The 72,089-nt window shown below is 40.5% G+C and overlaps 1 protein-coding gene across 1 annotated transcript; it reads right to left on the bottom strand.

Annotated features, from left to right (window-relative positions):
- Positions 1–45,038: 45,038 nt before the first annotated feature.
- Positions 45,039–45,349, bottom strand: LOC310745179 (large ribosomal subunit protein eL42-like). Its single transcript, XM_083577277.1, has one exon. The coding sequence runs from the start codon at positions 45,331–45,333 to the stop codon at positions 45,070–45,072; it is 264 nt and encodes an 87-aa protein (XP_083433403.1). The 5' UTR covers positions 45,334–45,349; the 3' UTR covers positions 45,039–45,069.
- Between the last annotated feature and the right edge of the window lie 26,740 nt (positions 45,350–72,089).

Raw genomic sequence — 72,089 nt, 5'->3', positions numbered from 1 at the left:
CTCAGGGTCTGTTTGCAAATGACCGCATATAAGAAGTCAGCAATCCTAAAGACCCCTATAGCATTTTTCCACATTATTTTACCAATACAGTATTTTTGAATGGTCACAAAGATATCTGTATGTCTAACTCCACTTCTGCTGAAGTACAGAATTACCATTATAATCCAGAGGCGGGTCAAGTAGAAGGCAGTTGGCAACATGCAAAAAGAGTTCATTTCCCAAGTATTTGTGCATCATACTTTCAGCATACTTTGATCCAAACCATTATCAGTAAAAGTCCATCCCAAGCATAATATGGATGATTTTCTCAGCATGCTAAGCTTTTCCATTTAAATAATCGATGCGCTCACGCTGTGCTGAATGAGGTTAAGCATCCACTTCTGTATCTTTAGTATGGAGGAAATCTGCAAGTGTGGGGGCAAAGCGAACACACAGAGGCTGCCGCCTGTGAAGCAGAGCAATCTTGAAAAGAAAAGAAAAGTGCCCATGTACAGTCCGATGAAATATCCTTAAGGAAAACATATATGGAATGCAGTGGCCCTCTGTTTGTGGAATGTGTTTCCCAGGAAGGATCACCTGGCACCTTCATTATACACATTTAGGCACCAGGTGAAAACGTTCTTTTTTTAACCAGGCCTTGGGCTGATTGACATCTGGTGCACCTTTAAATGAGTTGTGAAAGGGAGGGGATTATTAGGTTATCTTTGTTTTTATTATGTACTCTGAGTTTTTTATATTGTAATTTTATGTTGTGAGCCACCCTGAGATCTACGGGTAGGACAGTATACAAATTCAACAAACAAACAAACAAATAAACAACAACAGCAGTGAGAACAAATATATTCCAAAAATATACTGATTTGTGGAAGTTGCTTTATGGCTTTGGTCTTTGGTAAACATGCAGCTTACTAGCTTTTGCAATGCCCCATTGAGGGTTGGAGGTAGAAATGGATGCTGTCACTTTTGGTTCCTCTCTGTTTCTCGTTTCTTCCAGTCATAAGTGCAGTTTGCAACCTTTCTGCATTAGTTTGTGTAATATACCGGTGTATATATATATGGGGGATACAGGTGGCAAGGTGGTCTAAACTACTGAACCTTGGACTTTCTGATCAAAAGGTTGGCAGTTCGAATCCTCACGACGGGGTGAGCTCCCGTTGCTCGGTCCCAGCTCCTGCCAAACTAGCAGTTCAAAAGCACACCAAAAAGTGCAAGTAGATCAATAGGTACCGCTCCAGTGGAAAGGTAAATGGTGTTTCTATGCGCTGCTCTGGTGTCAGTGTTCCATTGCTCCAGAAGCAGCTTAGTCATGCTGGCCACATGACCCAGAAAAACTGTTTGTGGAGCGGACAAACGCCTGCTCTCTCGGCCCGTAAAGCAAGATGAGCGCCGCAACCCCAGAGTCGTCCATGACTGGACTTGCCATATTTTTGCTCTATAAGACACACCAGACCATAAGACGCACCTAATTTTTGGAGGAGGAAAACAAGAAAAAAAATATTCTGAATCCCAGAAGCCAGAACAGCAAGAGGGATCACTGCTTTTGCTGTGCAGTGACCCCTCTTGCTGTTCTGGCTTCTGGGATAGCTGTGCAGCCTGCATTCGCTCCATAAGATGCACACACATTTCCCCTTACTTTTTAGGAGGGAAAAAGTGCATCTTATAGAGCGAAAAATACGGTAATGGTCATGGGTCCCTTTACCGTGTGTGTGTGTGTGTGTGTGTGTGTGTGTGTGTGTGTGTTGTCCCGGGGTGGATGGTGGTTGCAGCCCAGTATAGTAGGCTCCAAACCTAGGGGTGGAACACTGGGCAGTTGGCCAGCAGTTGGCCCCCTGGCTGGCTGCTTTGGTGGGCAGACTTTCCTGCCAGCCAGTGTTTTAATTTGGGCCAATCCAACCAGGCCAGATGGGTGTGGTTTGGGAGTGGTTCAGAATGAAGCAGGCATCTCTCCAGCCCACCCCTAGCCAATGAAAGCCTTCTGCACCTGACCTCAGGACTGCAATCAACTGAAGAACAACCCTCCCAGCCCTCCCTATTTAGTCTTCTTGTAGTTTTGTATGCTAACTTTTCTTCCTTCCTCTGGCACGGTGTTCACTGGCTTTGCTGTGTTCCTGTAATGGCTGCCGTATTTGGACCTGGGAAGGAATTTGCCCTGTTGTCAGGCTTTGCCTTTCCCATAGCAATAGTCACAACTTTGGTGGATAAGGCACTGGGTGGAATCCTTTAGTCTGACAACAGGTGACGGGTGAAGTGGTGCATCACCCCAACCTCAGAAGAAGTACATTCATAGGGCACCCTGTCAGAGGGGTCTAGATGGAAGTCTCTGTCCAAACGCCAAGGCGTTTGGCTGATGGGACATAAAGCTGCCTTCAGTGGCCTGGGAGGTCCATCTGTGTTTTGCAAATGACCCATTAATCCTCGACTTGACTGTGTCATGCCTCAACCCTCTACCAGTATGCATGTCATGTTACTGAAACAAATGGCTGTCCCTAGAACTTCCTATCTCTCATTGAATTCTAGGTCTAACCATACCTTTAGGGAGTGTGCAGCAACTGCTTTAGGGAGTGGGTGCTGCTGGGGTGGTAGATTGTGGTGTGGTGGTAAGGTCTTAAGAGGACAAAGCGTGTTCTCCTTCATGGAGAGCACGTGTTGCGGTGGGGGCTGCCAGGACACTCCAAAGTTGGGGGGCGGGCTAATTGACCGTTGGCCACTGATGCGATTGGGCTTCCCTTGTCATTGGGAAGAAGTTAATGTTGACATTTTTTGATTAACAGCCAGAAATGCTAAAACTCCTTGCACAAGGCTAGGGCTTCCTCTTTTCGCCTGTGCATCAGATTGCCCGTCCTCCCCTCCCTAGAATTAGGGTTGTTCACTTTGACCTTGCTATGCCTGTCATGGGGTCATCTGCTTTTGGGGCAGGGGCCCGGTAGGAATTTTGTCCATCTGGCAGATTGGCTGGGCCAGTTGGTTTTTGCCTACTGCGTAGCAAATTGTCACAACTTGTAAGGTTGCGGTTAGGCATTGGTTTATGGTTTGGTTGTTTGAGGGGCGTGGATTGGCTGTGCCTGCCCCTCTAATGCTGCTGCTGCAAGGGATTCCGTTAAAGGAATCGGGGGCTAACTATTGCTTGTCCACCCTGTCAAGGGGCTCAGGCCACTGCAAGAGCTCCTGGCTGCATTTGGGGTGGGCTGAGGACAGGTTCCCTGCTCCGTCGCTACCCCCAAGTGTATTCCCCTTTTCTGACTTTCGCAGGCGTGCGGAATGTCAGACTGTCCCCCATGGTGGGGGCAGCTAGTCACAACCAATGCCTAAGCAACCACTCACATGTTTGTATTTTAACAAAGTTGTGGCCAAAATTATGCCAAAAACCTTAAACAAAAATTTGGTGTGATGTGTGAGTTATTGGGGTGGCCCTGGGAACCTCGACATGCAACACTGTATGTGCCACCCCATCTTCTGCCCTATGTCCCCTCAGCTAGTCTGTGACCCACAGCTGCACAGGAGAATGCTGTCTCCTTGTCAGTGTTGAAGTTCTGTACATGGAATGTGTATTTGTTGGGGGCCCACCATACTTTTGCCAGAAATAATGGCTTGGCCAGATTGCTTCCCCACCCCTGAAAGTCAAACACAGCAGCAGAGAATATCAAACATCACCAATTCTCATCTTTTCAAATATTCCTTTCTTTTTCTCTCCCTACTGCTTCATGATATAAAAGTTAAATCCTATAATCTTGATGGCACTGTCTTGGGAAAGGAACTATGTAGCAATTAATGTTCCTTGGAAAATATAAACAGGATATTTTTTGCTGGAAAATCGTTGTGAAAATGTGGAGGAGGGTTCACTTAGAGCAGGAATGTCAAAACTGCTCACTCCTTTCCATAAATTTGTGCTGATCAAAGTATCTCTGTGAAATCCCCAGAAATAACATCTATAGTTGAGATTGATTAGTGGTCAGAGACTATGTAAAATCCATACATAGTGTAAATAAAATGGCCTACTTTGAATCCCTGCTTCATGCAGAAGCTTTGATTTTATTGATAAAAAGACCAGCAGCCAGAGATTGATGTCCTGACATGATGAATGACACTTTCGTTTCAAACACACCATTATACATAACCAATGATTGATAGCATAACAATAAGTCACCAAGTATGAATATCTATTTTTAAGTCTATGCTGTATATGTATATAAAGTCAGCTCTATCTCAGTGCAAGCACACAGAGCTAAACAGTGGTGATTGTTGTCTCATAGACTGCTTTAATATCTGCTTTAAAGAAAGAAAGAAAAAACACAATCACTCTTATATGGTAAGTTTAAATGCAAGCAGGGATGGAAGAAGTATCTGTTTGGTCCACTTTCCATAGAGGACTGACCTGATTTGATGCTCCTAAGCTTGTCTGCAGATCAGAAGACAACTTCCAGTTGGATTACAGACATCTTCAGATACTGCAGTGTGTTTTCGGTGTGCAAAATGTGTGCATTTTAAAAAGTATTTTACATAAAAGATTCATGCAAACAGTATATTTTATTGGTGAATGCACTGAAAAGCAGAGGAAAGCTGTATGTAAAACATGTTATTTTACATAAAACACTCCCCCCAAGATATATACAGTGGGATGCATGCTTATTGTGTGCATTACGTCACACACACACGTGACATGCAACACTTGCATGATGTCACACGTGTGATGCACGATGCCCCCCCCCCATTTTGGATGCAAGACAGAGCCTCTGGTCGCAATCCTCAGCAATAAAGCTTGAAAATGCCTTGTATCTCCCAACCAACATATAAGCAGAATATTTGATTTGTATGTCTCTTCTTCCCCTCAGTGGGGCAGAAATTGTCTCATGCTCCCACCCCTGAGGGGGAAAAGACTCAAGGTGGTCTCTTCCTCTGAGAAGGAGTCTTGAGCCACACAGCACTGAGTGTCCAATGGGAGAGGCTCCGCCTACTATTCTCCCTCTTTTTTACTTCTTGAAGCACCCTCTGTCCATAGTGTGAGCTTTGGTTAGTCCCCTTTTATGGGACAGCATTGGAATTGGCACTTGGGTCTCCCTGTTTTCACCTACTTCACACTGTAGAGCATTCTGTGTTGATTTGACATCATTTGGCTGTTTGGCATTAAGGTAAGAAATTAAGGCACAGGTAAGGAAAAGTAACTAGGGACGCGGGTGGCGCTGTGGGTAAAACCTCAGCACCTAGGACTTGCCGATCGCATGGTCGGCGGTTCGAATCCCCGCGGCGGGGTGTGCTCCCGTCGTTCGGTCCCAGCGCCTGCCAACCTAGCAGTTCGAAAGCACCCCCGGGTGCAAGTAGATAAATAGGGACCGCTTACCAGCGGGAAGGTAAACGGCGTTCCGTGTGCTGCACTGGCTCGCCAGATGCTGCTTGTCACGCTGGCCACGTGACCCGGAAGTGTCTGCGGACAGCGCTGGCTCCCAGCCTATGGAGTGAGATGAGCGCACAACCCTAGAGTCTGTCAAGACTGGCCCGTACGGGCAGGGGTACCTTTACCTTTACTAAGGAAAAGTAAGACGTTAATGCACTGCCAACCTGAGTCATTATGGTGGTAAAGGGTACTCAGGAATCACCAGCCATAGTCAGAGGCTTGGGAATACTTGGAGGTGCCATTGGGGCTTGGACTGCATGCCACAGTGAACCATGAGCATGCAGTTTGGGTTTTAATTGCCTAAGGATCACTTAGCACTCTCCTCAATCCTTGGCTGCGAATGTTTCCCTCTTATGTAATCATTGATTCTCCCTTCCCACACTTCACTATTTGGCTGATTGGGAGGAGCTCTAATTTGTTATGTAGGTATAACCTCTTTTTTACCACTTAATAAGCTGTTCTCGGTTCTTTGGGGGGGGGGGTTGTGGGGGAAAGTAGCATGAGGAGTAAACCAAGAAGATTACTTTCTTGGTGACAAATCTAGCTGCATGCTCCAAATTCTTAGGCACATTGAACCTTGTAAATGGCTACCAAACAGCAACAAATACATTTGGAATTTGTCTGGAGACTTCATAGAGAAAGCCTCTAACGGGGGGGGGGGGATACCACATCTGCTTGCTAAGATACTGCTTAGCCTAGTCAAGGCGAGGACTGCTTGAATAGACTTATGCAAGTGATTTGACCCGGATTTGCATCTTATCAACATTCCAGTGCCTTCATGTTCTCACAGGTTTCTTTCCAAGTTTAGTTTTCTGTTTTGATGGATTTTGAAAATTGATTGAAAGAAATACAGAAGAATGAATGGCCTTGATGTTTTTGCCATGGCTTCAGTCTTTTTATCTCTGTTATGGAGTCCTTTCTTTCATTTATTTATTTATTGGGGACCTTTGTTTTTATCATCCCAACCTTAAAGGTAGCTTGCAAATCTTATTACAAGCAATATAAAAAAGCGACAATAATTAACAACAGCAGATTAAAGTTAAGCGGTGCACATAAATAATGGTCACCAATACCAAGCAAAAGATTTACAGGCAATTCATATTAATCAGTGTTAAAAGCTTGGGTAAACAGGACAGATTTGGTCTGGTCTGCAAAATATAATAATGGCAATGCCAGGTGAATTTCCACAGGCTATACATTTGACATCCATAGTGTGTCTATCCCATAGGCCTAAAGTGCTAAGGAGAGAAGCACCTTAGAGAAAGTGTCAGTTGCAAATCTCAGTGGATAGGTGGGTTTGAGAGAATGTGGTCCTTTTAGGTCTTTACAGGTAAAACAAAAATTATTATTTAATTGTCCTTTGTGAGAGTTCAGCTGTTAGGAGGTGTGCAGCTGCTAGCCAAGATGGTTTGTCAGCTAGCATCTGCAACCAGTCAGTGAATGTTGTTTGCTATGGTTCCTGAGGACCAGTCTGTCTACTGTCATTTATCGCAGCACAGCGTCTGATAAATAGGTTGTTGTTGTTTAGTTGTTTAGTCGTTTAGTCGTGTTCAACTCTTTGTGACCCCATGGACCAGGGCACGCCAGGCACTCCTGTCTTCCACTGCCTCCTGCAGCTTGGTCAAACTCATGCTGGTAGCTTCAAGAACACTGTCCAACCATCTCGTCCTCTGGCGTCCCCTTCTCCTTGCGCCCTCCATCTTTCCCAACATCAGGGTCTTTTCCAGGGAGTCTTCTCTTCTCATGAGGTGGCCAAAGTATTGGAGCCTCAGCTTCACGATCTGTCCTTCCAGTGAGCACTCAGGGCTGATTTCCTTAAGAATGGATAGGTTTGATCTTCTTGCAGTCCATGGGACTATCAAGAGTCTCCTCCAGCACCATAATTCAAAAGCATCAATTCTTCGGCGATCAGCCTTCTTTATAGTCCAGCTCTCACTTCCATAAATAGGTAGCAGCTGCCTATCCCTAATCAGCAATGGACCAGGAAGTTCCCCTTTTATCACGTGACAGGAAAAAGGCTATAATGATATTTGGTTCTTTGTATAACTGAGACCACTGAGTTGCAGCAATGCAAGAGCTTCAATATTTTGTCTAGGAGATGCAACAGTAAAGTAAATGGAATGGACAACTGCTAATTTGTCCTAAGAAATACACGAAATTCACTTACTACAGAACTTATCTCCAGCTTGTCATGTGAGTGACTGTTACAAATTCCATTCAATTTGTGTATGAGAGGGATTCATAATAGATTGTGTTGTGCATAACTCATTCCCCAGAACTCATCACCATGTCAAAGTACTGAACCCTTGTGACTTTTTGAGGCTGTGGAACTGGAACAAATTTGCATTATGCATACCGTCGTTTCCATAGCATCTCTCGTAACACATACAAGAAGCAGTTACAGATGTATTGTGCTTATGAAAACATGTATGTATGTAGTTGCAGCATTATTGCTGCCTTGCAACACTCCTGTGACACATCACAGTGCATCAACATGCTAGTAGATTGTGTGTGTTTGTGTGTGTTCTGCAACAGCCAAGAATTGAACATTATCTAGCTAATGCAAAGGGCATTGTTTTCAAAAAGTCTAGTTGCAAAAAAAGCCACCCTGTTCCCATTAAGCTCTACTATCCTATAAAGAGCTGCATTTAATCTTATCCATGGACAGAGAAGATAAATGGAGCTCTCGAAGTGCATGGTGTGCTTTTGCTGCCCCCTTAAGACAAGTAAATATAAATAATAGTAAGCACACTACATTTCCTCAGTCACATTTTCTCTAAAAGGCTTTCCTCAACAAGCTATTACAGGGTGATCATAATAACGGGCTTGCTTAGTGGAAGTCTGAATAACAATAAATCCAGGACTTTTAATGGACTCTGTAACAATACCAATGGAAAAAAAGGACTTTGTTTAAAGACCTTGGACAAGATGGGAGTCGGAATGCTCAGTCAATTCATGTTAGAGCCTTTAGAATAGCAAAGCTCATAATACAAAAAAAAGGCAGCGAACAATAATTATTAAAACTTTCAGTCAGAGATATTAGCAGGGAGACAAGAAGTGTGATGTTTCCTGATACATCATACAAGGATTTATTGCACAGAGATCTGCCAGGCCATGAGATGATAACCTAAAAACTATAAAATAACAAGTTATTATCACTTTCTCTTCTTGTTAACCTTTGTAAAAAGTCCTGATGAACAGTTGGCCAGTGACTTCTCCTTTGAATTGATTTTAAGACATTGGTATTAGAATATTCATACCCAAGATTCTATTCGCAATGTTCAGCATTATGTTGGCCTATGTTTATGTTCATTCTTTCTTTTGAAACTGGACTGCTTATTACCCTCCAATTTAATTTGGGCTTGAGTAGTTGGGTGGATGAGAAATCAGAAATCAAAGGAAAAGGTAAAATATCAGTACCCCAAGGGTGTTCCTGAAAGCAGACACAGCCATATAAAGGTGGGTCTCATGGATTGCAAATGTTGTCACAGCAGAAAAGATTGTCACTCTGCTAGGGCAATGGGATAGTGGCTTCCATCACACTTTCTAAGTTGCAAGGCAAAGCATGTCATCTGAGAAGGCTTTTAAAAGCTAAGGGTGCTTCATAAGTTCCCAAATCTCTGCTATCAAGCCTCCAGAACATTGCCAATGAGAACTCTGGGCAGGGTAGTTTTTGATTCCTTCCAGCAATGAACCAGTCATAGCAGAACATCAGAAACGTAAGAAATTAGGGGAAGATTTCTGCTTTTGTTAGATGCTGCCCCCCCCACATGTAACTTGATAAGTTTGCCCTATTCCACAACAACAACATTATTATTATTATTATTATTATTATTATTATTATTATTATTTACAATAAATGTGTTTTAATATCAAATGTGATTGAATTTAGCACTTATATTTAACAACAATCTGCCCTGGGACCTTATGGTGAAGGGTAGAGAAGAAATCTTATACATAGAATAACAATGAAAATAAATTGTGAAGCCTAAATTTCCCAGTATTGTTCTTGGAGCATTGCAGGGGAGGGAGGTGCCTCTGACAGGATGACATCTAGCTGAGAATAATAATAATTTTAAAAAATCTTTAATGTCTTCATCGGCATCCAGTGTTGGTGCATAAATGCTTAAAATAGTAGCCTGTTGGTTTTTGGCAAGTTTTATTGGAAGGGTTGAATGTTGCTCATTAATGCTGGTAGGGACTTCTGACAAGAGCTTCACAAGATGGTTTTTGATAGCAAAACCTACTGCATGTATTTGACGTTCTTGTTCAGGAAGACCTTTCCAGAAGAATGTGTAGCCTCCTTTTTCTTCCTTCAGTTGTCCCTCTTCTGCTATTCGAGTTTCTTGAAGCGCTGCAATATCAATGTTAAAACGTCGCAACTCTCTTGCAATGATGGCAGTCCTGCAGTTGGGATGCTCATTATCTGTGTTATCCAACAAAGTCCGTATATTCCATTTTCCAAAGTTCAATTGTCTTTTACAACCATTGGCTGGTGACCCCACTGGGCGTGGTAATCCAGTCAGGGGAAAAGGGAGACAGACTATATTTAGGGCACCTTTTCTAGCCCTCCCCCTTTTCTGGGTGAGCAGAGTGGATCCTAAATAGGACTGTTCAGTTGTGGCTACAGCTGCTGAGCTACTCAGTTGCCTCATTCCTTGAGTCAAAACGACTGAATCTGTATCCACCGCCCATGTGCCGGTTCATGATGAGGGGCTTTCAAATTTCACGGTCCTGCCCCCGTTACCATTTGCCGGTCACCATGGGACTTTTTTGAGTTTGGGTTTGGGGTGGGTTTTTGGAAGATGTCTGTGCATGAATTTATGTGTGTAGATCAGTACACACTGACCAAAGCACAGACTTCACAGTAAGGCTGTCTTCCAATGGCATGTGTATCACGACAACCGGTAGATTCTTATCTGCTGCAGCCTTCATCTGCCTTCACATCCATTGAAAAATATCGCTTGTTATCTTCTGCCTGTTCTGCCATTAAGGACTTCTTGGATCATCCATTGTCTAGCTCCTCCCCCTTGACCTTACCACCTTGGGTGACCCTACTGGGAGTATGAGACGCCCAATGGCTTCGCTTACAAAGACCATAGGAACGTTCAAGCCCACCCACCATAACAAGGTGATGATCCAGTGAGTGAGGTTAAGGTACATATCACTCTAGGCACAGGAGTCTCACTTATGCTTTGTGGCAAAGTTGCCTTTGGGTCTAGATGATGCCATAAACAAAGATCCCTAAACTGAGTGAGATTAAACTCTCTCACTTCCAGTGCTCCAAAAGGCATATTTTACAAGATGTATATTACAGTTGCATTGCATAACTCCTTATATCTCATCATAAGTCTAAACAAGAGGAGCAGACCAAAAAGGGGAAAGGATAAGTCTGAATGCTCCCCCCCCCTTCACTCTGTGATTTCTTTCACCTATTGTTCCCTGCAGATAAGATGCAGCAATACTGATGTAAAGAGTAACAATGTCAAAAAAGTACTCCAAGCAAGATCAGAATCAGGCCTACTGTCTCGGGAATATGGAGCTATCTTCTAGCTTATTTTATATCATTGACTTTAAAGCCTTAGGCTACTCTTCCCATATGTTGTCTCCATTCTTGCCCTTCATTGTAAGCTTCTATTTCCCCTTATCCTGTCATTTTCAATATTTCTCTCTTTTAAGCCAAGCAATAGGAGCTCAGCCACTCTTGATTCTCCAGTTGTTTTATTTTTTTTTATGAAAGAAAATAAATCAGTCACTCACAAGCACCATGCACATATTGTAGCACACATATGCTATACTAACCATTTTTTCATGGTTTTTCAAAGGAATTTCCATTTTCAGTTCCACATTCTCCTGCCGCTCATTTACATAGCAATGTGTTTCTTTTTAATGTATTGTGATTTTTATCATAATTAAGTGAAAGTGTGTTTCATCTCTGTCTGTGCCAAATGATAAAGTTCATTTAAAGTTCACCCTGGAGAATGGGCAGGGGAGCACTGCCCTGCTTATTCTTCTGCCCCTCCCCATGGTGTTTTAACCATAAAACATGACATCCTTTGGCATTCTTTGGGAAGCACAGTTTTAAAGTGGTTCTAGTACTTTCTGGAGGAAATGTTCCAGAAGGTGGTGCTGGGGAACTTCTGCTCTACCCAGTTGGCTTATGAAATGCCACAAAGGTCCACCTTATCCCCCAGGCTGTTTAACATCTACATGGAACTGCTGGAAGGAGCAATCCAGAGATCTGAGCTACAGTGTCATCAGCTCTACCAGCCTCCTGACACCAGAAAGACTGTTGAAATCCTGAACAAGTATCAGAAGGCAGTTACGGTGTAGATGAAGGTGACGAACTAAGGTTAAATCTAGAAAAGACAGAGGAAGTGTAGATAAGGAGATCACCTGCTCCAGAAGGTGGTTTGCAGATGGCCCTTTTTGTACAATATTGGTGGATTTTCATTTCCAACCTTGATTTCTTGCAGATACTGGGATGGTATGCAATAGTGTCAGGGATTGGACTCAAGAGGGCGAGATGGAGGAGGATCAATGGTGGGGATCACTCCACAGCCTTCTCCTGATGCTGCAGGAGAAGTGGGAGACAGCCTTGATTTACAGCAGGGCTTTGAGGAGTTTGAGGAAGGTCACAGCGCAGAGATAGACGAACAAAAGTGGGGAAGTGAACCCGGTTCACCAGATTACGAGTCCACCACTCTTAACCACTACACCACGCTGGCTCTCATGGTGCAATCTCTTTGTGGTAAGCTGCCAGTAGGGGGGCAACTTCAGCAGAGGTGTCCCTCCACCCAGCTGTGCCAGCTTCTGCCTGGGGAGTGATGGCAGCATGACACCACCCATGTGTAGCTCTCTTTTCTGCTGTCCAAACATGAGCACTGGTGGAATCCCCAAAGGGGGCAAGGAGGGGTTGAGCAGAACCAGAATCTTCTTGATTCTGAATCAGACAACCTGCTATCACATGATATTAGGCCTTGTCACTCAAAGAAACACAGCTAGGGAGTATTAGGGTTTGGATTGCATCCTTAATTAGAGATGTGTGGAAAACCAGAAAGGAGTGCTTTTTCTCTTATCCATAATCTTCTAGGACAGCAGAAATGTGAAAATTGCAAGAGGTTGGCCTGCTTTTCCTGAGAAGGAGATTTCTCCTCAACATCATGATCTTTCATTGCTTTAATCTCACCAGGGAGTCGGAAAAGACTTGGAGAGGGAGGTCCTCTCATTTGCACTCTTGCTGATAGAAAGCCTAGGTGCTTTCATCAGCTTCACCCAATGCTCGTTAGTCTCCTGCTGAGAAACTGGCTTCTCAATATTTGAAAGTAATCATGTAAGGTAACAATTTTTTTTAAAAAAAAAAAATCCTCCCCTCCCCCAATTCTGAATTAAATATTGAATAAATATCAGCTTTACTTACATTTGTAATAATACATAGGAGGACAAACTCTGCAGCCGTCAGGAATATATATATATATATATATATATTGTTCCAGCTCCTTGGTACCTTGAGGCATATATTTGCTCTCAATGTGATTTTACTTTGTGCATTTGCATGTTTTAATTTGTTTTCCTGTATGAAACCTAAAAAGAATCACCTCCGAAAGTTTATTTTTGCTTTAATTTCTGGTTTTAGTATGCCGTCAGGATGCTAAACATTTCCCTCACATCTCAATCTCTACTTGGAATAAAGACATAATCAAAGTTCTGCTGTGAGACCATGTTTTTAGATGATGCATTTGACAAGAGGTTTATTTTCTGTATGTTGCTGGTGTTTATTTCTCAGTAGCATTCATTTGCGGTATTTTCTTTCTACAAATGTTGACACAGGTAGGGGTTTTTTTAAAGAGTTCTTATCAACACTTTCTATTGTTTCTCAATTTATTCTGTTAAGAACAGTGTAGTCAAAGAACAGAAAAAAAATGATTTACATTTTGGTTATTTGACCTACATACTTCCTCTCCTACCTTTTCATCTAGTTCTTTTTTATTCAGCCAATAATGAAAACCATATTGGAACAATATAAATCATAGTGAAATCTGGTCCCTTCTCTCGCTTTGGCACCTTCCTGGTTCAGATTTTCATAAATCCCTCAAGCTTTCTCCGACAACCCCAATAAGAGGCATCATCTCTGTCTACACTTAATCATTAGCTGTACAGGTAATTTACACAGTACTTGACGTAGCAAGGTAGATGTGATTATACCAGCGTGAGTTCTTGATGGCACCAATTTACTGCTGTGACACTGCAAAAATACCTGAAGTTTCACATTCGGAAAATATAGCCTCTTGCCTCCTATAATTAATCTAGTCCATAAGAAGGTGCACTTGAGGTTCACCAAATCAGAAGGGGGTTCCAAAATACGCTTTGACTAGTTGAGTCCCAGATGGGGTGGGGTGGAATACAGCTTTTGTTGAAGAAATAAACAAACACTGCTCTTTTTCTGATTGTTCTTTCAGCTGTATCAAGATGCTTTCTCATAAGCAAGTCCTGTATGGTTTAAAAAACATTTTGAAAACCCATGAAAAGGAGTTGTTTTCCACAGAATCATCAGGGTCCAATGCTAGTGGGTATTGGTTCTGGACCTGTGCTGATTGGCCACCTCCATGTAATTGGATGATTTTAACATGATGCTGCACAGGAGCTGTTCGTGCTCTTCTGAATTCCCAGGGCACCATTTTAAAGGGCTCTGTGCAGCATCATGTTAAAATCATCCAATTACATGGAGGTGGCCAATCAGCACAGGTGTCCAGAAGAACCCCATTGAGGTTATTCTTTCCCTCTCCTTGTTTTGAAATACCACAATTCATCTTAGTCTTTAGTTTGTGAGATCTGGAAGGTTTCATCTTTTTGATCCACATTAACATAGGATGGCAGCCACTTCCCCTTTGCTAGCAGGCACACATTTCTGCCTGTTTCTGGGATCCCAGGATTTAAGACTGCAAAAGGAAGCATTTCAAAACAGAACAATGCAGATTTGTGTGGTCAATATGCATTAGACCAGAGCAGATAAAGGGAACTATCATTATAGCTTGTGTACTTCTGATTACTGGGTTTTGGGGATAAGTCAACATGGATATCACTGCATGTTCTGCCCAGAAGCTCCCCACACTGGTTGTTACCAGTAACAGGCTGGTGTTTTAGATGGATCAGATGTCTTTCATCATCATCATCATCATCATCATCATCATCATAATTTATTAAAGCTTTTTTCATAATAAATGAAAGAAACTAATCTAAATAAAAACAAAATCAGAGTGAGAAAAAGAAAATACAGAGTCCTCTTTCAAAAGCAGCTCTTAACGCTTGTCTCACACAGAAAGTGATGGACACTCCCAGTTCTCAACTGGGAGCTTTCCTTTCTTCTCCCAGTCTCTCACCCTGGAAGGTCTTCCCTTCCCTGCCTCTTCCTCAGGGTCCTTCTACAAACCATCCACCACCTTCATGAGTGTGGAATCCTTGGACCTCAGTAACGGCCCAGAGCAGAAGACATTAAAGGAAAACCAATGAGAGTGAGAGAAAGAGAGATAAGAAGGATGAACTGTAAAACTATTGCAAAACATTAAATCAGAACTTTTCTCTGCAATCCTTTAGACATCTATTTGGTTTAGTAATAGTGACACAGTCCCTGTCCAATATCCCCACCAGGCATTCACCCTCAGCAACAGTTTGAATTTATTCTGAATCTACCTCATGAATTATGGGCAAACTGTTAAAAAAAAAAAGCCAAAGGGAGTATATAAAATGTTGTCCATAAACAAAAAGGACAAAGAAAGTGCAGAGGAAAGAAGAGAGTGGAAATTAATCTATTACTATTCATTTTTCTTCACACTGTTGCATCAACCTTTCTGCTCTCTTTATAGCCGCGGATAGATTCTGCATTTTCTTTGTTATAAACCTTACTGATTTGCGATTCATTTCTGAATGGAGGCTAATTGATATTGATTTCCATGCCTTGCTTATTATCATGGTCGAGGGAGGAAGTGGTTCTTAGGGTGGTATATTTGGAAAGAGTTGTGGTGCTGGAGGCAAAATCAATATACCCAGTAAGAGCTGAAAAAGTGGTTATACCTTGTAGCTTATTGTTCATAAGGGAGATGTACTTCTGGGGCATGCATTGAATAGCCTCATCATGTGAAATTTGCTGAAGAGTTCTAGTTAGGTCAGAGGAAGCACAACCACAAAATAATTTTCAAAAGCTGAAAAAGCCAATGGCTTATGCTCTACATTTTACCCTACGTCTTAAGTATACAGAGGAAAAATGGGTCGCTTACTCATCCAAAGCAGACTGAACTGGTACAGTTTTCTATAGACTTTCTCTCCTGGTTAATGTCCTTTAAGGCTTTAAAGTTGGGCTGAGATCTTGTGTGTGTGTGTGTGTGTGTGTGTGTGTGTGTGTATTTCTCCCCCTATGAAAATGGAGACTAATTTCTTGTTTTTTCAAGGAGACAGTATGGAGCACATTCACTTTCTTTTTTCTTTTTTTTAAATAAATTTTTATTGATTTTCCAACATATATTAAAACACAATACAACTGACAACACATAAACAAACAAACATATAAACACGTATAATTTCATAACCTCTTTTTCTTAAACCTTATTTCAACGACTTCCCCATACCTCCCTTTTCTGCATCCCTGTTTTAAACTTTTCCAGCAACCCCTAGTTTCAATTACTTATAATTCACTTTCTTTGATCCTTTTTCTCTTACCCAATTATTTGTCCCTGCAATTCTGTTTTACATTACCCATGACATTTTAGCACTCATTAATTTTACAACAGTTCTTAAGATAAACTTTAAATTTCTTCCAATCTTCTTCCACCGTCTCTTTCCCTTGGTCGTGGATTCTGCCAGTCATCTCAGCCAGTCCCATATAGTCTATCACCTTCGTCTGCCACTCTTCCAGCGTGGGTAGTTCTTGTGTCTTCCAATACTTTGCTAAAAGAACTCTTGCTGCTGTTGTAGCGTACATAAAGAACGTCCTATCTTTCCTTGCCACCAATTGGCCCACCATGCCCAGGAGAAAGGCCTCTGGTTTCTTATGAAAGGTACACTTAAGTACCTTCTTAATTTCATTATAGATCATTTCCCAGAAGACCTTGATCCTTGGGCACGTCCAACAAAGGTGGTAGAAAGTACCTTCAGTTTCATTACATTTCCAGCATTTATTATTGGGCGTATGATAGATTTTTGCAAGCTTGACTGGGGTCATGTACCACCTATAAATCATTTTCATAATGTTCTCTCTTAAGGCATTACATGCCGTAAACTTTATACCGGTGGTCCATAACTGTTCCCAGTCAGCAAACATAATGTCATGACCAATGTCTTGTGCCCATTTAATCATAGCTGATTTAACCATCTCATCCTGTGTATTCCATTTCAACAGCAAGTTATACATTCTTGACAAATTCTTAGTATTGGGTTCCAACAATTCTGTTTCTAATTTTGATCTCTCCACCTGGAAGCCAATTTTCCTGTCCTGTTTGAAAACTTCATTTATCTGGTAATAATGAAGCCAGTCTCTTACTTTAGACTTCAATTTCTCATAGCTCTGCAATTTCACTTTTCCCTCCTCTTGTTCTATAATTTCCCAGTATTTTGGCCATTTAGATTCCATATTAAGTTTTTTCACTTCTTTAGCTTCCATTGGTGACAACCACCTAGGGGTTTTGTTTTCCAACAAATCTTTATACCGAATCCAAACATTATATAGTGCTTTCCTAACAATATGGTTTTTGAAACCTTGGTGAATTTTAACCTTGTCATACCATATATATGCATGCCAGCCAAACCTATTATTGAACCCTTCCAGATCCAAAATGTCTGTGTTTTCAAGAAGCAGCCAGTTTTTCAGCCAGCAAAAAGCCGCTGATTCATAATACAATTTTAAGTCCGGCAGGGCAAACCCCCCTCTTTCTTTTGCATCAGTTAATATCTTAAATTTTATTCTGGGCTTTTTGCCCTGCCAGACAAATCTAGATATGTCTTTCTGCCACCTCTTGAAACAATCCATTTTATCCACAATCTGCAATGTTTGAAACAAAAACAACATTCTCGGCAAAACATTCATCTTAATAACAGCAATTCGGCCTAACAAGGAAAGTCTCAAATTTGACCATATTTCTAAATCTTTCTTAACTTCTGTCCAACATTTCTCATAATTGTCTTTAAATAAGTTCACATTCTTAGATGTCAAATTAATCCCCAGGTATTTCACTTTCTTTGCTACCATTAAACCAGTTTCACTATGAAACTTCTCTCTTTCAGCAACTGTTAGATTTTTATCCAGTACTTTCATTTTCTGTTTATTCAACTTAAAACCTGCTACTTGACCAAATACTTGTATTAGCTCTAAAACTCTTTTCGTACTAGTGTCTGGCTCTTGTAAAGTTAATACTAGATCATCTGCAAACGCTCTCAATTTGTATTGTTTAGCTCCGACCTGAATCCCTTTAACCAGCTGGTCCCCTCTGATCATGTTTAATAAAACCTCCAAGACAGATATAAAAAGTAATGGGGATATTGGGCACCCCTGTCATGTCCCTTTTTCAATAGCAAATTCTTCAGTAACCACGTTATTTACAATCAGTTTTGCTTTTTGTTCAGAATAAATTGCACCTATACCATTCTCAAAACCTTGGCCTACCCCCATCCCTTCAAGATTCTTTTTCATAAAGGTCCAAGAGATATTGTCAAAGGCTTTCTCCGCGTCCACAAATATTAATACTGCCTTAGTATTAATATTGGCTTCTAATAATTCCATAATATCTATTATGTTTCTCACATTATCAGATAAATGTCTTCCTGGAAGAAAGCCCGCCTGGTCTTTATGAATCTCTCCCACCAAAACTCTTTTCAATCTTTTTGCCAAAATGTCTGCAAAAATTTTGTAATCCACATTAAGTAATGATATAGGGCGGTAGTTCTTAATCTGATTCTTCTCAGTCTCTGATTTTGGTATAAGTGTAATATACGCTTCTTTCCACGATTCGGGTGCCTTCTTCCCCTCTAAAATTTCATTACAGACCTCCTTCAACGGTTGTATAAGCCATTCTTTCAAAGCTTTGTAGTATCTGGAGGTCAATCCATCTGGTCCTGGAGATTTTCCCAATTGCATATTTTGAATGGCTCCCTCAATTTCTTGCTCAGTTATCTTCTGATTCAAAATCACTTTACTTTGTTCAGAAATTTTTTGTAATCCATATTTTTTAAGAAATTCTTCTATCTCTTTTTCATTCACCGGCCCCATTCACTTTCTTTTTCTATCCACAGCAGCCATTTTGTGCTGGCCACCCAAGATACCTATAAAGATAGGAGTTCAGCCGCCTCATATCTTACCCCTTAAAGCATGTTTTAATGTTATTGTCTGGGAATAGCTGCTCATCATAGCCACACCATTTCTGCCCTTTTGCCAGTGATTGCGCTGAGCTGGCAAATATTATTTATTTCTTGAACAATATTTCTATATTGCTTACCACTGGAAAATAATTCTCAAATCAGTTTACATTTGGGGTGGGAGGTCTTGCATCACAGATATAAAGAAAAAATACAGGGCAGTTGGAGCTGGTAAAAACCACCATGCTGAATTCTCTTTCTGGCCTAGTTTTGGCCTGAGATTTTTGATGGACTGCCTGCACAGATACCATCCTAGGAAACCTAGCCAGATGGGTATAAATATATTATTATTATTATTATTATTATTATTATTATTATTATTATTACACACACTGAGATCTCAGTTGAAGGCCATCTTGGTGTGCCCACAGGCTAAGTCCGTGAGGTAAGAGGCCTTTCCTGCAGTAGTTCCACATCTTCGGAACTCCCTTCAAGGAGAGCTTCAGTGGGCAGCTACATGCCAGGATTTTTGAAAAGCCTTAAATGTTTTCAATGGCTGTCCCAGAGCAACTTTTTTCTTGCTGCATGGAGGAAGCCTGGAATATTATTATTATATTATACTATACTATATTATGCTTTTGAATTATGGTGCTGGAGGAGACTCTTGAGATTCCCCAAGGACTGCAAGAAGATCAAACCTATCCATTCTGAAGGAAATCAGCCCTGAGTGCTCACTGGAATGACAGATTGTGAAGCTGAGGCTCCAATACTTTGTCCACCTCATGAGAAGAGAAGACTCCCTGGAAAAGACCCTGATGTTGGGAGAAGGAGAAGGAGAAGGAGAAGGGGACGACAGAGGATGAGATGGTTGGACAGTGTTCTCGAAGCTACCAGCATGAGTTTGACCAAACTGCGGGAGGCAGTGGAAGACAGAAGTGCCTGGCATGCTCTGGTCCGTGGGGTCACGAAGAGTCGGACATGACTAAACGACTAAACAACAACAATTATGCAATTTTGGATGTATTTTATATTTTGCTTGTAATACTGATTTATTAGACCTCTTACACATTATCCAAAAATATTTCCAGGAAGCTGAACTTGGAAACAGAATTAAATTACTAACTAGACTGGCCTTGGATATTTTGCATCTGTTGAGAGGACACAGAACCACTTCCTGTTACACATCTGTCTTAGACTGGCCTTGCAAAGGCGGGAGGATCTTGGAGGGAGAAGCAAACCATGAGTTCCTATCCTGTCAGTGCTCTTCCTTGATTCCTAGTGAAAGTGTGGTGTGAAACGAACAGCATTTGTTTAGTAAAATACAGATATATGTCCAGAAAGAAAGGAATTTGTGATGCCTGCATCACCATGACTATGCGTTCTTTGAAGTATTTCTAGTTAAAGCTACTAATTTCTCACATAGGGGCAGATCTTGAAATTGTACTGTTCTCCCAGCAGGGTAGATGAGTGTAATCAAAGCAAAGCCCTTTTTGGAGAGTAGAGAACATAATGGAAAATAAAGTAATATATTTACTGAGCAGCTGTAATAGAATATTCAGTAATAACACTCAATTTGAAGTATTGCCAAGCCTTTCTTAAGAAGTAATGGAAATGCTACGTCAGAGTGAATAAGAAAAGCTTATTTTCACTAGAAAGAAAAATGAATGATAGAATCCTTTATTCTTGTTGCCAGAAAATTTAGACACATAGCCCCACATAATTCATTGCATGTCATAGAACATTGCATTGTCTTTCTGAGAGGAAAGGAGAGATTGGGGAAGTGGGGGGTCATCATTTTAATTTAAGATGAATTGTATTTTTCTAGCTGGCAGAGGCTTCATCAACTGCGGATCAAAATAATCAAACTGATGTGAAGAAAATTACTGCAGCATGTTGAACAATAGCCTGATTAGGAGGTCTGAGAAACTGGATGTGAGTTTTTTCAAAGCAGGAGTTTCTTTTCATGATATGGGGACACTTCCAATAGAAAAACACACTTCCAACAAAATCAGTTTTTAACATTTAAGTACACCTCAAGGTGTGCAATGTGCTTCTGATTTTTAAAAGTAGGGTACAGAAAGAATACTGTTGTACTCCACTTTGTGGGGATTATTTGGGATCAAGATAACCACAAAGGCATATTAATCACGGTCTTTAGTTGAATCGTGTAAAACTGTATTGATAGAAACAAGTTATTGAAGAGTCTCGCTCAGTTACCTTCAGTAAGGCTGAGCCAGTAGAGTACACATTAGAATAATGAAATGATATGTAGAAATTGAACTATTTTCACATATATCACTTGCAAAAAAAAGCATGATCTGAAATTATGTCCGTGGAAGAAGAGCAGCACCTTAGAAATTGTTCATTTTATCACTTAGGGCTGTTTCTGTTCTCAACTGCGTCTCTGCATTCCCCAGTAGGATTACTCCAGCATAATGAAGACCACATTGACCTATATAGGACTTAACTTTGCTGGCGAAGGAACTAAGTGTCCTGAGAAAAGGTGAGAGGTGGAAAGTAATGGTGGAAGGAAGAAAAAAAAACTGGAGAAAGAGTTTTCTTTCTTATTAGAATAGAAATTAGTTCATTAATAGATAATTCAGTCCTTACATCACTTTCAAGCCCACAACCCAGAAAATAAGAGGCAAGACTTGTGTCATTGAGAAAACTATGGGCACAGTGTTATCAACTTTAAACATAAGAGATATCTGCTCAGGACAATGCAGTGGTACCTCTGGTTACGTACTTAATTCGTTCCGGAGGTCCGTTCTTAACCCGAAACTGTTCTTAACCTGAAGCACCACTTTAGCTAATGGGGCCTCCTGCTGCCACCGTGCCACTGCTGCCCGATTTCTGTTCTCATCCTGAAGCAAAGTTCTTAACCCAAGGTAATATTTCTGGGTTAACGGAGTCTGTAAGCTGAAGCGTCTGTAACCTGAAGCGTCTGTAACCCGAGGTACCACTGTATAGAAATAAAAAAGCCACAATTGCAAATACCTCAAAGATTTACCCATCCCTAGCAAGAAGTAGCATGTTGCCAATCTTCTAGGTGTTGAGGGAGACCACCTGAGTCACAACTCAAGGTATATTAGCCTCCTTAGATCCAAATGGGTCCCTTTTCTTGCTTCCAGTTCTCATAGCCCTAAAAGTTGAGCAAATGGAAGCCCCCTTCACCAACTTGGTGTCTCTGAATGCTCACCTAAGTTCTTGCTTCTGATCTACCTGCCCACAAACTCCACTGCAGATGTCTCCAAAATGTATAATTTACTGTACTAGAGAGGTGCTTTGTCATATATTAATGGTTCTTTCGGTTCCTAAGGTATGGATGCAGCAAATAGTCATTGCAACTGACAATTATGTTCCCTCCATTTGCTTTTCTCTGGGTCCTATCGAAACACCTCAGTTGTTGTTGTTTAGTCGTTTAGTCATGTCCTACTCTTCGTGACCTCTTGGACAAGAGCACGCCAGGAGCACACCTCAGTAGGGCAGTGTTATTATCCGTCAGTTGTTGCCTAGCCTCCCGCTGGATCCAGCATGGAACAGCTACACCTATTTTAGCCTTCCATGTGATATTTAGCCCCAAGGCTGATATTTCAAGATCAGAAGAGCCTTACTGTGGTACCTTGGGTTAAGAACTTAATTTGTTACGGAGGTCCATTCTTAACCTGAAACTGTTCTTAACCTGAGGTACCACTTTAGCTAATGGGGCCTCCCGCTGCCACCACACCGCTGGTGCATGATTTCTGTTCTCATCCTGAAGCAAAGTTCTTAACCCAAGGTACTATGGGTTCTTAACCCAAGGTTCTTAACCCAAGGTACAGTCTGTAACCTGAAGCGTCTGTAACCTGAAGTGTCTGTAACCCGAGGTACCAGTGTATTTTGTTTATTGATGTATTTTCAGGCCACCTTTTATGGCAAAGCCTTCTCAAGGCAGCTTCTGTAGAACCATAAAGTTGCAAGATTAAATGCTTTGGAGCACTAATACCACAGGCTTTTTCCAGTATAGCCTCCCTTCCTTGTAAATTTTCAGAGAACCATGTTCCTCAGCTCTTGACTTCTTCTTGAATCATACAAGAGCCAAAAAGTTTTCACCATCAAAGACTGCTTGAACTCAGGTTCAGAGCAGCATGCTTGGATCACTGGAATCAGTAGAACTATTCCATAGAAATGACATGATACCTGGTTGATTGGATAATATTGATAGAACTCTTATTTATTTTTAACTACTGAAGACTTGCTTATAAAACATAGCTACAGAAAAAGCATAAAGTTCTTAATTGCTTATGCTTTTCTCCCCCAGAAATAAAACGACAAAAATATAACTAGGACTGAAAACCCTGTTTCCTTCCTTCCTTCCTTCCTTCCTTCCTTCCTTCCTTCCTTCTCTTTTTTTTACATGCATTTTGATTGTCAGAACCTAATGAGAATCAAAATATATCCATAATCCTTAAAGGTTCCAAATCACATTAAGGCTGATGCAAATTAGTTTAAAATAGGATTGGCTGTTTAATGGTATCCATTATGATAACGAGAAAAGACATAAAACAAAGTTAAAATAGGCAGTTATTCTGGTTCGGTTCACAAGTAGGAATACAAATTATTAAATTAATGGAAAGTCATAGAACTTGTTAAATAAGAAGACCCAATATTTGCAATTGATTTTGTTTTCTGTTTACAATTCGCATGTGATGGAATTACTACACATTTTCCTTAAATTAAGAATACCCTGAAGTTAATAAATAAAATATTTTCTTGTTTCTTAAAGACAGGTTTCTTTCCCCAAACCAACTCTGCTGTGAAGGGTGTACTGGGGAAGTCCTGCAGCGCAGTAGGAGACCATATGTTTTGCTTCCAGAAGGTTCCAGATTCAAACTCTGACATCTGTGTAGTGCTGGGAATGATCTCTGTCTGAACTTGGAGGATTGTTACTGGTAGACTATATGGAATGATAAGCTAGGTGGAATGAGGGTAAGGCAACTTCACATGTTTCTAACTTGGGTATGAGCTTGAGATGAGATGAGTGTCTGGCAGATAAAACTTTGACACCAAACTATTAAGTGTCTTTTTGCCATTTGAGGAGACTGTTTGCCTGGAAACGCTTAGTGCAATATTTTAGTGCCCTCCTCACAAAGAGGAAACGTAATGTGTGTGAGCGACTGAGAACTTCAGTCTGGAATGTTTACTGAGAGAAGAGAGGTAATTGCAGAATCAATACCTCCTTTAAACTTAAAGGTTGTGCGGATTAATATTTTATATGGTGAAATGATTCCACTGCATGGGGAAACTGATGAGAAGCACATTTCTCTTGTAAATTTTCTGAACCAATGGAAGCTACACTGACTATGTCAAAATGCAGTCTCAGGCAGCAATCATATAGCCAAATGTCCAGGAATGAGCCCCACTGAACTAAGAAAATGTACTTCAAAGTGGACATGCATAGGACTGCACTGTTCACCAGAATAAAATAATTAATAATCTAAGTACAACAGAAGCCTAGTAATAAATAGCACACATTCTGCCATATGCACACACACCATCTGACCTGTGGTTACTCCTCCCACCCTGATCTCCCATAATGTTACATACGGTTCACGATGAGTGTGGGTGAAAACACTATACCGCTCCTTCATTATATTTTGCCCATATTTTTTGCATATCACTTCGTGCCTCCTTTTGTTGCTGAAAGACTGTGCTTGACCTATGTGAATATTAAGCACACTGTGTTAATAAGGAAGGAGTTTGGCCTTGCTTTTGCTGATTATCAATTGCTTTTGACATTCAGTTTCTTCCCTGCTGGGACATTGTGGCAGCTCTGTTCCTTTTTCATGCATTCTCTGGATGATGCAGACAGTTAGAAGGTAGACAAATTATTGCTGAAAGCTAAAAACAATTTAAGTGAAGTAAGGCAATCTTTTTCCCATTGCATGGGGAAAGCTTTTTTCTGTTTCTTTCTCTCTCTCTTTGTTTCAAATGATTTCCCTTTCTTCTTTTTACAACAGAATAGTATACACAAGTCTTAGACCTTATTTGTTTATTAAAGACCTCTGAGGTAACTAAGACCAACATCTATGATCCTCCAGCAGGATGGGGTTCTGCTGGAGCACAGCTCTTCACAGCAGAGGAACCAACACCAGAGTTCTTCATGACATTGGATGGGGTTACATTACCTACTTAACAGAGGACAGTCTTCTGTTTGGAGGAATGTGAAAAGACAGCTGAAAGGGGGTTGAACTAGAGGACCCTTGAGGTCCCTTCCAACTGTACAATTCTATGTTTCTATGATTCCTAAGGTCTCCTTCATCTGAGGGGCTGTCCAATTTAAAGGTCTACAAGAAGGGAGAATAGGTGACTTCACATTGCCCATTGACTGGCAGCTCCTGGAATTCAGTCTGAGCAGACATATGGGCCAACCTGCTATTCTCCATATGTTTTGGACTACAACCTGGAGAGAGAGCAAGTTAGTGAAGTCTGGGTAGAAGCTACTATAGTTAATGCAAAATCCAACTGCTCAGATTCTAAGTGGGATAATTCTTTCAGATCACATTTCTTCACTGTTAAAAGTTTCAGAGTGCTTGTGTTTCCCTTCTTTTGCCCTGTTTAGGCAATGTCCTCTTCCAGGAAGCTTACTGGGCTTTCTTTTTAGGCACCAGGCAAAAAGCTTTTTCAGGCTTTTAAATATTGTTGACTGATCTTTCAGCTGCTGGTCTATTTTTATTTTTTATTTTTATTTTTACCTGCAGCCTTATGCATATATATCTTTAACTGCCCTCACATCTGCTTTGATAAAGGAAGTTATACAAATGTTTTGCATAATTAACTGACAAACGTTGCAAAGCTCCCTTTGCCTAACAACTGGTGCCCATGCTGATAATTTTACATTTTTAAGCCTTTAGGCTATTTAACAGGGTTACACATCAAGTGCGTCTGAATGTTGTACTCCCCCACGTTTGTGTGAGGACAGTGGATTGTTATTGTTTTAATTTATCAGTAGTGCTTAGGAGACTTGCCACTGGGTGTGGAAGGAAGAAGAAATCAGGGCAGGATATGAATTGCTAAATGGAACAAGAGGAGTTGTTTGCTTTTTAAATGGAGCTACTCATTTAAATGTAAGGAGGTCAAGCAAGCAAGAAATGTCCAGAAGCCACATACTGCTAGGTGGCTGCTTAGTGTGCATTAGGAAATTAAGTAGGTGAGGTAAGAGCAATTCAGCGTGAACGTCAAATCACCATTGCTTTCTACCTTATCAGGCATGATTAAATGGGAAGGATCTATCACTGCAATAATACCAAAGATTCAATTCCTTTAAGTGACCCTCTAGCTCTTCTATGTGGTGCGGTTTTTAGTATGCATGAGAAACTTTTTTTTGGGGGGGGTCACATGGTCCAGTGCCCCAAGGCTAGCAAATATAAACTTCCCAAAGGGCTGGTGCATCCATATTGCTCAAAAATTTCCAAAGAATCTTATCTTATGCAGCCTTTAGCAACGTGCCTCTCACATTTGAAAACCTGCCCTAGTTTTCTTCTTGCATTTTGTCACTTCTAGGACATTTTTTTCAATCCCACTTTCAAGGTGAACATGTGACTTTCATTTGGGCCAGCATTAAAGCAAACCATTACATTTGTCTTCTTTCTTTCTTTCTTTCTTTCTTTCAAAAAAGTCAACCTTTTATTTGTAATTTCCTTTGCTCACACTGAGCACTTTTCTCGAGAATTTGCTCAAGTTAAAGGGTTCAAAAATGATTATTTAAGGGGCAGGCACCTGTTTCACGTTACACAGCTTTCGTGTGATTGGATGTTGATCCTTGTTTGTGTTGCTGTGTTCCAAAAGTCGGGATCTCGGTGTCAGATTGCAGCTTAAGACACCACCTAAAATAATTCTTTCCTTCCCGTTTCTAGGCAGTTCCTAGGGCTGCAAGCAGATTGCCACAACACTAGTCCAAACCTTCAAGCTTCTCCCTTGAATATTTCCATGTGTTGTCAATATCTCTTGCTGTACTTAAATACTAGATGATGTGTATATCTTTCAGTTCCCTAATGGGCCAGGATAAAGGCTGAGAATTGCAGATAAGATAGGAAGAGGACCTTAACTTCAGTGAGGTTTGGTATGGGGTTGCATCCAGTGTTACTCATACTTGGAGTAGACCCACTGTAATGAATAGGTATGTCTAATTAAGGTCCATTAATTTCAGTGGGTATATGCTGAGTAGATGATTGTTACAAAGGGGTCTCTTTAGCAAGACAAAAAAGACAGAGATCCATCTTGAGCAGGCTGGGAGAGATGCCTTGGATTTCAGTGCGCAACACTATGGGGAACAAGCCCCTCTTATGATGACCATGCTGTAAGAACTGGACTCTCTCCAGCCAAACTCAGGTGTAAATATGTGAATAAATCATATTTCTTAAAGCTACCACAGTTTCTGCTGCATCCTGACCCTGGGTGAGTGCTTGGAATCCCTCTGAGCTCTTGCCACAGCTCAGCAAAGTTTGGGGGTGGTGAACTTTTGAAACATTAGTTTTGGTGTAAAGAAAGGCATGATGACTAAAGGGTTAAACTATGGTTATCTTAGTTTCCAGAGTAGTGTGGTTGAATCTTAGAGTTTAATGTGTGCAATTGTAATGGTTTGATTGCATGATGTGACATTATTGAGATGGAAAATGCCTGTCTCTGGAAAGAGTTTTCCAGAAGGCTGCAAGAAAGAGCCACACAATGATGTCGAATTTTCAAAGCAGTTGGTCTCTCAGATTAGTCAGTCCTGGGATAACTGTCTGAAGGAACAATGGGTTAAGTATTAGCAAATACATTTAAAAATAAATAAATCTAGATGACTAAATCATGCACCCTATTGAGTCATAAGCAAAGGGGGCATCTTGTTTCCAACATGAATGAGACAATGCTTTTACAGCGCAGGTATTTTTGTTTTCCCATAGGGCTGGATGGGTCTGCCAGTCAAGGTTCTGTATGTTTCTCCTTTGTCCAATCCTAATTTCAGTTCCACACATTTCTGCAGCAATTTGCATTTTTTGTTTAAAAAAGACCCTTACGAATATTCATCAGACTTTTACGAACATCAGAAGATAAGAAGAGCCCTCTGAATCAGGCCACTGGCCCCTCTAGTCCAGCATCTTGTTCTCACAGTGACAAACCAGGTGCCTATGAGAAGCCCAAAAGAAGGACCTTAGCAAAATAGTTGATGACTTTCTCCTCATAAACCCATTTTATATGCGATTTTACCTATTCTACATATTTTTGCAAAGTGGTTTTCCCTTACAATGCATTGTTGCATGTTCTTATCACTAATATATGCATTTTACACAGACTTTACCCTAGTAATGTATTTCTGTAAACATTACTTGGCAGAAGAACTACACTGCAGAATTATAAGAAGTGCAAATTTCAAAGGATCTCTGCTTCGGTTTGCATATTGTTTTGGAAAGTGCAAATTTAGTCAGTTTCCCTTTACTGAATAAAATTTCTCCTCATCCCTAGTTTTCCAACAGTTCTCATAGATCAACGTTACAATACTGAAGTAATCCGCTTTAGGTGGAACCAGTTAAATGAGGAAGAACGTGTTTCCCACTTGCAGCAGAAAAGTTCACATAGCCAATTACTTGCTTTTTGGTCAAAATATTTGAACCCCTGTTATTCAAGAAAATATTCTGTTGCAGGAACATAGGAGCTGAATCTGTCAATGAAAATGGTGGGTTGTCAAGTGGCACACACACACACACACACACACAAACCCAATCCCTTGTGCTGGGAAAATCAAAACCAACTGAGCTTAGCACTGACCCCTTTGCATCCTTGTAGAGGATAAATATGGTTTCCATAAGAAGGACAGAGATATGGAAGTCACACGGCAACAACATTAAGCATCGTATCAACTCTTTGATCAGCTGGAAAATATGAATGCGCTTCATGGGTTAAGTACAGATAGACTTTGGTAATACGTCAAATTTTGGGGAAGCCATTAGTTCACACTGGTTTGGGCTCATATACATTTTCTGCCCCCTGCTTTTCCCAGTTTCTAAAACCTCCCAGTGAACTGTGTGTCATTTTGAGTGTATGTGTTGCCAGAGGCCAGGGCTGTATATTGCAATGTAGAGGCAACTGCATTCCTCATGGGGTCTCTGTCTGTGGGAGGAAAGAACAGCCACTGCTTAGAGGAGTGGGTGCATTTTACTCAATTAAAATACTGTGGAGCACTTTACAGAGCAGAGAGGTACTTAAGCACATGTTGAGGGTCAGACTTGCCACTTGCTTTTGGTGACACCAGCATCTGCAGTAAAATTCAGGTTTTGCTTCCATTTCAGCTTCATTCCAGAATGCAGCCTACTTGTTTTACCTCACTGATGAGGTATAACATCCATCAGTAAGCTTGAAATGCAGACAATGAATTTCCAAAACTGGTACTTTGAGTACAGTGCATATTATTTCCTTTTATCAACTTCAGGCATTCCCTTTTCTGCCAAAAAAGGGCCTCACCCCCCCCCCCACTTATTTTAAGAAAGTTATACAATTTTACAGTGGAAACTTTCTCACTAGCTTTAACTATGGAACAACTGCTAGAGAGTCACACAGAAGAAAGATCTGCCAGTTTCCTTTTTTAAAATCTTGCCCCGTAGGATGCATAAAAATGGAAAGGAAATGTTGTCATTCCTACCAGCTTGTTTAAATCAGCTTATGTGCTCATTATTGATCTCTGTTTGGAAGGGGGAGATGAGGGGGAAAGAGAGAGTGCTTGCCAATACATTTTACACAAGATTAAATTTGGAAATACAAATATTAGTTTTCACCCTTAACTTTCAGCAGTTAATATGAGGCAACTACTTGTATTATTTTTCTTGCTATTAAAATTAAAGACAGGTGCAAAATCATAAAAAAAGGTTGCTGGTAAAATGGCTCACTGGTTTCATCTTACAACTTTCAGTAAGTACTTGCCTCTGTTATATGACTTTTCTCTATGGTCCTTCAATTTTTGTGTTCTTTGTTTCTTTACAGTGTGAGCCTATACATGTCTACTCAGAAGTAAGCTTCATGACATCCCATGTGACTTACTCCCAGGTAAGTGTTTTTAGGATTGCAGCCTGAATTTAACTATGAAAAGCGATCCAAATTGCTTATGATCCTAATGTAGATACATGCATCAAGTATGATAGTTTTGGGTTTCAAACAGCCTTGAGTGTGACTAGCTGGCATTCAAGAGCCATTCTTGTCAGTCCATCTGCCTCAGGGTGAGTGATCTGTGAGTTCACCCCTTGACCCCTTGCAGTCTTTTTTTGTTAGAAGACAAACACAAGCCCCACATACATCTTGCAATCCAAACCTATGCATATTCTGCTTGCAAGTTTTAGTCCTAAGTATGTGTGCCTCATAATCTATCCCCAGGAACACTAACCCAACAAACGTTTTGATGAAAGTTGGATTTGTGACAATATGGTCTCTTGAGATAGACCAGGGGTCAGCAAACTTTTTCAGCAAGGGGGCCAGTCCACTGTTCCTCAGACCTTGTGGGGAGCCGGACTATATATTTTTTCGGGGGGGGGGGGATGAATGAATTCCTATGCCCCACAAATAACCCAGAGATCCATTTTAAATAAATGTACATATTCTACTCATGTAAAAACACCAGGCAGGCCCCACACATAACCCAGAGATGCATTTTAAATAAAAGGGCAATTTCTACTAAAAACATGCTGATTCCCGGACCATCTGAGGGCCGGATTTAGAAGGCAATTGGGCCAGATCCAGCCCCCAGGCCTTAGTTTGCCTACCCATGAGACAGACAGTTGTTGGGTCCAGTGCTGCTCTTCCACCCATGGAATGGCTTTTGATCCAGTGGGGGTGTCCAGTAATGGAAAAGGGAGGGAAGCAAGGACCGTCTCTCCCCATATGAGCCAACCTGGACTCTATGGTCATAATCTGAGGCTCTTCTTTGTGTGCCTCCTTCATGAGAGGTCCAGAGAGTGGCAACAGAGAATGGGCCTTTTCTGTGGTGGCTCCCTGTTTGTGGAATGCTCTCCCCAGAGAAGCTCGCATGACACCTTTGTTACTTATCTTTGGGCACCACACAAGAACTTTCCTCTTGTCCCAAGCCTTTGGTGAATTAAACCATCTATGGGTTTTTTTTAAAATTGGTGGTGGTGGTACTGTTACTGCTTGTTACTATGTTATGTACGTTTGTATTTTTATATTGTTAATCACCCTGTGATCCTCGAAGGAATGGCAGTATAGAAATTTAATTTAATTTTATCATCATCATCATCACCACCACCACAATCCTATTTCGCCTTCTTGCTGCAGCATCTTCAGCCCACTAAAATAAATTCCAGAGAATTGGGGAACCTTCCAGAACAGTGTGGAAGGTGGCGGCGGCACTGCAGGTTGTGGGGGGAGGGAGGGAATAAGAGACAACACCCTCTACTCTTTTTAAGAGTCTCTGTTCAATCAATGGAACAGTAGGACTACATTTTACCCATTATTTCCAATGTATGGGTGCTATGAAGGGGGAAGCAACAGGGGGGATAGCTATGATTCTCTCTCAGTGGATTTGATCAAATATGTCCATAAGTCTAGTGTCAGGTGTATTTGAGGCCATGGATTTCAGTCAGGCTTAAGGGTACGAACCAATGCAAGTCTACTCAAAAGGAAGCCCCATTGAGTCCAATGGGCCTTCCTGTCTGGTAAGCGTGCATCACACCCTACGTGTGCCTAAGTATATTGGTGGATTAAGGCAGAACTGTTTAAGATGCAAGTCATTTAGCAGCTGTATAACATCATTTCACACAGTAGCTACTGGATCACATTAAAATATATGTGCTATTTCCTGCCCTACCTTTGGGACGCAGATGTATCCAATTAGTCAGAAAGGCTGCCCAAAAGATGTTTTCATCCTGTAACCCTTCGCGGCATCTTTGAGCCTGAAGCCAATTTGCACCTGTTGAACTATGTCAAAGGATTTTAAAATGGAAATAACAGCATACCCTTGACCGCAGTGGCATGAATTGCTCTAGTAGAATTGCAAATGAACTTGTGTACATGCTGGCAGTTAAGGCACTATTGATATCGGGGTGTAAAAAAGAAGAAGTGAATATAAAGTGGGTTATGACTTGCTACTGCCAATCAAGGTTATTTGTGGGTTGCTGCCAGGACAGTTTATGTATGCCTGATTGATCAAATAAGGCAAGATTGAGAATGTAGAGTATGGGGAGGGGAAAGGTAAACAAGCAATCAATAGGGAAGGCTGTTTGAGACCTATTAAACAAGCAGTAGTTAAGGGTGGAAAGCTGCCATGATGGAATGACATTGGTTTCATCATTAGTAGCAGTTAACACGGGTGCGTGTTGATGCAAAAGTGGGTATGTGGCCTGTATGTATATGCATGCCATTGCTTTTGGACAGCCCCTTATTTTCTAAGTAACCAAATCTTAGGTTTTTGTTTCACATCTTACACCTCAATCCAGCCAGTCACTGTGCGGAGACACATTCCTTGCAGGATCCACCATACACCTTTGAAGAGTTGAAGAGCAACTCAATGCTTTGCACTTCTTCAATGGCCCGTCTCTGATTATAGTCCCAAGAGCCATTACACTGCTATTAGGCATAGAGATGAGCACAGGTCAACTGTAGACTCCATATTTTGTATTCACAAGGTACTAGACTCAATCTCTGGCATAATCCCCAGCATCTCCAGTGGAAAGGATCAGATAGCAAGTGAAGAGAACGATCTCAGCCTGAGACTGTGGAGACCAGAAGTGCCAATATTGGGAGGAGGCCAGGTAAGCCCCGCCCTGCATAATCGGTCACAGACATGGCACACACACACTCCATTTGAATGGCAATACCCATCAACTTGGGGGAGGCAGCCTGCTCAAATATTTTATTGGGAGGGAGGTGAAGGTACCTCAGCCCCTAGGAGTTGGCTCCTATGGTGGAGACTTGGTGGTACTGAGCTAGAAGGACAAATATTCTGGCCTAACCTACAGCAGCTTCTTATGTTCCTGCAATGGCCCCTTTGTTCCCTTGCATTGTGTTCCATGAGCCTTCATAGTTCATTAGAGCGTCTTAGACAAACACTAAGCCATGAGAGCGGAGAGAGAGATGTTTCTTCTCCCTCTCTTGCAATACAAGAAGCCAAGGCCACCCAGTGAAGCTGAACGTTGGAAGATTCGGGATACAGGTACTTCTTCACAGAAAGCAAAGTTAAACATAGTTAAATGTGGAATTTGCTCCCATGAGAGATGCAGTAATGGCCACCAACTAGCATGGAGGATTAGACAAATTCATGAGGGTGAGGCTATCCATGGCTGTATTATATCCAGTATCAGAGGCAGTATCAATAGCCACTGCTGGGGGGGCATAAGCAAGAGAGTGCTATTGTTTTCATACCCTACTTGCAGTTTTCGCATCTGGTTGCTTGAATTGTGAGAGCAGGATAATAGACACAGAATCATAGAATGGGAAGGGAACACAAGGGCCATCTAGTCCAACCTCCTGTAATGCAGGAATCTTTTGCCCAACACAGGGCTTGAACCCACGAGCCTGAGATAAAGAGTCTCATGTTCTACCAATTGAGCTATCAGGGATGGGCCTTTGGCCGGACACAGCAGAGCTCTTCTTATTGTTGCACACCAACCCACTCTCCGTGCAGGGCAAGATTCCAGGGGTTCCTGGCACTTACCTAGGGTGGTGTTTTCTTCAAAATGAGATACAGCAGAGACTGTGGTGTCTTTGTGATATATGATTTGCTTAGGCATCTATACAACCTGAACCTATGATGGAGGGCTTCACAGCACCGACACCCCAAGAGGGCCTTGCTTCCCCCATAGCTGCAACCTTCGATTCAAACAGAAAACAATATTCTCTCTATGTCTCTGGCTTTCCAGTAAGCTGCTTCTAGCTTCTAGATCACATCACTCAACTCTCGGTCTAGTCTTTGTCCTACCCGCTTTTCTGTCTGATACTAAGCCAATCTCTTGGTTTCCTTAAGGCCCATACATAGAGGGTTCTTACTAAGAGACTTGTCTGGCTATTTCAAGAATTTGAAACTTGCTGGATCCAGGAATTAGAAGGGTCTCAGCATACAGTCTACCCTGCCTAACCAGCTCATAATACTGTGTTACCTGAAAAGGAAATAAAAAGGTTGGGCAAAGAGAAGCAGGGCAAAACCAGCCCAGACTTTACTTGCATTGTTCTGCTTTATTAGTTTAAATTCATTCTTTATCCTGGATGATAGAATGAGTTACATCTTTTTCCCCCTTATCTAAATGTGCCAATGTTTATGTATACACCATGCTATGCATTATCAAACATGTTTTCAGTCAATTTTGTACACTTGGAATTAGATGAGCTATTTTAAGCTGACCCATTTAGGTTATACTTCTGAATGATAATTTGACAGGAACAATGCTATTATTTCCCACTTAACATGCACACAATGGAAAATTTAGCTTTACCTGGTCAGTTGCAAAATACAGAAGCCACAATTCCTACCAGAAGCATCTGAACCCATCTTACTTTTCAAAGGCAGCAATGCATTTGAGTAGAAAGTTTGAGACAGAAGCTCAAGTTGTTTTGTTTTCCTTTCCAATCAGTTCAGTCTTAACTGGTTTTGCTTTCAAATATTTTCAGTGCTTGTAAAAAAAAAAAGTGCCTTGCAGGGCTAAAAAAAAAATCATTGAAACATTAAAATGTGTGCCTCTTCAGAAAAATGTCTTTGGAATTTATATTTATACAGGAGCAATGGAATGGGGAATTGGGTCACATACACATAGTGAAATATTTTTATTTGAAACAATCCTTGGCAAATTTGAATGCCGGTGGCTGTGATTCCAAGAAAATATCATTCAAACACCAGAGCAAAGGGGTTCATTTAACCCTGTACTGGGTCCAGAAGTGTAGATTTATCTTTTCCTTTTGTTTATGAAGTTTGCCAAATGCCACAATTTGGCTGTGGGATCTTGGTGTATCATAAAGGTAAAGGTAAAGGAACCCCTGACCATTAGGTCCAGTCGCGGACGACTCTGGGGTTGCGGCGCTCATCTCACTTTATTGGCCGAGGGAGCCGGCGTGCAGCTTTCAGGTCATGTGGCCAGCATGACTAAGCTGCTTCTGGCGAACCAGAGCAGCACATGGAAACGCCGTTTACCTTCCCACCGGAGCAGTACCTATCTATCTACTTGCACTTTGACATGCTTTCGAACTGCTAGGTTGGCAGGAGCAGGGAACGAGTAACGGGAGCTCACCCCGTTGTGGGGATTCGAACCACTGACCTTCTGATCAGCAAGCCCTAGGCTCTGTGGTTTAACCCACAGCACCACCCGTGTCCCAGTCTATCATAGGAAGTCCATAAACTAGAAACTACTGTTAGCCTGAGGGAAAAGAGAATGGGATAAGAAAGGATGCAAGTGCTATAAAACGGCTTGGAACATCAAAAAAAATCTACCCAAGGGCTTCGGCATGCTCAGTGGATGATTTTTTTAGCTGAAATAGCAGACAAATGTACCTAATACCATGGTTATATACCCACCATACATTTAAAACACATTTAATGCACATGGCTCCCCTCCAAAAAGAATAAACAGAATTGTAGTTTGCTAAGTGTGCTGATAATTGCAGCTCTGTGACTGGGTAGACTACAGTTCCCATGATTCTTTGGGAGAAGCAATGTTCTTTAATACCTCAGTTCCCGAAGTACGTTGTTCTGTGGCAAAGGTAGCTTCTGTATGAGAAACCCAAGCCCCCTTGAGCTCATGAAACTGGTGCAAGATTCTAAGCATACTTCAATGATTTTTTGGGTTACATTATATAAGAAAACTGAAATGATCCATTAATAAGGACGTACCTTGGTTCTAAATTCTAAATGCTAACCCAGAAATAATACCTTGGGTTAAGAACTTTACCTCAGGATGAGAACAGAAATTGTGTGGCGGCAGCAGGAGGCCCCATTAGCTAAAGTGGTACCTCAGGTAAAGAACAGTTTCAGGTTAAGCGTGTTCTCCTTCATGGAGAGCACGTGTTGCGGTGGGGGCCACCAGGACACTCCAAAGTTGGGGGGCGGGCTAATTGATCGTTGGCCACTGATGCGATTGGGGCTTCCCTTGTTGTTGGGAAGAAGTTAATGTTGCCATTTATTGTTTGACAGCCAGAAATACTAAAACTCCTTGCACGAGGCTAGGGCTTCCTCTTTTCGCCCGTTCATCAGATTGCCCGTCCCTCCCTCCCTCGAATAGGGTTGTTCGCTTTGACCTTGCTATGCCTGTCATGGGGTCATCTGCTTTGGAGCGGGGGCCTGGTAGGAATTTTGTCCATCTGGCTGATTGGCTGGGGCCATTTGGTTTTTGCCTACTGCATAGCAAATCATCACAACTTGTAAGGTTCACGGTTAGGCATTGGTTTATGGTTTGGTTGGTTGAGGGGCATGGATTGGCTGTGCTTGCCCCTCTAATGCTGCTGCTGCAAGGGATTCCGTTAAAGGAATTGGGAGCTAACTATTGCTTGTCCACTCTGTCTAGGGGGCTCGGGCCATAGCAATGAGCTCCTGGTTGCATTTGGGGTGAGGGCAGGTTCCCTGCTCCGCGTAACCCCCAAGTGTATTCCCCCATTCTGACTTTCGCATCGTGCGGAATGTCAGTCTGACCCCCATGGTGGGGGCAGATAGTCGCAACCAATGCCTACGCAACCACTCACAAATTTGTATTTTAATAAAGTTGTGGCCAAAATTATGCCAAAAATCTTAAACAAAAATTTCTGTGTGATGTGTGAGTTATTGGGGTGGACCTGGGGACCTCGACACGCAAAGAACGGACCTCCAGAACGAATTAATTTCATAACCCTAGGTACCACTGTATTATTATTATCCAATTATACCCTGCCTTTGCACAAAAGGTACTAAAGTACTCAAGGCAGCTCACATAAAATCAGCACAGTACAAAATAAGATACAAATGCAAGCTAAAAAATAAGGCAAAACAACCCATCCCAACAGCACTTAAAAACAAAACATTTGTTATTTGTTAAATTTCTGCCCTGCTCTTCTTCCCAAAGAAGCCTCAAGTGGCAAACATTGAAATGCTAAAATACAATTAAATAATTTCAAAAACATTTAAGAAGAATTTAAAACAAACATTTGGAACACCTAACAACTTTTAGAAGCCACCACAGTTGCTAATTCAATGTTGGCAGGGGAAGGATATTTTAAAAGCAGGACACACAATAAAAAATTGAGAACCATGAGATTGCACTGCCTGTCCCTCCTTTGGTTCAAATTTCTCCTGCTGGCCTTAAAAGTGTTTAACTTATCCCTTTCTCAATCTTGCTACTTTTGCCAGATACCTTTTCTGATAATAGTTTATACCCCATAAACTATTCTCTTTGCTGAGCAGAACAGTGGTGGCTCATGCTGAATCCAGGCTATACTTTAGGCTAACTAGTCAAATGAAGAAGTTACTAAATAACTATGTTCAAGAGCTTCACTGATCTTATATTTTAATTGCACAAGAATTTGACCATGTGCCCAATATATATCAGTTTTTCTAAAACCTCCTTAGGAACAGTGAAGATACAGGGCAGTCTTAAAGATAAAATGCTACAAATTGTGAGCCTGATTTGGCTGATGATTATTAATAATTGTAGTCACCTTTTAGATATGTTTTTATGATAGGTTTTACAAACCAATGCTAAAAATAGATTTTTAAACAGTACAAAAAACAACCCTGAATGTAAGTTTTAAAACAACACAAAATAAACACCTAAGGCACCTTTTCATCCACCTGGAAAATGTTCTCTAGATTTAGATATACAGGATACAGCCAGACACTTCTCTGATTATAGGGTTCTGAAAAATATTAAGGCCCTTACAGGGGGAAAATAATGCATCTATCATACTTTTAAAGAACACTTTTTGTTGCCTCTTTTAAGCATTGTGAGCTCAAGGGTAAAAAATTTGATTTAGAGAAATTTCCCAATGGCCTCAAAATCTGTATCTCTCTCCTGTTATGTGCAGAGAATATTTATTTAATTTTGTCCACTGGAACACTATAATATAAACATATTTTTAAATGCATGTATATCAAAAAAGAAAGAAAAGATGCAGTATTGATTTTAAATTGTGTTAATAACACTCTGGAATTCTCTCAGGTTTGATCATTTGCCTGATTATTTGTATGTGGCACTGACATGCGTATAGGCTGTAATTTAATGCTTAATACTGTGTTTGTTTTGTATTTAGCCATTCCCTTGATATACTTCGTTTAAACAATAATGTGCTGATACAATTCTGTTTTATGCAAACTTTTCACTTTCATGCCTTATTCCCCAAATAGTATTTTTCTCATCATTTTCAGCACTTCTGTGAACACATTCAATTACACGATATGGGACTAATAAGTCCTTTGCGCCACAATACACACATTTGATATATGGTAGCTCTAATCATTTGCATTATATAATGTTTCTTTCACTCCACACTACATCAGTTTCATTGACAATGGTAATTTAAAAGCTAATAGAGGCCTTTCTTATCAGCTACACTTTGGAGCTCCAAAGTGTTACGTTCCACAGTTGGCAAAAAAATGGATTTATTCGTAATAGTCAAATATGTTTACCCAAGATTAACGGCAGCCATATGCAATAGCATTTTGTACACATCCAATAGTATCTTAAGGAGATTGAAAAAGATGTTCGTTAATCCTCTTTGCTTCATCTTTTGTGTGCCCAGCTTGAGATGATTTACGCTTCATGTGCTGAGGACCATTTCTTCAATTATTTTTTGTGGACATGGAATTCTCACTCCCACCCCCCAAAAAATACCTCCAGTGACTATGCACACATAGCAATGTCTATTGCAAAAAAAGCGATCAAACCTGGCTTCTCACCAGCCCATGAATAGTTTGATGGCAGATAGCTGCTAGGTTTTCACAGTAGGAAGCTTGTCATGTCTGTATATGTGCAGACAGAGCTTCCAGGAGTCACTTTGCATCTGCAGAAAGTAAAGAGGGATGTGGTGTTCACAATCAGCTTTGTGAATTTCAAACTTCTCATCTTGTGCGATTAGAAATAGGCAAAATTCTTGAAAATTTAGCCTACCCAGAGAATTTTTTTTTTGCAACATGCCATTCTCATTTTCTGCTAACCATTGGCTCACTCGGGGAGTCCAAGCTGCATTTGCATGCACCTGTACGCACACACAAAATTCATAAATTGTACATCAATGTATGCATCTTTATAACTTAATTGAAACTAGGAGAGAGCGCACATTCTCTTCCCAAGAATGTTGTATGTGCCGACAATATGCTGCTATACTTTCTTCAAAGTGACAAAACTTATCCAAACGTCCAGAAAATCAGTTTAGAACCCCATATTTTACACAAAACTTGTCCAGATAATGTGAATTGGAGAAGAGTGCTCTTATGTAGAAATTCATGATGCATGTTGACACATCAGGGAGCAAGTATCAAGCTACAAATCTCCCTGTCAGCCAAATAATCTGGTTTCTTCACTAGTCTAAAGGGCCTTTATAGTTTCTTAAGTCAAGGGTACATTGATGTTTTTCCCTTCACAAAGGCAGTAATGCACAACAGTCTATGTAGTCCACAAAGTGTTACCAGTTGGCAGGGAATAGTCCTCCAATGCAAATAGATTCCCAGTTTCTATCATTAAAACCCCAAATCAGCTCTTTTGCCTGTGACTTTCCCTTACGTCATTTCACCAGGAGTCATGAGGGCCTCTGCACAGTGCCATCCATGGCACTCCTTCCATGGCTGCCCTCCAACTTTGGACCATTTTAATTGGGGCTGGGTTGCCATCATCTTATAACTCCCTCAATACAACTAGCAATGTTGGGTGGTTTCCTAATGATGGCAGGGAAGGCAGACTAATGGACATCAGCTAAGATGCCTGGACCACCACAGCAGCTGATGTTGATGCTTAATAAACCCAGTTGTGATCAGCTCGCAAAAGACATAACAAGGTTTTGCAGATTTTTTGTTTGTCATTCCAAAGCACTGTTGAAGCATTTTAGAAGGGCCTAATAGATCAGGCCAATGACCCATCTAGTCCAATATCCTGTTCTCATTGTGACCAACCAGAAGTCTCACATCTTGCCGTTTACACCAGCTGATATTCAGAAGCGTGCTGTCTCTGACAGTACAGGTGGAACAAAAGTATCAGGATTAGTAGCTGTTGACTGAAAATAAAACAGTTACTCGGTGTTGAGCATATGGACAGCCTCCATCGAAAGGCATAGCAAAATGCATACCTTTTGTGTGCTATTTAAATGTGTCGTGTATTTTAATGTTATGCAAACACGTAGAATATTTTTTTATTGTGCACTATAAAACACTCATAAAAAAGACTGAATAAACAGAAAATAAATGAAAAGCATGGATTCTGAGGAGAGGCGAGACAATGTGACAGCTCTGTCTGTCATGTCTGATCTTGGGTGGCACAAAACCTCCCTTTTCCCTTTGTCCCTTTATTGTCTCGTCCTTGAAGCGCATCTTTGTGATAGACGAGCTTCTAATAATCTAACATTTTCTCCAACTGGGAACATGGCATTTGCGTCACATGCTTGTTATTAGGGAACAGAAACCATATTCAAGCCATCAGGACTTTTAAAGGAGATCTATATGGGGAAGGGGATATTTTCCACATAGGGGAACTCTAAGATGATTACAGCACCACAGGGAACCCTGCTTGCCTCGGGCCCCATTCTCTAGCTCACGGTGAATAATGGTCAATCTTGCCCTGTAACCTTGCTCTCAGTCTCACTGAGCTAAAAAGCTCTGGGTTTCTAATGTTTTGTGAGTGGCATATAATGCTAACAATTGTAAGAATAATTGCTTGCAGTTCCATTTCTGCAGTATTTCTTCCAGCAATTTCACTTTCTCGAAGGGGGAAAAAATGGTATGCAAACAAAACATAATTACAAAAACTGGGTATAGAATGAAGGGAGAATATGTGAAGCAGAAATTATGTGGCTGCTTTGTGAACGGATTCATCCTTAAGTAAAATTCATAAATGCCTTAAATTAAGTTTAATTTTCAGTAAGTGACTGCTGTTTCATTGCTTTCTGCAATTCCTTCTATTTTTCATAATTCTTTACTGACTTGTTTCACAAAGAGACTTATCGCACTGTGAATAATCTGTCAGACTTTGTTTAAATTTAAATGCCTCCCATAATGGGATTCCGTAATTATTCAAGTGAGTGTTTTAAAACAATTGACTCTTCATCATATATGAATGACAGACACATTACTCTTAAGGTCACACAATTTGCTATACAAACTGCTAAGATTAGGAAGAATTTTATAGATTTCACCCTGTTAAACTGCAAAAGTGACAATGTGATTTGATTTGACTATTTCCATTGCTCTTTTGCTGATCTTTGCTTTTGATGGGAATGGACAAATTTGTCAATTTCTGGTGCATGCAGCATCATTTTATTTTTAGCTCTAATTTTGCTTCATTCTCTTTCTGCAATGATCTGTGATTTTTTTTAAAAAAAATCCTCTCAAAATTCGCATTTCATTATATGTACTGATATCCCTTATTTGCTCAAAACTGTGCTACAACCTTAAGAGAAATGCACAAGTCAGTGGACAGCTGAGTTTAAGAAGTGTAGATAATGTCCTTTCAAACAGGAATCAACAAATCCCATATTCTTCAAGCATCCCACAATTTTGACAGATTGTGTTTGTAATATGGTTTTGGTCATACATTAAAGGGCAACTGACCTAGGCTGTAATCCCTGGAAGGAAATTCCACAGCTTAGTGAGGCTTACTTCTGAGTAGGTGTGAATAGGATTGTGCTGCAACAAAAACATGTGTGACATAAATGCCAGTGACTGTTGGTCAAACTTGAAATACCAGACCATTTGGTGCCAATCCCCAAATACATTTTCATGAAAGGACAAAAGGCAGATAGTTTGTACCTAAAAGGTAAATAAAGGTAAATGACCCCTGGACAGTTAATTCTGGTCAAAGGCGACTCTGGGGTGCGGCGCTCATCTCGCTCAGGCTGAGGGAGCTGGCGTTTGTCCACAGACAGCTTTCCAGGTCATGTGGCCAGCATGACTAAACTGCTTCTGGTGCAATGGAACACTGTGACGGAAACCAGAGTGCATGGAAACATCGTTTACCTTTCCACCACAACGGTACCTGTTTACCTACTTGCACTGACATGCTTTCGAACTGCTAGGTTGGCAGAAGCTGGGACAGAGCACCAGGAGCACAGATTTCAACTGCTGACCTTCCGATCAGCAAGCCCAAGAGGCTCACACCTGAGTCCCTAATCATATATGGTCTGGAACGATAAGTCAGATACTTCTCCCAGCTTTAAATATTTATAGATATATCACTTAGAAAAATATTAGGGACACAGGGTTGTATGCAACAAGTCACCTTGTTCATGCAAGGGCATCTGCTTCTGCAGTGGAATTTCTGGGCCTCCCTAGTTTCCATGAGTGCATCATGCCACCCCATCCCATCCCCATCTACTCTGCACACAGAGGGCTAGGGAGAAACCATGAACTGGTTGGGGGAACACATCAAGAAACGAAGAGACATTCTACTGTACAAGTTCAAGTCCTAACATAAACAGAATGACTTTGTTAGAGACAACCAAAAATTCCTTTTCACCATATAACCTGCTGGTTCAATCAGGTACAAAGTAACTACATAAGCCTTCTTTAGGCGTTCTATATAATGCTCAGTAAACATGCAGGGGGCAGAATGAGTTTGCTACCTCTGCCCCTTCTGTCACTGCTGCATCAGCCTCCACAAGTTGGAGGACAATCTTGAGGCTACTCTTGCATTTTAGAACCTTGATTTTGCAAGAAGCTCCTTCTGTCCCAAGATTGTCCGCTCTATAGTCGGGGGATCATTGTAATGGTGATTGAGGGGGCGGGGAGAGAAAGAGAGTAGTTTTAGCCTTCTTTGGATATGTGTCATGAATCCAATGTTTTCGGTTAATTTAGAAATTTTGCAATTTACTGTCTTGTCTGATAATCTCATGATGAAATTGTAAAGTAACATATTGATGCTCAGTTTGCAATATGGCACGCTGACTGACAGAATGCAATAATGGGAATGTCGGTTGGCTTACTTTGTGTAGATAAGCTCTGATTATTTTCACTATCTGCTTCCGAAAGAACAAGACAATTTGTTATCTGATCCTGCTAGTGATAATACATAATATAAGTAAATATTTATTTTGGAGGGAATTTAGGAGGGCATTTCCCTACACAATCAAAGGTCTTTCACCTAGGAAGAAGGTTACCTGAGAGACCACCTTATCCCTTATATATCCAGTCACTGCTGTCCGCAGGAGAATTTATCTTAAAGGCTCAAAAGAAATTAGAAGTCACTTCCACAGTAACTTAGTGCAGGGCTGTTAATATATCTGTCCCTGTTTTGTAACTTGATAATTCACGCAGAACCTTCATAAGTAGGAAGACTCAAAGAACATTCAAATATACTCAAGAGGCGAGGCTGCTTTGTCCTACCACCAAAAATCCTTAGTCTTTTCCTGGACTAAAAATTCTCTGTTATTATCCATTTTGGAATCCTTACTGCAGCTTTGGCAGGTGACATGAAAAGAAACTGCCCTGCTGGCTAACCTCTAATTAGTAGCATCCTGCCAGATTACATCTTCTACCTTCTCATCCTCTTCAGTTTCAGACCTCTACCAAGCAGGGTGTTCATTGCATTCATTGCCCTTAGTAATGAAGGGCAAAGAAACCAAGCTCTTTTTATGGTTTGAAACTAGACAAAAAAAGGCTGCTGGGAGGACCAGAGAATCCACAGTCATTCAAAATTGCTCTCAGTGCAGACTGTAGATATTACCTTCTGAGTATGTGGAAGCATAGGAAGCTGCCGTATACTGAGACAATTGGCCCAGCAACCTCAGTATTCTTCACGCTGACTGGTAGCGGCTCCCCAAAATTTCAGACAGGGAATATTCACAGCCCTATGTGGAGATGCAGAATGGTAACTCTAGTCCTGAACTCTTGGCCCTATGAGCACCAAAATGACCAATAGACTTCCTGGAAGGCTTTCTGGTTTGATTGCTGAATGGACCTGTTTGTGTGCAGTCTGGAGGGGGGCGCGCGTTGCAAACAAACCAAGGAAGAGATGCTACTCTTAAGTTTTATTTCCTGTCCTACCCTGAACAGACAGTAGTTCTAGAAACAACTTGAACTGGAATAGGACAGGGTCTCTGTTTGTATAGAGGAGAGGTATATATCACCGTGAGGAAGATTGAAGTTCATATATTGATCTGAAATTACCAGCTATACCTTTTGCTGCAGTCCTTGAGTTATTTTTTTTATTTTTTCAAGAGAGAGAAAAGACAAACCCTTTCAGGTATATTATGCTGGAAAAAATTAGTTGCATGACATTTCCATCAATAGAAGAAAAAGACCTATTGGTGAGAAAGGCCAACTAATTGCTAATTGCTCTATATCACCCAAACTGGCAGAGGTACAAGTTGTGTTCCGTGCCATCCTCATTTTACTTGCTAAGTATGATCAGAACTAATTGTAACATTTGCAGGTGAAAAGAAGTTTTGACCTTTTGAATCTTTCCTCTTGTATACATTTGGCACTGCATCACTTGACATGTCACCTCTAATGTATCTGAATACTAAAGGGCTGATCCTGAGGTAAAACTAAGTTAATCTTTCTCTTACACTGGCCAAATGTTCCGGCACAGTTCTCAGCTCAAGAAACCTATCAGATTGGGCGGATTTGGGCAAATAACAAAATGGGCCACTTCGGAAAAGTTTGGGGATTGTGAAGTGGGATCTCTCCAAAGCACCCAAATGGAATCAGGACCTCCGAAGTAGGATGCCTTCGAGATACAGACATTTAAATAAAAAACCTGTAGCAGTGTGTCTGCTAAAAGCTAATCACGATCTCCAAGCTTATATAATATAATGCATTTTGTGTGCTGTTTTCAGTAGTATATGTATTGATATGCACACTTCACCACCTTCATATATGCATATGGATTGTATATAATTATATTGCAAAATTCATAAACGTGTGACTTTCAAAGGATATCTGAGTGCTGGTTTGTGCACTGTTTCAGAAGGTGCAAATTAGATAAAGTCACTTTTAAATGCAAACCGAATCAAATTTCTTTGACGTTCCTGAAGGACACCAGTACCAACGAAGTCCCTTCAAAGCTCTTTGAAGATGTATAATTAAAGGGTTAATGTCTTAGGAACATTTTTTGATCCAATAAGACTTTTATAAAGTTTCATACACCAAGCAACAATGGGTTGCACAGCAGCCAAGAACTGGATAACCTTCTCTTCTTGTCTCCTCCCAACTCAAAGTGCTTTCACCTCTTAATGGCCAGCATCCTCTTTGACCTACAATTGGGCTCCACACATTCAAGTCTCAGCATTATCTTCTTTGTGGTCTTTGCCTTTTTGCGGAAGATGGGCTTTGTTTGGCCACCATAGCTACTCTGCTTACGATCATATCGCCCATTTCCCTGAGCATACAAAGAGTCCTTGCCCTTCTTGTACTGGGTTACTTTGTTGGGCTGGTGCGTCCCACACTTCTTGCAGTAAGTCCTGTGGGTTTTGGGGACGTTCACCATGTTGCCAGCGTCAGCATCGTCTGGACCATGTCTTAGGAATTCTGACTTATATAAACAAAGGGTCTTCTCTTGTCCAAGGCAATATTAATTAGGTATGTGCTGCCACTGCAGCACAAATAACAGCTTTGGCAGGGGGGAGATTGTCATTGGGAAAATGCCACAGGAAAAAGAGGTAACCCCTATCCCCCTGTAAAGTGGTCCCAAACTGAATGGCTTGGAGCCCAAGTAGCTCTTCATCTCCGTCTCTCAAGGAGCTCTAACCATAACTACTTGATGTTCAAAAACCACGAACAACACTCTTCAAAGTAAGCTAATGCCTTTCTCATAGGGTGTTTTTTTTCTACAGCCTCTGATGAATCTAAGAAGAAATCCTCACCAGTTTCTTGCATTACCTGCTTTTGATGGAACGGTCTCAGTGCATTCAGTGAGGTGTATTTGTCTTACTATAGTTAAAGTGGGGGATTTCCCAGAATGAGGCTAGCAACTGTGGGTGGAATTCAACAGAGTGCTAAGGAGATAATTTGATCGGCACAAGCAATTCCACGTGCCCAATGAAACAATCCCTCCTCTCCTCTTCCCGTTTGCTGGTCTAGAGGCTCTCCATGTTGTGCTAGCAGGAGTGTTGAATCTGGATAGTTGACTGTGGCCCGAGGTAATGACATTTCATTTCAGACTCTGGCCAGTAGGGCCAGTCATTTATGGTATAAGTCACCCTAAGTACTATTTGCAATGGGGCAGCTGATAAATGCCTTGGCATCTACCTGTGTGTGTATGCGCGCGTGTGTGTGTGCATGCGAGCATGAGAGAGTGTGTGTTCCATCCTTCCTCCCAAAGAAGCCAAGGGTGATAAAAAAACACATCAAATGATAATATAGCTAAAACATTTAAAGGCAATTTCAATAGAGATTCGGCCTACTTAAGATATTGTGTATGTTGATAGAAAGATGGGATATGACTCAATCTGATAGTTATAACAACAACAACAACAACAACAACAACAACAACAACAACAACAACAACAACAACAACACAGATGCTTTGTGGCACTCCAGCATGAGTAATCATTTCCACTGATATTCATAGTTTAACCATAGTATCATATTTGTAGAATGTGTCACAATAATATATTACTATAGCATAATTCTTTCTTTTTTTCCATTCTAGTCAGTCTTTGTCCTGCAGGCCAGTTAATCTCCTATACTCTTTTTCTTTCTTTTTTTGGCCTGGCTACAATTTTAAAATTGTCAGAAGAAGGATAAATTTCATGCCATTTTGTGTTCCCATTACAATCTTCAGATTGTTAAGAGAACGGATTAATTTTGCTCCATTTTCTGTCCTCATTACAGTCTGTTATGAGAATGGATTAATTTTATGACATTTTCTTCTCTCATTATAATCTTTGTTATGGGAATGAGAATGTGTAATGAAAATGAGAACATATCAAGCATTAAAGAGCTGTGAGAACTCATGACAAAGACTGTAACAAGAATAGAAAATGGCACCCAATCCATTTTTGTGACAGTCCCTGAGACTATAAAGTAAAACCAGAGTGACACGACATTTACTACTTACGGAGGAAACAAGAACATAAAAACCCTACCCTACCCCATTATTGCCATTACTGCGGCAAGTGTGTTGGTGATACTAATACACATGTGGTGCCGTTACAGTACTCCACATAGACTGCAACAACTGTACCACTTGGGAATGAATTGACCCAAAATTCTATGTTTTTTCTTATAAGATTTCTAAGTTTTTTTCTTTTTCTTACCGCCCCATAGAGAAAGGATACTTTTATGACTGTCCCTAATTGTAAAGTTAAATCAGAGTGCCACAACATTTTGAGCCAAAATTTTATGTTTTTCTGATAAGATTTCTGATAATTTAATTTTTCTTACCATCCTCATAGACAAAGGACATTTAAAGAATTTCTTCTGAATATTCTCCACTATTTTTGGTTACGACTGCCATCACTCTCCAACATACACACAGATACAAAATGTCTCAGAAAGATGATAACACCAGAGCTTTTGCAGAGCAGGAGTTAAAATGGTGGTCAGGCTGCCAACACAATAGCTGTTGCTGCCACTAGGAACATTTAAAAAAAGAAGAAGTGTAGTATTGCCATTGCTAACAGTGAACCCCATGCCTGAGAAACTGTTGGAGAATTTCTTCTTGCCCTGGATAAATTTGGTGAAATGGTCATCGCAATTTCTCTGTCCATGAGCTGCATGAATAATTTCAAGAAGCCAATTGTGCATAGTTCAAATTTGACTCTCCAATTGTCCATGAAGCTCGGTGTATGACGTTGGACCTCTAAGCTTAGTCAGCTTTACAGAGTTGTGAAGATAAAATGGAAGAGAAAGAATGTACTTTATAAGTGAAATTTTAGGAATGGATTGCACAGTCATTTCCCCCGTACACAGGAAAGCTGCAACTAGTCCTCAGTTATGTATGTGCCTGCACAATCGTGTGGACAAATGTTACAATGAACTGGCACCTGGCAGTGATATCTGCAAACACAACAGCAGTTTTTGAACAACAACAAAATCAATGCATTCAAGCAGCCTCTCACAAGAGCTATATGCTGCTGCTTCTTTTCACTTTGAGAGTACAATTATATTCCAATACTGACAAATGTTTGTGTTTTCCAACTTTCCTGTATACAATGGCCCAGCAATGCCCATTTGGGTTTTGAACAAAGCTTTGAGACCTACTCTACAGAAGTTTGAGCCATACAAATTTCAGCTGAAAGGGGAAATACCTATAATTGGTGTTAACAATGAAAAGTGATGTGAATCAGTGCAATAGAGAACAGATGAGCTAGCATTTAAAGCAAAAATTGGGGGCTGGACAGGAATTTTCCTCACCGGGCAAACTGGCTTACGACTTGCGGTTTTTGCTTAGCTCATTGCCATTGTCAGAACTTTGGCAGTTTAGGCATTGGGTGAGCCTTAGTCTTGGCTGGAGGGAGGTTGTAGAATCTGCCTGCGCCTCCGAAAAATGAGTATCCCATTAAAGGGATCCGGGAGGAGCTGCTTCTGTCCAAATGCCCAGGGAGGTGCCTACCTCTCAGGCCCATTCGTCATTGGCCAATTCATGGGCAGGCGTAATCCAAAGCCCAGCCAGCGAAGCAAGATCGCAAGCTACTCTGCCAACCAGGAAGTTCCACTCAGGAGGGTCACATAACATGGGGAAATGCTGAGCCGTAAAGCTGTCTCACCAAATAAGGTGAGCAGACTAACCTCAATTCTTGGCTGAGAAGTCACAGAATATGGTTCCTCTCATGCCCAGAGGTTTTGAGGGAAACTGCCAGCAGTCTCGTGGGATACCTTCACCTGCCTGCACTTATTTAACAGGCTGTTATTCTGCAGATCTTTTAAAAGATATATTTGAGTAAATATAAACTTTACACTACAGTGGTACCTCAGATTACAAACGCTTCGGGTTACAAACACTTCAGGTTACAAACTCTGCTAACCCGGAAGTAGTACCTCAGGTTGAGAACTTTGCTCCAGGATGAGAATGGAAATCGTGCGGCGGCGGGGCAGCACCAACGGGATGCCTTGTTAGCGAAAGAGCGCCTCTAGTTAAGAACGGTTTCAGGTTAAGAACGGACCTCCAGAACGAATTAAGTTCGTAATCTGAGGTACCATTGTAATATGTTGCCTTTTTACTCTTTGGGGCAGTGAGCAGGGATCAGAATCTGATCTATTTCTTCTGTGATTCACCCAAAAGCACTTGTGATTAGAAGTAAAAAAGAGAGGCATGATAAAGTTATTCCTATTGTCTAGCTGGAAGCTGGAACACATCCTCCTCTGCTACCCCCTTCTCTCTGTCTAGTGTTTTTCATTTATGCAGAGTTTGCAGATGTTTTGGGGAGATCCAAAAATGTATCAAATTGCCCAGAAAAGTAAAAACATATTTCCAAGGCTCAGAGGTTGTTCCAAAGCCTCAGAACATGTCCTTGGACCATTTTGGACCTAGGTTCCCTTGATTTCAAGCCAGTTTGAATATCACCAAATTAGGGATATTTTCCTTGGATTCGTGCTTCCTCTGGGCCAAAGCAGAGACTTAATAATCAGCAAATGTAGAAAGAAAAATGAATGTGGGTCTCAAGTGGGTCTGGAGACAATCGGGAAAAAATACTTCTCATTCTAAGGTGTCAGTTATCACAGAAGTAGGATTGATTCTTTTGTTTTTGTTTAATGTAAATTGAGAATTAGAATTATTTATTTTTAAAAGCATGCCTAAAGTAACATGAAAGAGGTTGTAACAGTGGATGTTGGGAAGCTAATCTATGGATTATAAAGGAATATGTGCACATGCTTTGCCCTCAATTATAAGCCCTGCTCAGGAATTATTGTTCAAACATTGAATCAGCTCATGAATGGGGAGCAGGATCACACAAGCTAGGCCACCTCTGCCATTATGCATCCTAGAGATGATGGCATTTTTAATGAAACTTTATTCAGTGCATAATATGCAGCTATGCATCTGTGTGGGTTTTTTTTTAATTACAAGTGCATGAGGAACAGGGATCCTGTTTTTGTTTTGTTTTATCTTGACTGCACTGCACAACACCAAAGAATATTCTGGACACTTCTCTGAGCCCAGTAGAAACCTGAGCAGGGTCTCCCTCCCACTGACAAAAGCTGTACCTGTTTTGAGGAAAGAGATATTTGAGAGGTACTGTTTATCTTCTTAAACTGTTTCTGATAAAGCTCCTTAGCATAATGGCTTTCACCCTGAAGAGGTTCCTGCAGCATGTTCTTTAGTCCTTTACTTGTAACTTCCCTAACAATAGATGTAGCTGGCAGAAGCTATTAAAGGACTTTTAAAGTTGTTATTCTCACCCCATTAACCTTTTTTCTGTTCAAACTCAGACCCCTTCAGAGCAATCAAATGGTACTGATATAACAATACTTTGGTAAGATATAAATTGATACTCCTATATGATGCAAAACTGAGAGGAAGACTTCCGTCTACTAAATTCACCACTCAGACCTGTAAAGTGTGTGTGTGTGTGTGTGTGTGTGTGTGTGTGAGGGAGAGAGAGAGAGAGAGAGAGAGAGAGAGAGAGAGAGAGAGAGAGAGAGAGAGAGAAGAGCCTGCTGGATCAGGCCATCACTTCCATTTACGCGATGGATTTCCATAGTTTAACTATGTGCAGCATGAAGACTTTTCTTTTATCTGTCCTGAAATCTTCCAACATGGAGATTCAGATTTTTTAAAAAGCCAACAGAAAGTAGAATAATAGCTGTGCGGGATATCCAACAGTAGTTATACTGAGAGTAGACCCATTAAAATCAGTTGGACTTAAATCGATTTCAGTAGGTCTTCTTGGAGTATGATCAATGTTAAATATCACTCTGTATCAGTGACTTTGATCATGGCATGTTGTGAAGGCAGTGTCTGTGTGGGTGAGAGGCCAATGCAATTAGACTCAACATAGGCATGTTGAATATGTGTCTCATTTTGTTTGCTGTTTAGTATATGGTGCTTTGAAATTCAAATGGTAATGAGGGAATATACTACAATTTAGATTTTCCCCTCTAGAGACATGCAAAAACTGCATTTCACTCTCTCCCACTCATCTCAACATCAACAAATGGGACTCTTATGATGGCAATGTCAGACAATTTCCTCCACAGTCTTCTTAATTTCAGGAACTATATTATTCTGCATAATTCCTTGTATCTATGGAGTCTTCTTATATTATTTTCAAAATAAGCATTCTACATTCTGACGTCCTTCTAAAGATGAATAGTACGTTTCGGTATTATATTTAACTTATTACCACAGTCTAATTAGTTTAACCCTGTTATGGTTTTCTTTGGCCTTTTGAATGACATAGCAATAATTTACCTCAGCAAGGCATTTATCTGAAAGACCAAGTAAGCTAACAATGGTTTAGGCTGATCCAACTTATTTGCGCATAGTGCGGAAGGGCAGGTCATGAATCAACCTCCGTTTAACTTGAGTGCATTACGAGTTCTTTTACATTCCTAATATATTGATAGTTTCCCCTTCACACTTGTACTATAAAAAATGCCTTGTCAATTCCTCTTTGGAGACCATTACATGTGTATTTCAGCTTTAAATCTGGGAAGGAAAGCCAGACCCAGTACATGTTTATGACCTGTAAACCCCCCACCCCTTGTTGATGGCAAATTGTGTATGAGACATTTGGTCTTGTTTTCATGATCACAATTGTCAAAAACAAAATGCTCTGCTTTCCCGTGTGTTTTTTCACCAATATCTGCTTTTCATCCTACCCTTGGACACCAACTATAGCTGAAAGAGAGCTGTGTAAAAACCCAAATGGGTTTTTGAAGTCTCTAGTGAGCTGACTCAGGGAAAGGAAATGTCATTTTACAACTCCCTCCAGCACAGAGCTAGAGCTCTCTTGACAGGAAAGGGCAAATTGGAGTTTAAAGGGGGAAACAAGGAATAGGAGATGTACATGCTGGAACAAAGGGTGACCATGTCTGGGAAGTTGACCCTTTGGTCAAACATTCAAGATAGCTGCTTCTGCTTCTGCTTCTTTTAACAAACTCAGTAGGTAGAAAATTACTGCAACAGTATATACATTATTTCAATATTTGTCACCACAGGAGATGGAACCAATGACTGGAAGAGATTGGCCAGCCAGGACAAAGTATGGATATGAAATATAATTTGACCTCCTGTGTGAAAACAAGACAACTCAGTTTTCTTCAGAATTTAAAGTCTAATAAATGGCATATCTCAGAATTCCCAGTGATAGCTACTAGCTGTTGTCCAAACATTTCCTTTTCTTGGATAAAATAAAATGATGAACAAAATAAGCTCACAGAAATGTTTGTTCATTGAAAACATATTAATGGCCCCCTAAATACTTGTTCAAACTACTGGAATAAACCCCACACTCTGACATCTAATTTGAAGAAGCATTTCTGTACTGGAGAGATAGCATTTGCATTATGTAACGAAAGGACTGTGATGACAATTCCTTCTTCATACTGAATAGGTAAGTAAATTGAGCTTGAAAATCCCCACAAATAGGAAATGTGGAAGTTAGACCTTCCCACAGGAGACTTAACCTAAATATCAATCTTTTTGGCCCTAGACAAAATCCAATCATTTTTATTTTAATAAGTGTGGTTTGCACATTTTAACAGAAACTAAGATACCCTTTTCCCTCCAGATTTTAAGCATTCTATGACTTACTGGTCTGAGAATTAAGTTCTAAAATTTATATAAGGCCCTCACTTACACATATGAAAGTGAAGTTTCATCAATAAAGTAGTCATAAAACTGTCACTTTTTGTTTTAGTCACTGGAGTGTAAATAGTTTTATTTTATTTTTGCAATGAAAATGCAATAGCAAAATGAACGCTACGTTCTACCACCACTGCCAGGGGCAGGATGTTTCTGGAAACCACAGGAGGGAAGCATGTTGGGCACCATGAAAACAAAATACAGGGATAGATGGGGACACTGGCCTGATTCAACAGGCTGTTCTAATAGGGAAAGCTGTACAGAATGTATTCAGTGCAACAGGGCTTGAGCTAAAGTCAGTGTAAACCCATAGCCCTTATGGGCTTCTTTCTTTAGACATAGGCATCCTTCATTGATTCACAGTCTTGGGCCCTTAAAAATATTATCATACTAAGTGAAAACAACAGAACCATTTTGGAGAATTCTCCCAGCACATAATTAATTCAGCTCCTCCTGCATATGTTGTATTGTAACTTACATGATTGCGTTATTTTGCAGGAAATGAATAAACAGATCAGCCCTATCACTCAGTAACCAGTTATAGACTCATCTGCAGATAGCAAATGATAAGCAGTGGAGCCAGTAAGTAATAAGCAACTGCTGTTGAATTTGAAATGACTCTGCTTCAGCATCTGACTGGAGCAAGAAATATGCTCAAGAATGTCGAGACTAATGCGATCAACTAACCCAAGCCTTGGTTAATTTAGGTACTTGGGAAGCTAATGACAAATGCAGATTGGTATAGCTATAATGTGAGTTAATTAAGAATAGTGTAAATAACAAAGGAAAGATGGCACAGAGCAATGGCCAGTAAGCTAATCAGAGAAAGAATGTGTGTGAGAGAGAGGGAAATGTCTAATATGGCTTGTAGCATTACACTTTTGACATTTCAGAAAAGAGGAAAAGAGAGAACAAATAATAATGGCTTTAAAAAAACCACAGTTACAGGGGAATTTAAAGAAACATAATTATTGAATAGAGACCTGTTTATAGCTATGTCATTCTATACAGTTCCGGAAGCCATGTTTTAGAAAAAACCTACCGGTAATTGCTCTCAAAGGGAAACCACATACAGCAAAACAAAACAAACCTAAGCCTCAAAGTTTTGCATTATGGAGAAAAATAAAGCTGGTCTAATTCTCAATAGACTAGAGGAGATCCATTCATAATCCAGTTTGTTTTAAAATTACAGCAAGCACTGTGATTTTATAAGGTTAAAAAATCACATACATGATGGAAGCCCATACAACTTCCGACAATTAAGTGAAAACTGACCTATTTTAAGGCAAATAAACAATTCAGTTTCAGACCTTTCAAACTAAGACCAAGTAGATTTTGATAATCTGCTAATCCTTGGGACATATTTAATGCTCTTACAGGGTGGAAAGATTCACCCTCCTCAAGCCACCTTTGACATTTATTTATTTAATAAAATGTATATACCACTTGAGTGTAGAAAACCCTCAAAGGGCTGTGGTGATAAGAACCTAAGAGGCCACCATGCAGGTGTTGAGCCGCCATGACAAGACATGAGATTCTTATCTCAGTTTGGTCAAATCTAGAAGCTTCCTCATGTTTCTTTGTTGCACTAGAGAGCAGTTTCTTTAGACCTGTTGAAGCTGTTGAAGTCCTGGTTTTACACCCTTATTGGAATGATCAGACAGCTAATGTCTTGTGTCATTAGACTTTGGCCAAATGTTTGCACTGTGGAGTTTGGAGAGGGGTTGGGGATTGAGGATGGTGAAATTATCAATTTCAATTCCTTTCAATTGCTCACTTTCCAATCTTAAATTCCGTTCTCACATTTCCACCTCAATATATCATGTTAATTTTTTTAAAAAGTTATACAAGTCATAGAATTACATTAACATTTTACTGGGCATTTCTCTTAATCAGATGCTTGGCCATCCTACAATGTAGCCCAGGTAAAAGATGTCATAACCCTGCCATATTTCTTGCCCAGGACAGTGCATTTGGCTTCTCAATGGCTGAAACCTTAACTAGTATGGTTCACTGCAGAAGATTGTCATAACAAATGTGGCCCTAATTCAACCCAGTCTATGTGTTTTCACTCTTATTTCATGGTTCTGCTATCAAAATTAGTAACAGGAAAGGGGCAGTGCAATGTGATTCTGAAACTGTGATTTGTAAACCTGCAGAAGGAGTACTATTTCAAACCAAGTTTCAGACACACAGGATTTCCACAGCAATGCAATCAGTCATTATGAATTTCGAGCCATTCTGGGTGGAGTTTCTCTGTTTTAATTCAAGCTCCTGGATGCTTCCACACACAAATTTTCACAGCTGTAAAATATTATGATGCTTGCATTCAAAAGACTATAAACATATATGACCGTTCCCATGTTCAAAGTTGGATTCTGTTCTTCTGCACATGCTTTTCATACTAGGTTTCAATGCTAGCAAGGGACTAAGCAAGATTATAGCCAATCACTGGACTGGAGCACATTAAAATATCCTGAGAATTTGTCCCCCAAAAGTTGTGCTTGCTTAAAAATATAGATATGAAAGAATACATAATGTCCATCTCTTAACTGTGGCAACCAAAATAACTCCCTTATGGAGGGTGGACAAGCAGACTAAAATTAGACTGATTGCAATTTTTAGGGAAGGCTTACCTTCAGCAAATTCCTCAGTATTTCTACCTGTCAAGGTAGTGGCAGTGTACGATGGAGTGCAAGTGTTTATATCTGATGTCATTATTGGTATCTCATGAGCAAAGCTGATGTGAAACAAGCAGGTAGCCAGCAGCCCTCATATCCTGCTGAGAAAATGAACTGTGTTTGAGTGCTAAAATCTCTGGAGGGAAAAATACTTGAGTAAGTAATGTTTTTGTGTGTATGCTGAAATGTTTTTGTGTAGATGTTCTTGGCCCCACAGAGAATTTAGAGAATGGAGTTTTCTGCACAGTCCTATTTCAGAGCTGAAATCCCAATATTTGTAAAGATCTCAGTAACCAAAAAACAAAACAAAACCCCCAAATGCTAATCTAATCAAACAAAAAGCAGACAGTCTCTGGAGGGAATGTGTTTTAAAATAGCTCTCCAGTGTATGTTTCTCCTTCAGAGAAACATATGACTTAGGCATAAGTTTCAGGCAGCATGTGTGAATCTCAGAAAGCTAGAATGAACTACTGCTTTTAGACTGAAAAATCAATAACTGTGGAAGCCATACAAGAATGCTAAAAGAAATTCATTATTGCATAATCTGCATTTTAAAATGAAATATTGCACGATATGTTAATAAGCTTTGTGATTGCCAGGTAATTCATAAAGGCAATGCTTTTTCTGGGGGGATGCAGGGGTACGCATACCCCTAAACATTTTGTGAATCTTTGTACTTTTGTCCATTTACTGTATTTATTTTCCCCAATTTGAACTATAAAATGGTGAATTTCTTGAGTAAAAGTGAGAGTACCCCTAAACATATTTTTAGAAAAAAAGCACTGCATAAAGGTGGCCTCTTATTTGGGAAGATTACAGGCTAGAACAGGGCAAAGTAGGTGCCTTGGTTTTGTGAGGAGTCAAGCATTAACTGCAGCATTAACCAAGACTATGGCTGCTTCCAGATTATCTGTTTTTTGAGCATCCATTCTGATTTGTTTTGGGGGAGGTTGGATGTTGTTGTCTCAAAGCAAGTACTATCCCACTCTTTCTGGTACATATTCTCATCACATTCCTTATCATAAAAAGTCCAGTCTTTGGGGAAGCAGTTTTGTTGCACTAATTCTTCCAACCAGCTGTAATTGTCCGACCTTGTGATTGAATCTCACCCAGTAATTGCAATTGTTAAGATATTGATCATAAAGGGGCAAATGAGGACAGCAACCTCCAAATGTGGAGTAATGCAGATTTTAGAGCTTACAAACATCTGGACATATCTTTTGCCCAGGCAAGTGTTATGGAAGGGAGGAGGAAGGCTGACTTTTAATAACAAAGGGTTACATTTTCTAACCCAAAATAAAGTAATGCTACCCAGTTGGGCTTTTAATGTGTTTGGTATGATGGCTATATGAGTTTCTTTTCAAATGTTGCCGAAACGCATGGGAAGCAGGAGGCAGAAGACATTTGTGCTTCCTATTCCTATATTCCCACTCAGGGCCGTCTTTACCTGGGGGTTCAAGGGGTGCGGGGCACCCAGGTGCTGAATTCTGGGGGGCAGCAAATGTATACCTAGCGTATACCGATCCCTCTCAATCAGTGGCAGTGAAAAGCAATGGAGCAAAAGTCCCTGTCCCCCTCCTCCATTGCTCTGTTACTCCATAGCGTCAAATATTCCCAACAAAAGCAGTTTTTTTCTGCTCAATAAAAGTTAATTTGGGGGTGGCTAAACTAAATTTGGGGGTGCTGGGCAGATCTTTGCACCCTGGCAGCGCATACCCTAAAGACGGCCCTGTTCCCCCTGTTGTACGTCACATTTGAAGCAATATCACAGCAATATAGGTAAAAGGATGCATTTGATATATATATATTGATGATTCTAAGCATTCTATTATTCCTTGGTTAGCCTGTTATCAATGGTAAGACCATTTAAGAACCATTCCCTGTTTTAAAAAAGTGCATGTGTGCTAGACAAAGCAATAATTTGCAATACTATATAATTTATTTCTTTAAGTGCTCCATTCACTAAGGTGAGCTCTGGAGAGGCATTGGCTCAGTATATAGATCGATTTAGTCCGGTTGGAAGTTAGACGTTTGGATTGGAATGGGTTTTCCTATAATTGTTATAGGCATTCATGGTATAGGCAAAAAGGATTTCCCTAGCTAATATTTAAACTGATATTATTATTATTATTATTATTATTATTATTATTATTATTATTCATTTTATATGTTTTGCAAAAGCTTTATAAAAAGGTAACAATGGTGCAATCTAAGCATTTTAAAAGTTCCTTAAAATGAGCTCTGAATAGCAACATTTTTAAAAAATAATTTTAAAGTATAAAAATCTTAGGATAAACAAATTACTTAAATAAGAGATTAATCCTAAATGGAAAAGAATTGTGGCCTAAAACATCAGAACAAAAGAACACTTTCATTTTCTAATGTAGGCATATTAATTAGAAAGCTGTTCTAAATAATGTATATTAATCTACATTGTAAGTCAGTGGCATGGGATTCAAACTCCGTCACCCAGGTCTCACCCTAAAAAATATCAGTGACTCTCTTTGAAGTCAGTGCTTCCTGGTTGTCTGTTCATACAGTCTTGGTATCCATGCAACTGACTTTGGCCCTAAAACATGTTGGGATCTGATTCATTCTTCTATTCCGAAAGAATAGAATGTGAAATACACATTTAGATTAATTTGGTCTTGACCATCAGTCATGAACTCCCTATCAACCTTTCATTCTTGAAAGGAAGAGGAGAATACTGAAATCAGAAGTTTGGAATTTTTCATTGATGTTTTAAGGCTATTTCTTCTGACATGGTGAAAAATAGATGTTTTTCACAAAACACTCCCTAGGGTTTCAGAGCAACCATTTAAAACCTGGAGATTGCTGCTTTATACATTTATGCTGATGAGTAAACAGAATAAAGATTTAGTGGTAACACCATGCGTGAGTATATACGTACGCATATGCGCACGAATAAACAAAATTAGGGGGGAAATGAACCCACTCCAAAATCTATTTCTGAAGCCATGGAAATCCACAGTTTTATGTAAATATACCAGTTTCAGTGCTTTATTATGACATATTCATGCATCAACATTACAAGCTGGCAACCAGAGATAAATGCTATTATGTGTTGCTGAATATCTTGGCATCTCATTTCAACCATTTAAGGGTGAATTATTCTATTTCCTCAACAACTTTATTTATATTCACTGACAAACTGCAAGAGAACATGCTAGTAAAAATTTAAGAGCCTCGTTGCATGCAAACAAAGCCTTGGAATGCATACCACAAATGTATTCAACTTTATGCATTCATTGTTGCTGTTGTTCTCCAAGGCTCCTTAAGGAAATTAGTAATGGCTTCTCTGGAGAAGGAAATGTCAGAGCAGCTGGAGATGAAGAAGGATAGACTGATCCAACTGGAAGGCACTGGAAGCCTAAAGGAAGATGCTATACACCAGTCTCTCAGATGAAATCCAGGGCTGTGTGTATTCTCTAATTTTCCAGTCACCACGTACAAGCACAGAATTTGGAACTGAATGCAGCATCATGAGAATCTCATGATTCATTTTTTATTAAAATACAGCGTTTAGTTATTAAAAATGTAAAGCTGATTTTGAAAGCGAATGGCATATCCTGGTGACAGGGCAACACCAACAAGTTCTGGGGGGCATGACTTCAATCCCATGCACAGCTCTTTGTCTCTTGTTGTTTTTGAAAAGTATGCAAAAAGTCAGCATGTATCTGCATAATTTATTCATGTTGTCGACTTCAGCGTTTCTCCAGGAAGAATTTAGATTTGCTTCCATGAAGGATTTTTAATTTTTTTCAGTATATAGTCGCCATAGACATTGGGAAAAGTTGAAAAAATATGTAGACTGAGGCAATTGAGTTAAAAACAAAATCACTGCTGTGATCTCTACCAAAGTCCTATCCTCTTCCAAAGTCACCTCAGCCACCTCTCCAAACGTTATCTCTTCCCTTCTCCTTAGCTTATCCTTTGACAGGAAATAGAAAGAATCAGAAGAGCAAGAGCTGTTCCTGCCCCCACTGCCTTCCACTTTCTCTCATTATATTCCATCTTCCAGTTGCCCCTCCCATAATACACCACATTCTATCACATTTCTAATGAAATGATCTTCATTTCCTTGTTTTTTCTTCAGCTGCTCCTAGGCCGCTCCAAGGGATCAGATAAAGTGAAGATAAAATGGGAGAGTGTTTTGATTGATGTTCTGTAGGGCTTGCCGATCGGAAGGTCGGCGGTTCAAATCCCCGTGATGGGGTGAGCTCCCATTGTTCAGTCCCAGCTCCTGCCAACCTAGCAGTTCAAAAGCATGTCAAAAGTGCAAGAAGATAAATAGGTACCGCTCCGGAGGGAAGGTAAACGGCGTTTCTGTGTGCTGCTCTGGTTTCACCAGAAGCGGCTTAGTCATGCTGCCCACATGACCTGTAAAAACTGTCTGCAGACAAACGTCGGCTCCCTCAGCCAGTAAAGCGAGATGAGCACCGCAACCCCAGAGTCGTTTGCGGCTGGACTTAACTGCCAGGGTTCTTTTACCTTTTTTTATAGACTGAAATAATGATGGTGATGATGATGATGTGTTCAGAGAGAGCAAGTGAAGCAGGCAAGAGATGGCACTTCTGAGTACTTAAGATTTTGATTCTGGTGGAAAGAACAAACTCAAGGCTCAGGCGACCTGTCTCCCATTTTGAAGAGGTCTCTGAATCCCTTGGGTATGTTTTGGGGGCAGACTCAAATCAGCTCTTGCAGCATCCTGAGGCCCCATTAATTCCCTGCTCAAATTGTGGCCCAAGGACACAGCAAGTATCCATACCAAAATGACATACCAGAATGGCTGCCATTAACATACTGTACATACCACAGATCCTGTTATTAAGTTTTTAATACATCACTGTTATGAATGCATTGCGTTTTGAGGGAAAGCTGCTCCTAATTTTCATAAATTCTTAACAGCCACTAAAGATAGCATACATGCACATCTTGCCGATCCAATGTAGGTCTGGACATACAGCACAATCAGTATTTCTTCATCCATGTTTTACTGGCAGAAGATTAGTAGATGCGAAAAACTTGCTTCTTGAAGCACTAATTCCATCCTCCTGCTAATGACTTAGTACTAAATGTGGCATGTTTTACAGGGCCTCTTTCTGTGGCATTCCTAAATAAAGTGCTTAATAACTAGGCTCATTAATGCTAATAGTAAATCAGTGAGATTAAATATTTCTATAAATCATTTTATTAATAAAACAGGAGGGCTCATTAAAGAATTATTGGGCTGTTAAACTGCAATATTTCAGCTTTTCGTAAACATTTCAATTAGTCCAGGTTGACAATGGAGGGCAGAAGGCATAACATGCCAAATCCCCCTGGACATGGAAGCCAAATGCAGGCTCAGCAGCTTGAGATAAAATGGCTAATGTTTCTGTTGGAATGCAACTTCATAGCATATTGAATCTCTCATACACACACACACACACACACACACACACACACAAACTTAATTTGTACTTTTCAATGACATTCTGAAGGTCTATGTGCTACTAAGCTATATCATTTTACAATTATCCCTCGAAGGATGGCTGTCAGCAGCTTGAAAGGAATTTCAACAGCCGAGGACAAAGGAGTGCATACTTAACCACATAAAGAATAATGATAGCTTTAGCTTAGCAGAACAAAGTGAAGAATAAAGTGCCCTTCCTAAGAAGGTGTAACATGTGTAAGTAGTGAAAAGTGATAGCTAAACGCCAGCATTTGAGATAGGCTTTGACAAATGTATACCCAGAAAACGACCACACTGTAAACATTACTAGGCTATACGACTACAGTATGTTCTTATTCCTTCATGTATTATAAAGGGGGGGGGGGAAGAAATTTTACAGAATTACCACCCGAGCCCTTAATTGGCCCTTACTGGTATAAAAGAAATTGACAGGTGAATAATATCTCAAAATGAGAAAGCTGTTGGATGATTTAATTTGCCCTCAGCTCCATGTTCCATTTTGAAATAATAGTTACTTGAAAAGAGCTGGATGTTAACTTTCGACAGCTTACCTAATATAGAAGGAACATTACATGGCAGAGAAAACAGAAATAAAAACCTATATACACACACACACACACACACACACACACACACACATGGTAAAATATAAAGGACTCCTGGATTGTTAAGTCCAGTCAAAGGCGACTATGTGGTTACAGTGCTCATCTCTCTTTTCAGGCCAATGGAGCCGGCCTTTGTCTGCAGACAGGTACCTGGATCATGTGACCAGCATGACTAAACTGCTTCTGGACAGCGGGGCACCATGATGGAAACCAGAACACATGGAAACACTGTTTACCTTCCCGCTGCAGTGGTACCTATTTATCTACTTGCACTTTGACATGCTTTCAAACTGCTAGGTTGGGAGGAGCTGGGACAGAGCAATGGGAGCCCACCCCATCACGGGGATTCGAACCGCCGACCTTCTGATCATCATTCCCAAGAGGCTTAGTGGTTTAGACCACAGCATCACCTGTGTCCCATTAGCATATATATTGCTAATGGAAATTAGGGTGCAGGAGAATAGGAACCAAGAGGAACAACTCAGATGGGTATATAATTTAAGATAATCCTATAAATTAGAGAAATGGGAAGGGGTGGAGCTCAACAACTAAGTGATCCACTGGTGAGGGACCTTTCATAACACCTGTAGCTCTATAGCTTTTGTTCCACTGCTTTTTTGAGTGAAATCATAGCAGATTGTCTACACCACCAGTTGCACGTTGCTGTTTACTGAAGGGTGATGGCACTTTCCCACCCATGCCAATGATGAAATGTATTTGGATTGAGAAGAATTCTCTGGCTATATTCTTCCTCTTGTTCCTCCAACCAAGTAAATGTCAAGGTTATGAGCATACAGGCAGGGTACTGATAGCCCTTTTATTTATTTTTTTGGAAAGGGTGTATATTTTGCAGCAGGTAGGGTTGCTATATTTCAAAAATCCAGAGACAAAAGTTGCTGACCTTTTTTTTTTTTTTGGCAAAGTTATTTGGCAAAGCTGTTGAGTTGTTGAGCCTTTTTGCAAAATCTTAAAAAAAAATGAAGCTTTTGAACTATTTTTTAAAGGAATTCACCAAAAAAATCAACAGTTCCAACATGGGTTGCCATATGCCTGAGTTTTCCCAGACATTTTACCGATTTTCAGAAATTCCACCAGGACACTATTTCTGATGGGTGAATCCCGGACGTATGGCAGCCCTAACACCAGGTATTCCAGAATTCTGTACATGTTGCAAATTAGACCTGAGGAACTGTTTTAGTTCACTGTTTTGATCTGAGCTCTGGATAGCCTCCTTTAAAAAAAAAAGCCAATTGTGGGTGGTGCAAGACGTTGTTCAAACCACACATCCTAAGCACCAGATAAATTGTGGGAAATTGTGCAGAACACCTTTCAGACAATGAAAATGTTAGTGAACCATTCAAGATCTTTCACAAATGTCATATTTTTGTGATAGATGTGGATCAATGACTTCAATGTTCCGGAACAGCAATGGAATGATAATTATGTCATGTGGAAGCATGTAGGGGAAAAAACTGGCATGGGGAGAACCACAAATATAGCCTTAAAAATGATGTGTCTAGAAGGGCCCTGAGTGATTAGTTTCACAACTTGGTTCCTGTGACACAGTCCTGACCAGGCATGTGTTGGGTATGCATGATCAAAGTTTATGGCTCTCTCTCCTCCACTGTCTTCTCTAGAATTTTCTTTGGTGGGGCGTGGGTTGTACTTTCTTGTCTCCTCAGACTCTTTTGTCTCAGAATTTATTAATATAACTCCACTCAGAACTCTCTTCCAATCTCCTAAAACCAAACCCTTCAGACCCCATGGCAGTTCTTTAAGACTCCAGGCATCCAATAGAGGGGTCCATTGCACAAAGTTACAATTATATATTGATTTATCATATTCAATATTTATATAAGGCCATCTAGTAGCATTGCTCTGTGGGAGATTCACAAACATCAATAATAATAATAATAATAATAATAATAATAATAATAATAATAATTTATTATTTATACCCCGCCCATCTGGCTGGGCTTCCCCGGCCACTCTGGGCGGCTTCCAAAAAAAATTAAACTACTGTAATACATCAAACATTAAAAGCTTCCCTAAATAGGGCTGCCTTCAGATGTCTTCTAAAAGTCTGGTAGTTGTTCTCTTTGACATCTGGTGGGAGGGCGTTCCACAGGCAGGGCACCACTACCGAGAAGGCCCTCTGCCTGGTTCCCTGTAACTTGGCTTCTCGCAGTGAGGGAACTGCCAGAATGATCAAATACAACTATCTTATCTGTAAAAGACAAGTATCTTGACTTCACAATATATGATCTTACAACCCCAACTTGCTGTTGTTTTTTAGTCAAGTGCTGTTGCCTGCTCTTCCTCATAGCTGTAGAAGCAACAAAGATAATGTGAAATGATGATTTCCCCCTCAATTGTTCCTCCTCATGCTTGGATGACACAAATGTGTATTGCTTCAGTGCAAAGCTCTAGAAGAATGGGTGCGAACAAAATTTGAAAACACGTATTGACATTTTTTTGCACCAAAGCACAATGGATTTTAGTAGCTTACGCCTCTTGTTGCCAGAAAGAAAGAGATGGAGGTTTCACCCCAAAATATAAAATATCACTGCTCTGGATAAAAAATGGAAAGAAAGCCAGTCTATATTTTTCTTTCTTCAACTTTGGTAAAGGGATGAGGGAAAGTATGTATTTGTTCTTTCTGCATGAGGGTTTATTCTTTTTTTATTGTCCCATCTATTAATGGCGTATATGCAAAACTGAATACTCATTTTAAATTCTAGCTGATTTTTTAAGTTTCCAACACATGAACATGAAGTGATTTAGCCACTGGAAAATGAAACGGTTTTTCCTTGAATCAATGCTATGAGTTTGTTGTTTCATTTGTCTGATCAGCTGGCGACTAAAGAGAAATGTATCCAATCAGCAGCTACTTAGTTGCTGTTGGGATGTTTCATAAACTTTGGACTGTCTCAATAACTTTGTACACAGAAGGTCCCAGGATCAATTCCCAGCAGATCTGGATAGGGCTGGGAAAGACTAATGGCTGGAACCTTGGAGATCTGCTGGATTGCACAGACAATATTGAGCTAAATAAACCAATGGTTTAACTGCATTTAAACAAAATGATCAAGTGGAGGACCAGGAAAAATATAGCGTAAATAAATAAATTAATGATAAGATACATATGCAATGGAAGATTCCACCTATAGTGTTATAATGCAATATACTATATAATGCTAACATTTGTAATAGCCCATAAGCAATCAGACACTCAAATGTCAAGGAAGATATAAAACAATGCAGAACTAAATCTCAGCAATGTTCAACTACCAATATGAATAATTAAGGTTACTACTTGTATCAATGAAATGGACTCCATACATCAACCAGGATATTCTCTTTGTTTTTTAAAGGATTTTAATGTACACTGTACTTGTGTCTATTGTGATTTTTTTTGTAAGTCACTCTGGGACCATTTGAAAAAGGGTGTGCTATATGTTGAAATCATTATCCTACCTTATGGCAGTATTAATTACAAAGGAATGATGAAAGAACCATGAAAGATCAGTTAATTTGTATAGGAATCGACAGAACAAAGATGTTTCTGAGGTGAAGCTAAAGTGTTGAAATGTTTTCAGCTAGATGTTTGATTTCACAACAATTAAAATTTAACAGAAATTAACATTTAATTCACATTAACATTTAATTCGCAAATTACCACTGATTAACATTTAACAGGACCTATTAAAAATGCCTTCCTTTGTAGGCTAATAGGACCAAATGTACCTTTCATTAGCATATACAGTGAAATAGCTGGGGAAATGGTAAATTGTCTCAGGAAATATTTGACTTTAATTTCTTTTAGGTACAAATACAAGTGATCTATATGGTGTAGATTAGCTTCAAAGCAGAAATGAAATGATTCATGGTCTCGTGCCACAGAATTCTATACCTGACCTCAGTCCATTAAAATAGCTATGATAGTGATTCAGTAGTTATATGGAACTGTAAGTTTTGTGATAAAAAACAACTATCCATTTTTAGAAGACTTTGAAGTTCCAGAAAAAGAGGCAAGTCTTTATGTGTTGGCATCTTGAGAAACAATGGAAGAGTGTGCCATTAGGGGTAAAGACAAACTGTTGAAGAGTACAGTACCTGCTGTGCCTGTAGAAACATGTTTTATTGCAGCTGGGGCAGATCAAGGCACCTGGTTTTGCTGTTACAGATGTACCATGGCATTTCTTCTCTCTGTGCTCCTCCCAGAGGACTTTTCTCCTCTGGTCACTGCTGTGGATACACAGCCTAACTATCTGTCTCCAGGCACTGTGACTGTCTGCAAGGGATTCCTATACAGAGGGGTTAATGTTGCGAGCCTTCATGTCATGCTTGCAGACATCTTTATAACATGGAGTGGATATGCCAGCAGGCCTGATGCCTGAAGCCAGCTCCCCATAGAGCACATCCTTGGGGATTCTGCCATCTTCCATTCTCTGTACATGGCCAAGCCAGCATAGATGTTGGGGACAAAGAACTGTGAACATGTGAATCAGTGAGGCCAAGAGTGGGGTCTTGTCATCTGAAGAACCCAGGACTTCCATATACACTGCCCAGGTTTGCACCCCAGAGAGGTCATTTTGCTAGAAGGCTGATCGCTGAAGAATTGATGCTTTTGAATTATGGTGCTGGAGGAGACTCTTGAGAGTCCCATGGACTGCAAGAAGATCAAACCTATCCATTCTGAAGGAAATCAGCCCTGAGTGCTCACTGGAAGGACAGATCCTGAAGCTGAGATTCTAATACTTTGGCCACCTCATGAGAAGAGAAGACTCCCTGGAAAAGACCCTGATGTTGGGAAAGATGGAGGGCACAAGGAGAAGGGGATGACAGAGGACGAGATGGTTGGACAGTGTTCTCAAAGCTACCAGCATGAGTTTGACCAAACTGCAGGAGGCAGTGGAAGACAGGAGTGCCTGGCGTGCTCTGGTCCATGGGGTCACAAAGAGTCGGGCACAAGTAAACGACTAAACAACAACACAATGCAGCAAAAACACCATGGGAGGCAGCAGTTGCAAGTTATAAGCTCGACCTGATTAGCAAAATCAGTAAGAGCTCTATGGGTTGCCTTAACCAGGCAGCCCTCAATCAATAAGGTGTTAACCCACCACTGTCCTCCTGCTTCAATAGGTGCTTGGAGCTCAGAATATCACTTGACAAGCAAACTGAGCCATTGCACCAGGCAACAAAGGAAAAACAAACAAATCCCTTTGCTCTCAGCAAGCTGGAATGCCAGGACCTTGTCCACTAACCTGCTACTCTCAGGTGGCTTCCAACATCTCTCAGATGCAGTGGCGTAGCGTCGGTTGTCAGCACCCGGGGCAAGGCAAGTAATTTGCGCCCCCTAACCCGTGGATTTGCGCCCCCTAACCCGTGGATTTGCGCCCCCTAACCCATGGATTTGCCCTAACCCCAGATGTTGCGCCCGGTGCGGCCCGCCCCCCCTGCACCCCCCACGCTACGCCACTGCTCAGATGGGTGCCATTGCCATTTTAAGAGAATGTGGGAGGCGTCCACGGTGAGTTCCAGCACCTCTTTTTCTAGAAAAATAGCATTTCTACAGCACCTTATCCTTTGGTTTGATCTTCTGTGTCCAGGGTCAAGACAGTTCTTGTTGGGACATTAATCTTTTGGGTTTCATTGCTTGATAGTTGTGCATCAAATTTCAAGAATGCTATTTACATGAGCTTCGCTAAAAATGCTACCTGAAGCATGTGCCACAGATATACATTAATAATTTTCTGTATTTCTTTCTATGGTAGAGTTTTATTCCTGCATGCCTCCCAAAATCCTTTCAATGTGGCAATGTTGGGTGAGGGGGCATTGCTTTTGTGTGTGAGAATTTTTCATTGAATTCTGTTAGGCAGTAAACAAGTGTATTAGTTTCTCACAAAGCAGAAGGTGTGAAATCTCTCTTCTAATGAAACACGCCTAAAGCTTTTGTCTTACTAATGTCCTTTCAAACTTTTCACTGATTGTGTTTGTTTATACACATGCAGGGCGTCATTTCCCCCCCTCCTCCTTCTGTAGAAGGGGACATTATGAGAGACGATTCAAGTACACCGGTGGCTTTGTTTTGTTTTGCATTAGGTAATTCCTTAGAACAATAGAGTCTAATAGCAGCTCAGCCAAGGATACCTCCTGCCAACTTTACACTGGGGAAATAATAGCAACTTGGTAGAAGGCCTAATTAAACTGTGTGTTAATGTGACACAGACATGATGTTAAGGGATTTATTATTCAGTGAAGTAATTTCTTTTCAATGCATAAATGCCTTGGCACAATTCATGTGGGAATATATATTTATATATATATAAATAATTCCCTGAAAGCAAAACAAAAAAATGTGTGAGGAAAATGTTATCGCAGTGGGCATGGGTGCAGGCTGATATTCCCACGGTCAAGGCTGCCAGTCCCAAGTTTATTACCAAAGCTGCTATCGGGCAGGGTGAATGCTTGAGCTTAAAATATAACTAAAGAGAAAAACCAAAGCTGCCAAGAAAGACTGCATAGAAAGAATATTTTATTTCCGCATAGCAGCTTGGGAGCAGGTAAAAACATAGGAAGGATATAATGGGGCATGGATTGACAAGAGATAGTACCCAAAAGGAATAACTGCTTTTCGAAAACCCTTTAAAAGTTAAATAAATGCTTATTTGCTAAGAGCTATGAAATCAACTTACCATTTTACTGTATCATACTATTGATGCATTATTGCTAGCTTCATGTTAGCACACACAAACAGTTTAGAGAAGTGGTTTCCAAGTCTTTTTCAGGCCACCATAAACTCATCCACAGTGTGCCCCCTACCCTACCCTACCCTATAAAAAACATTATTCAGAATAGCAGCTTGCACAACCCACTAAGGAAGATAATAACACAATAAAATTCAAAGTAGTAACAATTAATTGTACATTCAAAATCCAGTTAAAACTATTTAGTTTAATTTCTTCAGCAAAACTTATTAATTTGATCCAGTGATACTAGCTTTTCAAAGTCTGCCAGTCATTTACATCTCCAGAAACCCTCTGGTGCCCCCTTGCATATTACAGTAGTACCTTGTTTGTGACCAGGATCCATTCCGGAGCCCCGGTCACTGCCTGAAAAGGATGCTGGACAAAGCACCGCGTCTGTGCATGCACGCGGACCAGTTTGCACTTCTGCGCATGTGCCAACGGTGAACCTGGAAGTAACCCATTCTGATACTTCCGGTTTTGCCGTGGATGTTCAACGGAACATGAGCTCGACGAGGCGGACAAGGTACCACCATAGTGCCCCCTACGTAAACTCAACAACCCACAGGGGGCAGTGCAACCTACTTTGGGAACCACTGCATTAGAGAGGGTTGGTTTCATGTCTGAAATAAAGTGAACCAGATGTGGCAAGAGAGACTTTCCCTGGCAACCACAGGAGACCCTCTCCCTGCTGAAATTAAGCTTGAAAGAGGCCTCCTATTGTAGCCAATACAATAGGCTGTGGCATGTGACTGGTTGTGGAGTGTGTCTGTGGTGCCGTAATAGTTTCAGTGGTTTGCAAACATGCGCAGGTGTCTCCAGTAGTTTATCAGTTGATGGGAATCACTAACAGGGAGAGTGCTGCTGCACTCAGATCCGCTTGTGGGCATCCCATGGGCATCTGTTTGGCTGCTGTGGGAATAGGCCAAGATGGGCCTTTGGCCTGATCCCACAAATTCTTCTTATGCTCGTATGTTCTTCCTAGTTTGGGGACATTTGGTGGACTGTATGGCAACACAGAGGAGGAGCGAAAACCCTGTATGTAAGCATTATATCTATACATTTTTCATCCTCAAACTTTTGCATCGGAGCTTTAAAGTTAAGAATCAGCAAAACAGGGCTCCTTTGCTCTTTCCAACCTCACGAAGCGCCTCTCAAGTTCTGGTTCTTATTTCATTTATTTCATTTCATAAAATGTATGCCCTGCTGGATTGTAAAAAAAAAAAAAAATCATCGAAGCAGTTTACAGAAAGGTAAAACGATAAAATCAATAGCAAATTAAAACCATACTTAAAAACATACAAAAGTTAAAATGATAAAACAGATTAAAATCACCTCAACTTTCTGAGCCTCTGACTTGTCTAAACATGAAAGTTTTTAGCAGGTGCAAAAAAAGAGTACAGTGAAGGCACCTGCTTGATATCAATGGGCAGGGAGTTCCAAAGGCACTGCCACAGTAAATGAACGAGTTCTTACAAATGCAAAAACAGATATTATGTGGCTGTGGTAGTGCCAATTCTGCCAATCAAAGCAGTTGAATGGGCATATTATGCTACTAGGATGTTTCTTCATATTCTAAGCCTGCTAAAGTTAAATACACCTCATGCAATTTCCTCTACAGGGCTTCAAGTAGTCTGTGAATTTGTGAGATGAGTAACTTTCCAAATGTGACATTGACAATATTAATGTCATAATGCTATCCAAATCAATCATATTTTGCCTTCAAGGGTCATTTTCAAAGTTAACAGCCTAAAGCAGAGTCACCAACTGTTAATGGTCTTACCTGCTCAGGAAGCTCACTGATCTTACAGTATTATTTATAGAGACTGTCAACCATGCAAATAAGAGATATGCAATTGAAAGAAAAACCTGCTGACAAATTATATGTAGTCGTTTGCACTTCACATCATCTAGGATCACCTAGATGCATAATTTCTAGCTTCTAACCTAAGAATATATTCAGTATAATGTTGTAATGTGAAATTCAGAAGTTGATTTAGCCAGGATTTTTTTTTAAAAAAAGTGAATGTGTCAAGATACATTTGGGACTCTGATCCATTTGACCTCAAAATTATGGCACTTAAAAGGCATCCCTCTAAAGCACTGACAAGTTGTCCCAAATGCATTAATCTTACCATTGCTCTTTATCCCTGTCAAAATCCAATCTCTTTCTCCCTTCCGAAGCAAAAGTGCTATGTTCAATTTTTATATTATTTCCCATCCCCTGTTATTGTTGTGACTGCTGTTTTCTCCAGATGTGAGCTGCATTTGTCCTTTGAAAGGCCAATTCAATGTAAGATAAGCACAAGGATGTCAGGAACATCAATTCAGAAAACAGTTTAGAAGGAGGGAAAATGTTGTTGAACACACCGAAATCAACAACATCTACAAAAACCGTGAATGCTGACTGCCTTACTTCATCAAATAAGAAGCAAGCCCTAGAAACAGTTTGCAAAGCACTGAAGGGAGGTTAACACAACAACAGCACATTGAAAATGGACTGAAAGTTGGTGGGGAACCATCCCGTTCCACCCAAGCAGTTCTGCTTTGATTACAGGTGAGATGCTTCAATCTGTTAAGCTACAATGACTTCTTCATTTATATACTGAAAAATTCAGATTTTTCGGATGGTCTCAGTTCTAGCATTATGAGAGAAGGAGAAAACTTATGTCTACTTTCTCTACACCATATATTATGTGCCTGCATCATGGCCCCATGCTCACTTTTTTCTAAACTTTTTTTTAAACAAAACAAAACAAAACAAAACAAATATGGTAACCTTTCCTAATATGAAGTTGCATGAACTCCCTGATCATTACAGTCACCTTTTTCTGAATCAGTGGCTACCTCTTTTGGTCACCAAGTCCCATGTTGATTGTGTGTTCTGTGAATGAGAGATTTATTTTGTCTTGAATTTATTGCCCAACAATTTCATTTGATAATCTCAAGTTTTCTGCATAGAGCTACATGCTGGGGTTTCTGCATCAAAGGATTAGTGACACAAAGAACTCAAATATTAAATACTTGTTTTAAAGAAGATGTCTAAAGAGATCTAGAAATCTGTTTAAAGTTTATTTTTAATCACTTTTTATGATCCAGTATTTGGATTTTCTGAAAAGAAAGTTTTCCTGGAAATTCTACAAGCTTCCCTTAGAGTCATAGTTTCTTCCTCGCTGAAAAATGCCTGCAGAATTATGGTGATATATAGATATGCTTTAATATGATAAGAAATCTTGTTGCTGTGGGATAAATTAAAAGAGCTAGAAAATAAAAACGAGCAAGTCATGCCTATTTTTCTTCTACTCTGTATTGGTGTATATATACACTAGTATATATATTAATTCCATTGATGTTGGTATGTTAAATTAGAGGTTCTATGACTAATGCCACGTTCCACTGTTATGGTCTGGAAATCTGAAGGACACCTTTTCACACATCTGACTGAATGCACTTAGACACCTTCATTTAAGAGCATAAGAGCCCATTTGGACCAGATCAAAAGTCCATCTAGTCTAGCATCCTATACTCACAATGGCCGACTAGATGTTTATGGGAGGCCCACCATCAGGACATGAATGCAACAACATTCTTCTGTTTGTGATCCCCAGAAATTGGTATTCAGAGGCACATCACCTCTGATGTCTTTGATCCTGGAGGTAATACAGACATCATGACTAATTCCCACTGGTAGACTTATTCTTTAGGAATTTGTCTAATACCCTTCTAAAGCTGTTGAAGTTAATGGCCACCTCTGCATCTTGTGGGAGCAAATTCTGTAGTTGTATTGTGTGTTCTGTGCAGATAAAGAGGCAGACACATGAGCTGGGGTTTAACTAGGCCGCTTTTCTTTAGACCTTAAATTAAAATCAGCAGAGGGGAATGACTGTGGGGCAGGAAATTACTTAACCGTATAACTATAGCCATTGGGGAATGAGGGCATGGCTCCCTAGTCGGTCCCAATTCCTGGGCCACACCCTGAAGG

Source organism: Podarcis filfolensis (genome assembly GCF_964270895.1).
Source record: "Podarcis filfolensis genome assembly, chromosome: 11".
Lineage (NCBI taxonomy): Eukaryota > Metazoa > Chordata > Lepidosauria > Squamata > Lacertidae > Podarcis > Podarcis filfolensis.
The sequence above is the reverse complement of the archived record's forward strand: the minus strand, read 5'-3'. Positions and strand labels throughout refer to the sequence as shown.

Excerpts from the sequence above, each read along its gene's own strand:
- LOC310745179 (XM_083577277.1), bottom strand. The coding sequence starts at position 45,333 with ATGGTGAACGTCCCCAAAACCCACAGGACTTACTGCAAGAAGTGTGGG.